At 40.0% G+C, this 72,089-nt stretch overlaps 4 protein-coding genes, 1 long non-coding RNA gene and 2 pseudogenes across 6 annotated transcripts; 5 read left to right on the top strand and 2 right to left on the bottom strand.

The window, feature by feature from the left end:
- Positions 1-437: 437 nt before the first annotated feature.
- LOC129628594 (olfactory receptor 5B2-like) lies at positions 438-1,379 on the top strand (annotated as a pseudogene).
- A 7,295-nt stretch (positions 1,380-8,674) lies between these two features.
- On the top strand, positions 8,675-9,622 carry LOC129628593 (olfactory receptor 5B2-like). Its single transcript, XM_055548045.1, has one exon. The coding sequence runs from the start codon at positions 8,678-8,680 to the stop codon at positions 9,620-9,622; it is 945 nt and encodes a 314-aa protein (XP_055404020.1). The 5' UTR covers positions 8,675-8,677.
- A 10,627-nt stretch (positions 9,623-20,249) lies between these two features.
- Positions 20,250-21,191, top strand: LOC129628592 (olfactory receptor 5B3-like). Its single transcript, XM_055548044.1, has one exon. It carries the CDS (start codon positions 20,250-20,252, stop codon positions 21,189-21,191), a length of 942 nt encoding a protein of 313 aa, XP_055404019.1.
- Positions 21,192-32,757: 11,566 nt separating this feature from the next.
- Positions 32,758-33,750, top strand: LOC129628591 (olfactory receptor 5B3-like). The gene has a single exon (XM_055548043.1). The coding sequence runs from the start codon at positions 32,761-32,763 to the stop codon at positions 33,703-33,705; it is 945 nt and encodes a 314-aa protein (XP_055404018.1). The 5' UTR covers positions 32,758-32,760; the 3' UTR covers positions 33,706-33,750.
- Positions 33,751-40,798: 7,048 nt separating this feature from the next.
- Positions 40,799-41,785, bottom strand: LOC129628590 (olfactory receptor 1S1-like). Its single transcript, XM_055548042.1, has one exon. The coding sequence runs from the start codon at positions 41,744-41,746 to the stop codon at positions 40,799-40,801; it is 948 nt and encodes a 315-aa protein (XP_055404017.1). The 5' UTR covers positions 41,747-41,785.
- Positions 41,786-41,943: 158 nt separating this feature from the next.
- On the top strand, positions 41,944-54,179 carry LOC129628589 (uncharacterized). 2 transcript variants are annotated; one of them, XR_008702830.1, is made up of 4 exons: positions 41,944-42,968; positions 47,305-47,367; positions 52,676-52,860; positions 53,354-54,179. It is a non-coding gene; the product is annotated as an uncharacterized LOC129628589 (long non-coding RNA). The 2 variants fall into 2 exon arrangements; XR_008702829.1 differs by having other exon boundaries at positions 41,948-42,968; positions 53,692-54,179.
- A 12,342-nt stretch (positions 54,180-66,521) lies between these two features.
- Positions 66,522-67,481, bottom strand: LOC129628588 (olfactory receptor 5B12-like; annotated as a pseudogene).
- Between the last annotated feature and the right edge of the window lie 4,608 nt (positions 67,482-72,089).

The raw sequence follows: 72,089 nt of genomic DNA, 5'->3' as shown, positions 1-72,089 counted from the left end.
TTCTTCAGCACTCAGCTTTCTTTATAATCCAACTCTCACATCCATACATGACTGCTGGAACCATAGCTTTGACTAGACAAACCTTTGTTGGCAAAGTAATGTCTCTACTTTTTAATATGCTGTCTATGTTGGTCATAACTTCTTCCAAAGAGCAAGTGTTTTTTTAATTTCATGGCCACAGCCACCATCTACAGTGACTTTGAAGCCCAAAAACGCAAAGTATGTAGCTGTAAGATAAATCAGTATGTAACTATAAGATATTTACTAGGTTTTTTGCTTCAAACCTATGCTCTAGATCAGAGAATTGTGAAGAATAATTTATTGCCATCATAAAGTGATAAAATAACAGGGTGTTTATATAATTCCAGTGCAAACTTTTTGCTATTTACCAGATGCTCTTTGCCTTCTCATTACTACAAAGAATTTAGAAAATTCCCATGAAGAATGGTACAGAGGTGATGATTTCACCTGGTGGATCTAACCAATGCTCCAGAACTTCAAATTTCTCTCTTTATTGTGTTCACCCTCATGTACCTCATCAGTGTTTTTGGAGACCTGGGGATGATCCCACTGATCCTGTTGGACTCCTGTCTCCACACCCCAATGTACTTTCTCATCATTAATCTGTCTTTGGTGGACTTTGGCTACTCCTCAGCTGTCACATTGAAAGCGATGGCTGGTTTCTTAGAGCAGACAAGGTCATCTCATACAATGCCTGTGCTACTCAGATATTCTTTTTTGCAGCCTTTGCCAGTGTGGAAAATTTCCTCTTAGCTGCAATGGCCTATGATCGCCACGTCGCAGTGTGTGAACCCCTACATTACACCATCACCATGAAGACAAGTGTGTGTGCCCATCTGGCCATAGGGTCCCACGTCTGTGGATTTGTGAATGCCTCCATCCATGTTGGGGGCACGTTCAGTCTTTCTCTGTGTAAGTCCAAGGTGGTCCATCACTTTTTCTGTGATATTCCAGCTGTCATGGCTCTCTCTTACTCTGATAAACATGTTAGAGAGGTGGTTCTCATTTTAATTTCAAGCTTTAATGTCTTTTTTGCTCTTCTGGTAATATTTATTTCCTACCTTCTCATATTTATCACTGTCTTGAAGATGCACTCGGCTAAGGGACACCAAAAAGCTTTGTCCACCTGCGCTAGTCACCTCTCGGCCATCAGCATCTTCTATGGGACAATCATCCTCATGTACTTACAACCCAGCTCCAATCACTCCATGGACACAGACAAAGTGGCCTCTGTGTTCTATGCTATGGTCATCCCCATGCTGAGCCCTATAGTCTACAGCCTGAGGAACAAAGAGGTGAAAAGCACATTCAAGAAGGTTTGGGGGAAGGCAAAATTCTCTCTAGGATTTGCATTTTAATGTATTATACAAAATAATGTAGTTTCATTTGTCTCAGGTCATTCTATTCTCTCTTTTTAGCCATACAATGCATTTAATATGTTGTTTAGGGATAATAAAATATGTCTGGAAATGTAATACTTGAAATAGTATAGCTCAGGGAAAGAATAAGATGTTTGGGTCTTGCTTCTCAAAAACCTTAGTCATGGATTTGATTTATTCACTTGTTACACAGGCTTTTTCTCTACCACATGTCAGTGCAAATGTACATGTAAATCAGTGAGACAAGCAAGGCTATGATGAGAAACACATGCATGTGCTCTATGTGGGCATGAGGCATGCGGTCATTTACACATGACAGTGGTGTAAATGTCAGTGATAAAGTGTTAGTAGTTTTTAATAAAATAAGTTAGGATAACTTTTGGGTATTAGAATGTAACTTTATGTTTAATTTATTTAGCTGAATATCTCTTCTAAGTATCTTAATTAGAGAAATATTTTGTAACTCTAAATGAAAGTATGTGCCTTATTGGCATACATTATTGCTGCTGCTGCTGCTAAGTCCCTTCAGTCATGTCTGACTCTGTGCGACCCCATAGACAGAGCCCACCAGGCTCCTCCGTCCCTGGGATTCTCCAGGCAAGAATACTGGAGTGGGTTGCCATTTCCTTCTCCAAGACATGCATGCATGCTAAGTTGCTTCAGTCGCGTCCAACTCTGTGTGACCCTATGGACAGCAGCCCACCAGGCTCCTCTGTCAACAGGATTCTCTAGGTAAGAATACTGGTGTGGGTTGCCATTTCCTTCTCCAACACATTATTGAAAGACACATAAATATCACATTTAAATGGAGCTATATTTCTGTCTTGACTGAGTCATTTTGAAGAACCAAAAACCAAACATTTGCTTTTATGAAAGGATGAAAACACTAGAAGAAAAATGGAGGAAAATAAAAGCATGTTCAGTTCTTCACAGATGACCACACATTTTCACAATGTTTTAAAATGCCCTGAGAGTTGTTGTTCAGTAGCAAAGACATGTCTGACTCTTTGTGATCCCATGGACTGTAGCATGCCAGGTAGCCTACTAGGCTCCTCTGCCCATGGGATTTCCCAGGCAAAAATACTGGAGTGGGTTGTCACTTCCTTGTCCAGGGGATCTTTACAACCCAGGGATCAAGCCTATGTCTCCTGCATTGGCAGGTGGGTTCTTTACCACTGAGCCACCAGCGAAGCTCAGTCAGTACGTTTTTCTGCCTACAAATGCTGTGAAATGGTTTATGTTCATACTTTGGCTGAATTAGGTCATCTCTTGTCACTCCCAATGTCTGCTTCCCCACTCCATTCATTCTGTGATCCTCTTGCTGTTTCCTGACAAGTCTACACATGCTTCCATTTCATTGCTTTTGTACCTGGGGTTCCTTCTGAATGGAATCTCCGCTTACTTCACTCAGGGTGTCTTTAAGTGTTATCTTAACATGGACAGCTTCCCTGATCATTGTTAAAAATAGTCACTCTCTCCTCCCCCACACACACATACTCCTCATCCTGTTGAAGGAGGAAACAGAGAACAGGCTGTATCTTGAAAGCAGGACTCCATCTTGGGTTGGACTGTGGACTTTGAGCTCTATGCCCAGTATCTATGGAAATGACATATCAACTGGAAAACCAGGCCCCCGAAGGAAGAGCCCCAGGGCTCGTACCTAGACTCTCCCTGGCCTAAAAGAATACCCTAATTATTTGTGTAACAGAATACAATCATACATTCTATTATGCATATTAGGAGTATGACCACAGGCCTATTGATAATTGTCCACTGTTGACTACCTAGGCTTAAGGCATATGAATCACGGGTTAACTTTGATTGTCAGGGAATTTGGGGAGGTGGGTTTGGGCACGTATAGGTAGGGTATATAAGGTTTTCACAAAAAGTGGTCGGGTCCTTGGCTAAGAGGAGACTGCCTTGGGCCCGCTGGTGTAATAAACTGCACTCCACTATCTGCATTGTCCTTCTGAGTGAGTTTGTTTCCGAGAACGCGTGGCTACAACAATGCCTTGTACAATGGCAAGTAAGCACCAAATGAATTCTATTTGGTAAATCATAAAAATACATTAATAAGATTATATAAAAGTTTACTCAGTTAATTTGGAAAATTACTTCATACATACTGATTATACTTCTAACTGAAATGCTTCATAATATTCATATAAAAATACCTGTCAGTAATAAACATAACATACATTCTATATCATTATGCATTTAATTTGATCCTCAGGGAAGTCGATTCTATACTAAAATTTCAAAGGGAACATGTACCAGTGGCTCCTTTTTCTGTCTCTATCTGATTGTAGACTTCACCATCTCAGCATTGGTAAGATCCTACTGGAACGTATGAAGACGATCATGCTGCTACGTGTAGGCAGTGAAGTATATCATAAGATTCACATCTGTTTTTATGATGATGTTTTGCTGTTGAAACTTAATTTTTTAATGTTAGAGCTAATTTTGAGTTATAGCCAGTTTTCAAAGATCATGTAGATGTTCCCATGTGAACCTGTATAGTCTGGGAACTGTGCAGCTGTGGTTATGTTAAGGGTTTAAGACTGAACAACTGTCCTGGATTATACATGTGGGCCCTAAAGGAAATCACCTGTATCCCTGTTAGAAGAAGTCAGAGAGAGATTGGCTCACAGAGAAGGGGAAGGCGGTGTAGCTATGGAGATGGAGATCGGAGTGGTGCAATTACCAGAAGTGGAACAAGCAATAATGGATCTGATCCTATAGCCTCCAAAGGGATCACCACTAATTTGGCACAGTGAAACTGACTTTGGATGCCCAGCTTTTGGAACTGTGAGAGAATAACTTTCTGTTCTTTTAAGCCGCCAAGTTTTTAAGTATTGATTCTGGTTTGGGGGAAGAGAAAAAACAAGAGCATTATGCCTAGAGCGTTCTATAGTGCCACGAAGTAAAGAAATGCTCAAAGAACAGAAGGCTCGTGCTATGTCAGGGAGACAAAGGATCTAACTGAAAAAGTTTCACATGGTGAAAACGGGAATAATTAAAGCAAAAAAATAACCTGGGATTGGATTACAACCCAAGGCGTAAATGTATGAGAACACACTAAAAAAATACATGACTAAGTAATAAATCAGGAAGAACAGACAAATTTCACTAACAGAACTCTTGTTAGAACATTGCCCCCTCTAGGAGGTGGAGCTTAGTTCCACAACACCTGCAGTTCAGTAAGCTCGACTTAGTGACTTATTTCAAAGAGTATAATATAGTCACAACCTGAAAGTAAAGAGCTATTTTATTTGGTGGGAATGTTTAGGACTCTGAGCCAGGGAGACAGCATCTCAGTAGCTCGGAGAAAACTGCTCCAAGGAGGCAGGAGAGGAAGTCAGGCTATATACAAGTTTGCAACAAAGGGAGCAGGCAGCCTGAACATCAAATATCAGGTATCAAGTTAAGGAATTTAGCATTCTGTGCACAGGAAGATGCAAGCCTCTGGGCTCCGTGAATTCTTTCCTTTCATATGCACCTCCGCTCTCCGGGGCCACTCCTGTTTCCTGGCTCCCCCTAACGGGTGGTGGATGTGCAGATGGCTGCTTCTTGCCTTCCCCAGGTCCTCAGCAATCACCCTGGCGGGTGGAGGCGTCTGGGGGATCCCAGCTTGGGGAGCCCTCATTCATATTTGGAGGCCAGAAATCGCTGATGGCTGTGACATTTCTTGCCTATTGATATGGCAGGAGATATTTTCATTTCACCATAAAAAGTGAAAAAGCTAACATTGCAACAGAAACCGCCACCATTCTACTACCTGTTTCTTTGTGTTTAGTTTTCTTAGATCCACACATAAGTGAGATCGGGCAGCCATGTTCTTTCTAGTTCTGACGTATTTCACTTAGTATAATGTCCTCCAGGTTTATTTATGCTGTTGCAAAAGGCAATATCTCCTTTTTTAAGGCTGGATATTACTCCATTGCATGTATATATGCCACAATTTCTTTTTATATATATATATTTTTTGCTTTATTTTTTATTTTTTAATTTTACAATATTGTATTGGTTTTGCCATATATCAACATGAATCCGCCACAGGTATACACGTGTTCCCCATCCTGAACCCTCCTCCCTCCTCCCTCCCCTTACCATCCCTCTGGGTCATCCCACAATTTCTTTATCCATGTATCCTTCAGAGACACTTAGATTGTTTCCTTAGCTTGGCTATTGTGAATAATGGTGTGAAATACACACATAGAAAACCAAGTAACTATGTGAAAAAATGTTTATGTTGATCACATTGACAGCAACAATCATTTCACTGTGTACCTGTCCATCGAAACATCATGTTGCTCTCAAATACATGCAACAGTTATTTTTTACATTTTAGTAAATAAGTAATACAGGATATGGAGAAAACTGGGTACGGGTTTATTAGTTTCATATGGCTTCTATTGCAGATTACATATTTTTATTGTCTATTTTCCTTATCACTACTCGAATCTGTACTATTTCCTGCTTTCTTTAAATTTTGATTTTAGTGAGCACTTCTTTTCCCTTCAGATCTTTACTCATTCCTGAAATAAACACTCACAGCTGTAAGGATCTCTATGAACACTGTTTTTGTTAACTATTCAATATTTGATATGTAGTGTTTTCATTTTTATTTGTCTTAATCTATTTTTTATTTCTCTTTATTTGTAATCCCTAAGCACTAGAACCAATGTAATGTCTCTGGCACTAGTGGTAAAGAACCCGACTGCCAACGCAAGAGTTGCAAGAATTTGACCCCGGGGTTGGAAACATCCCCTGGAATAGGAAATAGTAATCCACTCCAGTATTCTTGCCTGGAAAATTCCATGGACAGAGGAGCCTGGCAAGCTACAATCTGTAGGGTTGCAAAAAGTCAGACACGAGTGAAGCAACTTAGCATGCATGCATGCAACGAGGAGCTGATGAAAATGGAATACTATTCAAAAAATTCCACTGATAGTCAAGTTAACAGCATTGATGGATGTTAACTGCGTTATAGTAAGTGAAAGAAACAAGACTTAAAGACCAAATATGCTAGAATTCTAGTTAAGGATATTCTTGCAAAGGCAAAGTTTGTACACAAGGCATTTGTGAGGTTTCTAGGGGCCACAGGTAGGAGAAGGAGTGGATCAGAAAGAACCACAGGTTTTGTCTACATGATAGAACGGTTTTATATCTTGATTGCAGTAACACATAACCATATACATTAGGCCAAATTTTAAAAACTATATACAAAAACTGTAGATTTTAATATTTGTGAATTATGTATTTAGAAAAACTCAAGAGGAAAGAACAAGTAATACCAAAATATGCATGTACACTCATATGCAATAAGGTCCTCACAGGGTATTCAATTGCTTCTTCCCTGGGAAGGTGGGGTGAGGAGCTGTAGATGGTCCCATGGGGGCATCCCCGAGAGCTCCATGTCTCTATAATTCACTCCTGGTTCCCTTGCACCCGCCTTTGAAATACCAACACTCCACACGACATCGTTTTAGAGGGGCCTGACTGCATGCCAAGCTCCTTGGTCATCATATACTCACCCGCATGTTAATCATCGTCATTGCACACAGGTCTCCCTACTACCTGACGAATTGCTATGAGCCTACAACCATGGCCAAGAAAACCACCTCTATGTAAAAATTATGACAACCTTCTCTTATTTGCTATTTACAGCGACTAAATCTGTAAATTATGTAAGAGAAGTTATTTTATTATGTTTATCCTACAAATAAGGAGAGGCTAAGTGACTCCTTTCAAGGCACAATAAGAATTGATCATGGATTTGAAATTTGAACCCAGGCTCCTCCGTCTTTGTTAGTCTTTTTCCTCCATGTTTCTCTGCTTTAGAGAATTCGGAACCTTTTGACCACTACCCTCTTTCATTACTGATTAACTATTTTATGGCTGAAATTCTCACTTCACACTCACTATTCAAAATTGATTGTCTCTTCTTGTCAAGGATCAAGGTAAGCTATTGTATTCCATGTAAATCAACATGTGTGTGCTCAGTCTCTCAGTCATGTTTGACGCTTTGCAACGCCATGGACTATAACCTGCCAGGCTCCTTTGTCCAAGGAATTTTTCAAGCTAGAATACTGAAGTGGTTGCCATCTCCTTTTCCAAGGGATGTTCCTAACCCAGGGATTTTTACTAAAAAGTACAATCCATGTAAAAGCCTTGGGGAGACTATGCATATGATGAATTATTAGAGCACAGGAGAAGATGCTTTGATTATTTTTATAGTAGTAAGTAGAACCTGGAGTATAAATGTCAAAACTTTGGTTAGTAAGGGATTTGGAGATAATTATGAATCCTGCTGCTTCCTGAATAAGTGAAATTGAAAGTCAATCAGTTGTGTCCAACTCTTTGTGACCCTATGGACTATACATCCCATGGAATTCTCCAGGCCAGAATACTGGAGTGGGTAGCCTGTCCCTTCTCCAGGGGATTTTCCCAACCCAGGAATTAAACAGGGGTCTCCTGCATTGCAAGTGTATTCTTTACCAACTGAGCTACCACGGAAGCCCTGAATAAAGAGAAGTTAAAAAAATAAGATAAATGATACTTTGATTGTGTAGGTGTTAATTTCAGCTGGTCTCCCATTGGAGGTTTAAAACAAAAGCATCCCTAGCAAGATCAAACTTTACCCCATAACCTCATCCTTATTATTACAGGCACCTTTAAATATGCTGACAATGGAGTATATAAACGCACACATATTTTTATTATATTGAAACTGGATTTCAATCTTGAATCCTGAAATTTCTTCATACAATGAAATTGTAGAATATCACATAATCTCAAATCTCTAATTCTTACAATGGTAAAATAAACATAATAACACTACCTAGTGTACACACACATATATATATACACACACATACATATACACACACATTCACACACTTGTGTGCATGCTAAATTGCTTCAGTTATGTTCGACTCTTTGCAAGCCTACAGACTGTAGCCCGCCAGGCAAGAACACTGGAATGGGTTGCCATTTCCTACTCCAGGGGATCTTCCCGACCTAGGGATCAAAGCCACATCTCTTATGTGTCCTGCATGGGTAGGCGGGTTCTTTACCACTAGTGGCCACATGCACAAACTTAAATGTAAAGCTCTTAGCATTAAATCAAGATAATTTTGAAGTACAAATTATTAATGACATAATGCACAAGGTAATTAGGCACTCCCATTTCATTACAATTTATTATTTTGGGGGTCACTTTTCCCTTTATTTCTTGTTGCTCCAAGACATCTAATGGTTCCCAAATAGCACTAATGGAAAACAGCACGGAAGTGACTGGGTTCATCCTCCTTGGACTATCCAGTGCCCCCGAGCTGCGGAGCCTCCTCTGTATCATGCTCACTCTCATTTACCTCGTTACTCTGGTCGGAAACCTGGGAATGATCACACTGATTCTCCTGGACTCTCATCTGCACACTCCTATGTACTTTTTCCTCAGTAACCTGTCTCTGGTGGACTTTGGCTACTCCTCGGCTGTCACTCCAAAAGCTGTGGCTGGGTTACTTATAGGAGACAAGTTCATCTCCTACAGTGCATGTGCTGCTCAGATGTTCTTCTTCGTAGCCTTTGCTACTGTGGAAAATTACCTTTTGGCCTCAATGGCCTATGATCGCTATGCAGCCGTGTGCAGACCTCTGCATTATACCACAACTATGACGACAAGTGTTTGTGCACATCTTGCCATAGGCTCCTACATCTCTGGGTTTCTAAATGCCTGCTTCCATGTTGGAGACATATTCAGTCTTACTTTCTGTAAGTCCAACACGGTCCATCATTTCTTCTGTGATGTTCCAGCTGTCCTGGCTCTCTCTTGCTCTGAAAAACACATTAGTGAAGTGGTTCTTGTTTTTATGTCGAGCTTTAATGTCTCGTTTGCTCTTCTGGTTATACTGATTTCCTACCTGTTCATATTTGTAAACATCTTGAAGATGCACTCAGCTCAGGGTCACCAAAAGGCTTTGTCCACTTGCACTTCCCACTTCACTGCCGTCTCCATCTTCTATGGGACTGTTATCTTCATGTACTTACAGCCCAGCTCCAGGCACTCCATGGACACAGACAAAGTGGCATCTGTGTTTTATGCCATGGTCATCCCCATGCTGAACCCTGTGGTCTACAGCCTGAGGAACAAGGAGGTCAAGAGTGCATTCAAGAAGGTAGTTGAGAAGACAGATTTATCTATAGGGCTGGGACTTTAAACACTGTAGTATGCACAGTAACCTCACTTAACTCCTCTCAGACTTTCCCCATGTAACTTGTTGCTTTTCAAGTCTGGACGTGAAAAAATTTACATTTTTGAGGTGACATCTTTATCTTTAAAAATCTGTCATCCAGTTAAAAATAAAACATTTAAAAATCTAAAACCTGAATGAGAATGGCTAATGGGAAGCTTTAGAAATGTTAAGACCTACTTGTCAAAACTTACTGATGCTATTTGATTTATTCACTGTTTCACTTACATTTGGTTCACTACCTGTCAGTGCAAACATAAATGCTAAAACAGGAGTACAGTCAAGCCCGTAAACAAAGGTGCAGGCATGTGTCTCATGCAGGCACATACACGCTGGAAAGAGAGATTTGTCACAGGTAAATGAAATGTGGTTGGAATAAGAAGAACAAAATAATGCCATTTGCAGCAACACAGATGGACCTAGAGATTGTCATACTGAGTGAAGTAAGTCAGACAAAGAAAGACAGATATGTGATATCACTTGTATGTGGAATTGGAAAAAAAATGGTAAAATGGACTTATTTACAAAAAAGAAACAGGTTCTCAGACTTTAAAAGCAAACTCTTGGTTACTAGGAGGAAATGGGGAAGAAAGGGATAAATTGGTCAATTGGAACTGACATATACACACTACTATATGTAAAATAGATAGCTAATAAGAACTTACTGTATAGCACAAGGAACTCTACTTAATATTCTGTAATGACCTATATAGGAAAAGAATCTATAAAAAGTGGACATATGTATATGCATAACTGATTCACTTTTCTGTATAACAGAAACTAATAAAATATTGTAAATCAACCATACTCCAGTAAAACTTCTTTTAAATGAAAAAATGGACTGTGGCTAGTTTTTAATAAAAGTAGTTTTAGCAGATTTGACATTAAATATAAAATTATGTCTATTTGTAGTTATTTCTTTTGTTGAATAACTGTTCTGTGATTCTGAATAGGAGAAAAATCATTATTTTAAATGAAATTATGTACTCTTTTGGCACATTTTATTAAACGATATATAAATATCTTGAATTAATATTTCTTCTTGACTGAATCACAACACATTCACACTACAATTTTCAATAAGATAAAATAATCAACCCAAATCCATAGCTCACCCTAATGGTATTCTACATGCTAATGGTTTGGACAAATGTATAATGAACTGAATGCATCATTATAATACCATGAAGAGTATTTTCATTTTCCTAAAACTCCTCTTTTTAAATTTTTATTTTTATTTTATATTGGAATGTGAAGCTCGTGATAAAGAATCTGCCTGCCAATGCAGGAGGTTCAGGAGACATGGGATCGATCCAAGGAAGATCCCCTGGAGGAGGAAATGACAACCTATTCCAATATTCTTGCCTGGAAAATTCCATGGACAGAGAAGCCTGGCGGGCTACAGTCCATGGATGTCCAAAGAGTTGAATACAACTGAATGACTAAACACACACAAAGTTGATTTACAATATTGTGTTAGTTTTGGTGTACAGAAAAGCAATTCAGTGTATACACATTCTTTTTCAGGTTGTTTTCCTATATAATTTATTACAGAATATTGAGTAGAATTGCAGGGCTACACAGTAGGTCCTTGTTGATTATCTGCTTCGCATATATTAGTGCATTCATACTAAGTTGCTTCAGTCGTGTCTGACTCTCTGCGACCCCGTGGACTGTAACCCTCCAGGTTCCCCTGTCCACGTGATTCCCCAGGCGAGAACACTGGAGCGGTTGCCATGCCCTCCAGGGGACCTTCCCCACCCAGGGATGGAACCTGCATCTCCTACGTCTCCTGCACTGGCGGGCAGGTCCCTTACTTCTAGCACCGCCTGGGAAGCCCCATGCATAGTATTGTGTGGCTGTTAATCCCAAGCTCCTAATTTGTTACACCACTTCACCTTTACATTCTGATAACCGTGAGTTTGTTTTCAAAGTTTGTGAGCCTGTTTTGTAAATAAGTTCATTGGTATCATCATTTCTTAAGATTCCACATGTGAGTGGAATAAGATTCCACATATATCTTTCTCTGTTTGATTTACTTCACTTAGTACGACAATCTCTAGGTCCAGCCATGTTGCTGCAGATGACATTATTTCATTCTTTAATGACTGAGAAATATTCCTCTGTATATACCTACCACGTCTTCTTTATCCATTCATCTGTCAATGGACATTTAGGTTGTCGCCGTGTCCTGGCTGCTGTAAATACTATCGCGGTGAACACTGGAGTGCATGTATCTTTTTGAACTACTGTTTTCTCTGAAATGTGCCCAGGAGTGGGATTGCTGGATCATGTGCTGGTTCTACGTTTAGCTTTCTGAGGAACCTCCATACTGCTCTCTGTGGCGTACGAATTTACATTCCCATTGACAGTGTGGGAGGATCCCCTTTTCTCCACATCCTCTCCAGATTTTTTGAAGATGGTCATTCTGACCATTATGAGAATCTAAAACACAAACAGCACAAAATGAAAACAAACTCATAGAGAAATAACTGACGGCTGCCCGTGGGGTGGGAGTAAGGCTGCAAAAGAGGTGAAGGGAATGAGAGGCACAAACTTCCAGTGATAAAACACAGGAGCCATGAGAACATGATATACAGCAGAGTGAATATGGTAAATGATATTATAATACCTTGGAAAAATGACATAAGGCATAAATTTAAATTTAAAAACAAATACCAAATGATGGTAAAAATGTAAAATAATTTTAATGCATTGCTGGTAAGAAATTGAAATAGTAGAACACTTCAGAAAATATCTTGGCAACGTTTCATTTAAATAAACACATAGTCACCCTATGATCAAGCAACCCATCTCCTAGATATTTATCCAAATGATGTGAATGCTTGTGTTCAAATATCTTAGGCAAATGTTTATATCAGTTTTATTTGTAATCACCAGACCCTTGAACCAACACAAATGTTCCTCAGCTACGAAGTAGGATGAACAACCTGTAATGTCCATTGTGCAGAATATGATTCTGCAATAAAGATTCCGTTATGACCACGTAATAACAAGAGTGACTCTCAAATGCTAAGTGAAAGATTCCCAACTCAGAGTACGTATTCCAGGATTGCAGTGAAGGACATCGTTGCAAAGGCAAAATTCTCTGATCATCAGGGGCAGTGGATAGGAAAATGTGTTTATCCAAAGAAGTTTATAGGAATTTATTCAGGTGATAGTGGTTCTTTGACAGTAAATTTGACAAAATTCTTAGAACTGTACACTAAAATTTTGGATATTATTGTATGTAAATTATATGTTCATAATAAATTGACCAAAATAACAAGAAAAAAAGAAGTAGTAAAAAAACATGTGTGTACAAAGGAAATAATCAGCATGGTCCCCACAGACAGTTTAATCGTGCCTTTCCTGGGAAAGCAGGATGAGAAACTGTAGATGTGCCCACAAGGGAAATTCCTGGAGAGCTCTGCCTCTCTATAACACCCTCCACGTCCCCCAGCATCAGCCTTTGAAATCCCAGGATCAATGTGACCTCATTTTAGAGGGACGGCTCTGCATGCTGAACCCATACAGCCATCATTTATTCATCTGACTATTCATACTCGTCAGTACACAGAAGCTTTACCCCAGAATTTTATATGTACCTGTACCCATAGTCAGGGAAACACCCCAAAGATAAAAATGAAATTGACTGGCTCTTAAAGGATAATCTCTTTGGAATTTTTTATTTACAGAAACAATTCTGTGAATTATATGACAGAGGTAATCTTACGAAGTTTATTGTTCAAAGGAGGAGGAGATAAGGAGACAGAAAGAATACACAGGAAGTTCAGGAATTAAACCATGTTAATATTCTTTCTTCCATTTTCCTGCCTTAGAGACTTTGGAATCATAAGACCATTATTGGAAGCACAGCTCCTCTGACAGTATTTCTGCGTCATTCTACAGCTGATATCAAGGTGAGACTGGGATGCAAACGGCAAACTTCCATCAGTAGAGTTTACTGATACCCAGGAAACCCCATCCTGCTTTCCTAAAGACATGAACAGAAAAAAAACCTAGATAGATTCTCTGATTGATTGAATGGTAATTTCATCTTGTTCATCAAATATTGGCTGCTCAATAGAGGTAAGAAACAAATCAATACTAACAAACAAAAAAAGCAGAGGTAAAAAAATCCGCATGTTACTGAGTCCAGGCTTGCTTGGCTTGCTGCAAGAAAAGTCAATGAATCTGAGATGAGGTGTTGGGACTAGGAAGGGACTTTATTTGGAAGCTGGCTGGTGGAGAAGACCGCAAGCTAGTGTCTCAAAATAATCATCTTGTCGGGGGCTTGGTGGCCAGGTTCTTTTATGGATCAGAGATCTGGGGGGCAAAGGGGAGGTGAGGAAACAAAGTAAAAAGACCATTTAATTCCTGCAAATATCTCCTAGACTGGCAAGCCTCAGGTAGGGGGACGTGTTCACTTCACTTCCTTAAGTCATTTCACCGCTGGTGTGAATTGGAATGTCTCCTGTCGTATCGGCTAACAAGGATGCCACATCTATCTGTGATTCTGGCCTCCCAAAGTGAATTTTGGGGCCAAGACAGTTAGCAGCGTGTGAGGGGCACTGTCACTCCACCTTGGGACACAAAGGCCTCAAGAGTGTGGCATCCTTCACAGGCGGCCAGGATCAGGTTTTCTCTCTCAGGCAGCCACTGTGCATGTCTATAATAACAAAAGCAGCAAAATAAGGGTTAAAGTCACAGAAGCAGATCCAGTGTAAAATCAAAATTAACCTTTCCTGGTTACACTTAAACTGTAACAGTACCTGGGCTTCCCTGGTGGCTTACTGTAAACAGGCTCCCTGCCAAATGAACTCTTCAGTACCATTTTTCTAGATTCCTTATATATGTGTTAGAATGCGTTATTTATCTTTCTCTTTCTGACTCACTTCACTCTATATAATAGGTCCTAGGCTCATCCACCTCATTAGAGCTGACTCAGATGTGTTCCTTTTATGGCTGAGTAATATTCCATTGTGTATATATCCACAACTTCTTTATCCATTCATCTGTCAATGAGCATCTAGGTTGCTTTCATGCTCTAGCTATTGTAAATAGTGCTGCAATGAACAGTGGGAGAAATGGGAGAAGGAGACATAGAGAATAGATGTATGGACGTGGGGAGAGGCAAGAGAGGGTGAGATGCATGGAAAGAGTAACATGGAAACTTACATTACCATATGTAAAATAGATAGCCAACGGGAATTTGCTGTATGGCTCAGGAAACTCTAACAGGAGCTCTGTATCAACCTAAAGGGTGGGATGGGGAGGGAGATGGGAGGGAGCTTCAAAAGGGAGGGTATACATGTATACCTATGCCTGATTCATGTTGAGGTTTGACAGAAAACAACAAAATTTTGTAAAGCAATTATCCTTCAATAAAAAATAATTTTAATTTTTTAAAAAAGAAGCTACCTGCCAATGCAGGAGATGTGGGTTCAATCTCTGGGTCAGGAAGATCCCTGGAGAAGGAAATGGCAGCCCACTTCAGTGTTCTTGCCTGAGAAATCTCATGGACAGAGGAGCCTGGAGGGCATAAAGACTTGAACACATCTTACTGACTAAACAACAATCAGATCAGATCAGTTGCTCAGTCGTGTCTGACTCTTTGCGAGCCTATGAATCACAGCACGCCAGGCCTCCCTGTCCATCACCAATTCCCGGAGTTCACTGAGACAATAGCAACATGAAAGTGTCTAATAGGAATTAACAAAATCCAAACTGCATTTTGACCTTTTCTTCATAATTTCATGCTTATTATTACTAGAATGTGTACACATGTTAGCAGTGAATGGCTAAAAGCATAGACTTTTGATTTGACCAAAAGTGGATTTAACTCTTGAATCTTGACTCTCATATTAGCTGCGCAATTTTAGAGCAACACATAACTTCTTAAGTCTTTAATTTCCTAATGGTAAAGTAGAAATCATAATGCTACTTACCTTATACACACACACACACACACACACATACATAACCAGACACACAGACACACACACCACTCGTTTATCTTTAAAGAACTGGTTGGTAACAGAACATACTATATGCTAAAAGTGGTCACGTGTGTTTGGGCCAGTAAACATAATATCTTCAAGGTACAGGCTTGTAAAATGAAGTTGCAAAAGTTTTAGGAGGAAAATGTTCAATTCAGTTCAGTTGTTCAGTCCTGTCCGACTCTTTACAACCCCATGGAGTGCAGCACGCCACATGTCCTTGTCCATCACAAACTCCCGGAGCTCATGTCCATTGAGTCGGTGATGCCATCCAACCATCTCATCCTTTGTTGTCCTCTTCTCCTCCCACCTTCAATCTTGCCCAGCATCAGGGTCTTTTCCAATGAATCAGTTCTTTGCATCAGGTGGCCAAAGTATTGGAGTTTCAGCTTCAACATCAGTCCTTCCAATGAATATTCAGGATTGATCTCCTTTAGGATGAACTGGTTGGATCTCCTTGCTGTCCAAGGGACTCTCAAGAGTCTTCTCAAACACCACAGTTCAAAAGCATCCATTCTTAGGCACTCAGCTTTCTTTATAGTGCAACTCTCACATCCAACTCTCACATGACTACTGGAAAAACCATAGCTTTGACTAGACAGACCTTGTTGGCAAAGTAATGTGTCTGCTTTTTAATATGCTATCTAGGTTGGTCATAGCTTTACTTCCAAGGAGCAAATGTCTTTTAATTTCATGGCTGCAGTCACCTTCTACAGTGATTTTGGAGCCCCCAAAAATAAAGTCACTCACTGTTTCCATTGTTTCCCCATCTATTTGCCATGAAGTGATGGGACCAGATGCCACAATCTTAGTTTTCTGAATGCTGAGCTTTAAGCCAACTTTTTCACTCTCCTCTTTTACTTTCATCAAGAGGCTCTTTAGTTCTTCTTCACTTTCTGCCGTAAGGGTGGTGTCATCTGAATACCTGAGGCTATTGATATTTCTCCTAGCAATCTTGATTCCAGCTTGTGCTTCATCCAGCCCAGCGTTTCTCATGATGTACTCTGCATATAAGTTAAATAAGCAGGGTGACAATATACAGCCTGACATACTCCTTTCCTGATTTGAAACCAGTCTGTTGTTCCATGTCCAGTTCTAACTGTTGCTTCTTGACCTGAATACAGATTTCTCAGGAGTTAGGTAAGGTGGTCTGGTATTCCCATCTCTTTCAGAATTTTCCACAGTTTGTGGTGATGCACACAGTCAAAGGCTTTGGCATAGTCAATAAAGCAGAAGTAGATGTTTTTCTGGAACTCTCTTGCTTTTTTGATGATCCAGTGAATGTTGGCAATTTGATCTGTGGTTCCTCTGCCTTTTCTAAATTCAGCTTGAACATCTGGAAATTCACGGTTCATGTACTGTTGAAACCTGGTTTGGAGAATTTTGAGCAGTACTTTACTAGCATGTGAGATGAGTGCAATTGTGTGGTAGTTTGAGCATTCTTTGGCATTGCCTTTCTTTGGGGTTGAAATGAAAACTGACCTTTTCCAGTCCTGTGGCCACTGCTGAGTTTTCAAGATTTGCTGGTACATTGAGTGCAGCACTTTCACAGCATCATCTTGTAGGATTTGAAGTGGCTCGACTGGAATTCCATTATCTCCACTTGCTTTGTTCATAGTGGTGCTTCCTAAGGCCCACTTGACTTCACATTCTGGGATGTCTGGCTTTAGGTGAGTGATCACACCATTGTGGTTATCTGGGTCATGAAGATCTTTTTTGAATAGTTCTTCTGTATATTCTTGTATATTCTCTATAATACTCTTTTGTATTATCTTCTGCTTCTGTTAGGTCCATACCATTTCTGTCCTTTATTGAGCCCATCTTTGCATGAAATGTTCCCTTGGTATCTCTGATTTTCTTGAAGAGATCTCTAGTCTTTCCCATTCTATTGTATTTCTTTGCACTGATCGCTGAGGAAGGCTTTCTTATCTCTCCTTGCTATTCTTTGGAACTCTGCATTCAAATGGGTATATCTTTCCTTTTCTTTTTTGCCTTTTGCTTCTCTTGTTTTCTCAGCTATTTGTAAGGCCTCCTCAGACAGCCATTTTGCTCTTTTGCATTTCTTTTCCATGGGGATGGTCTTGATCCCTGTCTCCTGTACAATGTCATGAACGTCTGTCCATAGTTCTTCAGGCACTCTATCCGATCTAATCCCTTGAGTCTATTTGTCACTTCCACGTATAATCATAAGGGATTTGATTTAGGTCATACCTTTGTTAGTAGTTAGCATAAGATAGATGTCCTTTCAAAGGCTTCCAATTCGAAGTAAAGTATTTAAAATACTGTTCCTACACCAGAAGAGATTCTAATGAAATATTTTACAACATGGTGCTTACCACCAAAATAGGGGAAGAACCGATTCTGACTCCCTGATGAAACTGTTTCTTTGACTTGTTTTTGTTGTTTTGTTACTATAATCACACATCAAGGCCTGCCTCAGAGAACCCTGCCCCTCTGCCAGAGTCAAACTGAAGTGCCTTTGTTGAGAACCCTGTCCACCTGTGGGTGGCAAGAAGGAAGAAATTAACACATCCCCTGCCCGAGGCTTGCCATTCTAGGAGGTATTTACAAGATTAATGGCCTAGATTAACGGCCTTCTTAGTTTGCTTCCTCATCTCTCCGCCATCTCTGATTTATGAAAGAACTTGGCATCCAAGCCCCAGTAAGATGATTATTTTGAGACATTTGTTTGCTGTCTTCTCAGTCAGCTGGCTTTCCGAATAAAGTCATATTCCTTGCCTCAACACCTCCTCTCTCAGATTCATCCCCCTGTCGTCTGCTGAGCAGAGTGAGCTTGGAGTCAGTAACAGCAGCTCCAGAGAAAGAAGACAGCCCACAAACAAGGGGCTTTCCATGCTACATCCCTGTGGTTCTGCTTTGAGACAACAGTAATAAAAGAAAGAATGAGGTTTTAAAAAGGGACTGTTTCAAATAAGGTATGTATTTCGAGGAAGAAATTAAGCAAAAGAATGGGTCACATGTGATTACTGAAACAGTCAATCATATAGGCATAGCAAGGATAGCAGAGAAACACTGGTGAAAACAGAACAATCTCAGCAGCCCTTGTGTGTGAAAACAGGCAAACTGAGGGGGAAGGCTGTAAGGCTAGAACTTGTGCATTCCTGAAGCCCTCCAGGTCACCACCCAATTTTCGCAAACCAACATATCGATAAGCATCCCATCCTCGTAACAGTATAATAACTATTACTCTGAGACTGTGCTAACCATCCAGAATTTTATTTTTTAAATGTAGTACTTTATTTAATTTTCACAACAATACTATAAAGTAGGGTCATAATGGTCCTAACTTTGCAAATGGAAATACGAGCTTCAGGTGAGTTAGGTTAGAGTTACTCCCAGGTAGTAAAAGGCAGGGTAACATCAACCTCGTCTCCGACCCTCAGCTCTACGCATAATGCTCTGTCTTCCCCTCAGAGCTGCGTGCTGGCTGTACAGCCCCACCTCTCCAGTCATCTCATCACACGCACTGTGCACGTACTTCTCAGTTACTTCTCTGAAACATCAAACACTGAGTTCAGACCGATGAAGGCAATGAGTAACCAGGAACGGAGTTAAACTCAGTTTGATTTAAACACAATAAAGACCATTATTTCAGGAGCCACTCCGTGTGGGTTCAGAGATTGCCTTGGGTCGAAAGCATGCCTTGTTAATTAACACTCATTTAAAAATAGACAAGATTACTCAACCTCTTATGCATTATAAATTAAATGAAGGCAATATCATATCAAGATATGATGTTCTTGAAAGGATATAATTAATATATATTTAGAGTCAGACACAACTTGGTGACTGCATGACCACAACAAAAAAGGTGTCTACAGAAGTTCCTGACAGAGGAACAACGTGCAAGGGTAGGCTTTTACTAGGCTTGGGAAAGAGTGAGTTGGCAGGTGTATTTATTCTGGACTAGTTATTGATCAAGTTAGTTTTCTTTTTTAAAGTTTTTATTTGATATTTATACTTTTGGCTGTGCTGGGTCTTCATTGCTGCAGGGGCTTTCTTTGGTTGTGGAGAGCAGGGGTTACCCTCTAGCTGGGGCCCACGAGCTTCTTGATGTGATGGCTTCTCTTGTTGTGAGCCCAGGCCACAGGGTGCACAGGCTCAGAGCTGCAGCACATGGACCCAGTAGTTTGGCTCCTGGGCCGCAGAGCATAGGCTGAGTAGTTGTGGTGCATGGGCTTAGCTGCCCGCAGCATGTGGGATCCGCCTGCATCAGGAATAGAACCCATGTCTCCTGTGTTGGCAGGTGGACTCTTTACCACGAAGCCACCGGGAAAGCCCCTAGCAAGTTAATTTTCTGTATCTCAGCTTACAAACTCATACACTTTAAAAACTGAGGAGATTATCTGTGAAGACCCGTCAGATTCAACAGCATGTAAATCTCTATGGAATGAACGGACTAAGTCTTGTTGACAAGTGCATCTTTATCTGGAGTATTTTGAAATACAAGCTATCACTGTAATAAAGTAATACTGTAATGAAATATTGCATGTACACTTTTCAACTGAAGTTTCTTTGTCTGTCACTACTTCCATTTTCTCATAGCCACAGAGCGCTTTGCAGTCCTCTTCATGATGAAGAACACGACAGGAGTGACACAGTTTCTTCTCCTGGGACTAACCAGTGACCCAGAGCTACAAGTTCCACTCTTTATAACATTCACCCTCATCTACCTCACCACTCTGATTGGGAACTTGGGCATCGTCATGTTGATTCTATTGGACTCTCATCTCCACACGCCCATGTACTTTTTCCTCAGTAACCTGTCTCTGGTGGACATTTGTTACTCTTCAGCTGTCACTCCCACAGTCCTGGCTGGATTCATTCCAGGAGACAAGGTCATCTCCTATGATGCGTGTGCTGCTCAGATATTCTTTTTTGCAGCCTTTGCCACTGCAGAAAGTTACCTTTTGGCCTCAATGGCCTATGATCGCTATGCAGCCGTGTGCAAACCCCTACATTACACCACCACCATGACAAGAAGTGTGTGTGCTGTTCTGGCTACAGGATCCTATGTCTGTGGTTTTCTGAATGCCTCCATCCACACTGGAGACACCTTCAGTCTGTCTTTCTATACGTTCAATGTGGTCCATCACTTTTTCTGTGATGTTCCAGCTGTCATGGTTCTCTCTTGTTCTGATAGACATGTTAGTGAACTGGTTCTAGTTTATGTAGTAAGCTTCAATGTCTTTTTTGCTCTCCTGGTTATCTTGATATCCTATATATTCATATTTATCACCATCCTAAAGATGCCCTCATCTGCAGGGCACCAGAAGGCTTTGTCCACCTGTGCCTCCCACTTCACTGCCGTATCCATCTACTATGGAACAATTATCTTCATGTACTCACAGCCCAGCTCCAGTCACTCCATGGACACGGACAAAATGGCCTCTGTGTTCTATGCTATGATCATTCCATTGCTGAACCCTGTGGTCTACAGCCTGAGAAACAGGGAGGTCAAGAGTGCATTTATAAAGCTTGTTGTAGAGGCAAAATTGTCCCTAGGATTATGATTTCAACAATGTAAAGTGATATCCTGACCAATAAAAGGTCTCTTGTCCTGAAAAAAAAAAAGAAACACTATGTCCAGAAATATAATACCTAAATAAGAATGGCTAAGATGTCTTGTTGCTGACTAATTTAAAACCTTATTAGGGACATTGGTTTATTCATTTATCCTGCATGCTTTTTTAACTAAAATATTTAATTCATGTATTAGAATATACATACATGTATAATAGATTTCTATTTCTTTGGTTAAATGCTAAACTCTTAACAGCATTTAATTTAAATGTTAAATTTGAAAATAAAATGTTGTACTATTAAATACAAGTATACCATTTGGGGGAGCACATATTATCAAGAGATAAATAAAGCATCTTAAATACATTAATATTTCCATCTTGACTGAGTCATTTGATAGAACCAACATGCTCATTTTTACAATTTTCAAAGGATAATGTAGCCAGAGTGTAAGAAAAATGGAGAAAATGAAAAGTATTTAAAACCCGAGATTTCTTTTTGAAATATTTATTTACTTATTTGGCTTAGTTGTGGGTCTTAGTTGCAGTGCTCTGGATCTTTGGTTGTGGTGCATGGGATCGGTAGTTGTGGCATGTGGGTTTAGTTGTCCTGTGGCATTTGGGATTTAGTTCCCTGACCATGGATTGAACCCACATCCCCTGCATTGTAAGGCAGATTCTTAACCACTGGACCACCAGAGAAGTCCCTTAAACATAAGATTTTGATACTGAATATGCTTCTTATATTAGAGTTTCCATTCTAGATCCTCTTTCTGCAGAGGTGGGAAGTATACACGCACATGGTTTGTATGTATTCATCAGTTCACTTCAGTCGCTCAGTTGTGTCTGATGCCTTGCAACCCCATGGACTGTATCATGTCACACTTCTCTGCTCATCGCCAACTCCTGGGGCTTGCTCAAACTCATGTCTATTGAGTTGGTGATGCCACCCAACCATCTCATCCTCTGACATCCCCTTCTCCTCCTGCCTTCAATCTTTCCCAGCATCAGGGTCTTTTTCAATGAGTCATTTCTTTGCATCAGGAGGCCAAAGTACGTACTCATACTTACACTTATTTCTCTACCTATCCATCATACCCATATCAATTAAATATGAGTGCTTACTGATATCTCTGACTCTAATCTATTTTATCCCCTTTCTTATCTGTAACTTCCATCTCTGACAGTGAGAAATTTGACTCCCAACAATTTCCATTCATTAATTTACTCGTGTGACTCCAGTTTAAAAGAAACGCAGTTCAAAAATTGCTGATCTATACTCTCCTGAGGAACAACTTGAGTAATTAGAGAACAGTATTTTATAGATCTTTTTTTCATTTTTTCCCTTGCAACTCCCTATGAGCACACTGTTTTCCAACGTTAGCTTATTTTTTCCCTTCTCTTCAATGACGCTAAGTCACTTGTAGTACAATTAATTTTTTTTAACAATCTGTGTTCACTCCTGTGATTCTCCTGTGCTCCTGGCCAATGCTTTTAAATTTGTATAGATTAAATTTCACTCTATGCTAAGCATAGTTCTATGGGTTTTAACGAACCCATAGAATGAGTCCATTGTTCCATGTCCGGTTCTAACTGTTGCATCCTGACCTTCATACAGATTTTCCAGGAGGCAGGTCAGGTGGTCTGGTATTCCCATCTCTTTAAGAATTTTCCAGTTTGTTGTGATCCACACAGTCAAAAACTTTGGCATAGTCAATAAAGCAGAAGTAGATGTCTTTCTGGAACTCTCTCGCTTTTTTGATCATCCAGCAGATTTTGGCAATTTGATCTCTGATTCCTCTGCCTTTTCAAAATCCAGTTTGGACATCTGGAAGTTCACAGTTCACATACTATTAATGCCTGGCTTGGAGAATTTTGAGCATTACTTTGCTAGCATATGAGATGAGTGCAATTGTGCCATAGTTTGAGCATTCTTTGGCATTGCCTTTTTTTGGAATTGGAGTGAAAACTGACCTTTTTCAGTCCTGTGGCCACTGTTGAGTTTTCCAAATTTGCTCGCATATTGAGTGCAGCACTTTCACAGCATTATCTTTTTAGAATTTGAAATAGTTCCTGAAATGCAAAAGTAGGAAGTCAAGAAATACCTGGAGTAACAGGCAAATTTGGCCTTGGAATATAGATTGAAGCATGGCAAAGGTTAACAGAGTTTTGCGAAGAAAACGTACTGGTCATACCACACAACCTCTTCCAACAACACAAGAGAAGACTCTACACATGGACATCAACAGATGGTCAATACCAAAATCAGATTGATTATATTCTGTGCAGCCAAAGATGGAGAAGCTCTATACATATACATTTTTACTATAAAGTGAATAACTGTTCTAAATTTTGACATATGTGCAGAGATAGCTGGAGGAGAATGAAAGGCAAAGGAAGGGAACTCATGATGACAATTTTTCTTGTTATCTGTTATTGTATTAGAAGGTTTCTATGTAAGCTTAAATTTAATATTTATAGCTTTGGGAAAAAAGTATACTGGATATTATATAGATAGGACTTTTAACAGGAATGAAACTAGGATTCAAGGACTGGCAAATAATATTCCCAAAACCAACTCTATCTGAGTTGGTAATTGGTCACACTTATCTGTACAATCCAGGAAAATTACTAAAGTCCATGCAGTACCCTTGGGTAAATAGTCTCTGGGTATCTTCTCCTATATGATTATACTACACTTATAATCGGACAAATTGTTCCTTCTAATTCTTCTAAGTTTCCATATTTTCTCACTTTATCTCTCGTTTGTCTCTCTCCTTCTCTCTCTCATTCCCTCATTCAGTCTTTAAATGAGTTTTTGATTGTGACTTATGCTTTGTTAGTACTATAATATTATCAAATTTTATATTTATAGCATTTTTATTACTTTATACTTTTATCAATACAATACATTGCTGGGGTCCAGCCCCGGTGGATCCAGGGAATTCGAAGCGGGGACGGCGTCGGCGAGGATCAGGAAACAACTGCTTAATTAAACATTAATTAAGGATATAAAGACTAATAGAATAAGGATAGCTCAGTGAGGAAATTTAGTGGAGAAAAGAGGCTGAATAATTCAGCCAGAAGGTGAGAGAAAGAACCACATGGGGAGACCAAGTTTTGGTGAACAAGGCCCGCACTGTATTTTCCAAAGTAGTTTATACCTTAAGTTATGCATAGAGAATAATGTGGGAAGGGGTAGAGTCATGCAGTAAGCCAGGCTTTCTTCCTGAAAACATCATATGCAAAAGTTTAGGTGATTTGCATCATCTTCTGGCCTGGAGGCCTGTTAACATTTTAAAACCCTTTCTTCAGAAAACTTATTTTTCTCTAAAGGTGATTAGTCAGGCGCCACCCTTCAAAACCATTAGATAAAGTTGCATTCCTATAGGGCAAAGGTGTGGTAGGCTATAACAAGAAAAAGAATTAACTCAAGGGTCCAAGGTTACAAACATTAAAGCTACTACTTACACCAATTATATTAATCAATACACTGCCAGGGACACAGCAGGTAAGGGATATGGAGACTTAGCAGCAAACATCGGCCCAACAAGTGAAAAACCCTTCACCAATACAGTTTCTAATCAATCTTTTAACTGCTCAAAGGGATCTGTATTCAGACAGTTTAGAACATCTCCTGCCTCTCACAGTTGGGAGGCTCTGAGCAATCACATGTGGCCGGAAAAACCTATTCAGGCAGGCTAGAGGATTTCCAAAGGAGTTTGTAGGTTGAAACACTGTCACACCCAGGAATTATTAACTGGAGCTGTAAGCTAACACTTTTTTCAGAGAGAGGTAGTGGAGGGCAGCCCCCTGTAAAGTCAGAGGTGTAGGTGAAAGCACAAAGCAGAAAGTAGGCAGACTCTGGTTTTGGGGGTAGATGCTCGAGAATTTCCAGGGGGACTCCTGAGGCTCGATCCCACCTTTGCGTATGCCGAGCCTCCTTCCTCATGACCTTTGCTACCGGCGGAGCTCCTCACGCTGGCTCCCGGCAATCCATTGTCTGCTATGTTAGTTCTAAGAGCATTAATAGTACTAATAATAACAGCAGTACTATGAGGAATAGTAGATTTCTATACTACTATGGCTTAATTTACTCCACTCATCTAATTTAAGTGGGGAAAATGTTATTATTCTGATTGTTTGAATGAGAAAAGTGACTCTCAGAAAAGTTATTTAATTTGAACTGCATATTTAAAAGGACAATTAAGATTGTAAATTTTAGACAATTTAGACAATTCTGCATGTATTCTAACATCATTTGAGAGCTGGAAATAAATGAAAGAAAAATAAGTGGTTATAATTTAGCAACACACAATATGAAAAGGAAACCAAGAAATCTTCAAAATAAAATACACATTAATAAAATATGCAGAGATTAAAGAAATACTTTTTTTTTTTCCCCCCCTGTGTTATTATTTTTTTTTAAATTTTATTTTATTTTTAAACTTTACATAACTGTATTAGATTTGCCAAATATCAAAATGAATCCACCACAAGTATACATGTGTTCCCCATCCTGAACCCTCCTCCCTCCTCCCTCTCCATTCCATCCCTCTGGGTCCTCCCAGTGCACCAGCCCCAAGCATCCAGTATCGTGCATCGAACCTGGACTGGCAACTCATTTCATACATGATATTTTACATGTTTCAATGCCATTCTCCCAAATCTTCCCACCCTCTCCCTCTCCCACAGAGTCCATAAGACTGTTCTATACATCAGTGTCTCTTTTGCTGTCTCGTACACAGGGTTATTGTTACCATCTTTCTAAATACTTTTAAAAAAATGGATCAAAGAATAAATCTCAAGAGAAATTTTAAGATATTTTGGGCTAAATGAAACTGATAACACAACTTATCAGAATTCGTGGGATACAGAAGTAGTATTTAGAAGGAAATTTACAGCATTGAGTGTATATACTGGGAAATAAAATAAAGATTTAAAATGCATAATCTAAGCTTCCACCTTAGGAAACAAGAAAAGAAGAACAAATTAAATCCAAAGTAATCAGACAAAAATAAATAATAAGAATTAGAGAGGAAATCTGGTGGCTCAGATGGTAAAGAATCTGCTTGCAATGCAGGAGACCCAGCTTCAATCCCTGGGTCAGGAAGATCCCCTGGAGAAAGAAGTGGCAACACACTCCAGTATTCTTGCCTGGAGAATCCCATGGGCAGAGGATCCTGGTGTGCTACAGTCTGTGGGGCCACGAAGAGTCAGACATGACCGAGTGACTAACACTTTCAGAGCAGAAATCAATGAAAGTGAAAACAGGAAGTCAATAAGAGAAAATCAAGAGAAGAGAAGTCAATAAGAGAAACTAAAACCTATTTCTTAGAAAAGATTGATAAAATCAATAAGCATCAAACCAGACTTACTAAAACACAAAGAAAGAGGACACAAATTATTCACATCAGAAAAGAAAGCTGGGATATCACTTCAGATTCCATGGGCATTAGACTGATAATAAAAGAATAGTAGGAAGAGCTCTGTGCATACAGATTTAGTTACCTAGATGGAAATGATTAATTCCTTGAAAGCCACAGTTTGCCAAAACCACACAAGTAGACACAGACAATCTCAATAGGCCTATATATATTAAAGAAGTTGAACTAGCAATTAACAATTTTTCAGAACATAAATTTTCAGTCCAGTTTATTGAATTCTACCAAACATTTAGAAAAAATTATACCAATCCTTTGCAATCTTTTTCAGAGGGTAGAAGCAGAGGGAATGTTTCTTAACTCATTCTATGAATCCAACAATAACCTAATAACAAAACCAAACAAAGGTATTACAACCAAAAAAGACCAATATCTTTCACAAACATAGATGTAAAAATCCTCAAAAGCTATTAACAGATCAAAGTCAATGGGTAAAAAGAGTTATACATCATAGCCACCTGGGATTTATCATAGGCATGCAAGATTGTCTATCATTTGAAAATCAATTAATGTAATCCATCAAATAAAGAAGCTTAAAGTGCATTATCATATCAATAGATAAAAAGCTTTTGACAAAATCCAATATCCACTCATGATGAAAAAGTCTCAGTAAATAAGAACAGAATACTTTGGCCACCTGATAGAAAGAGTCAGTCAACTCATTGGAGAAGCCCCTGATGCTGGGAAAGATTAAAAGCAGGAGGAGAAGGGGGCAACAGAGAATGAAATGGTTGGATGGCATCATCGACTTAATAGACTTGAGTTTGAGCAAACTCCAGGAGATAGTGAAGAACAGGGAGGCCTGGTGTACTGCAGTCCACGCACATAAAGTCGGACATGACACAGCAACTTAACAACAACAAAATAAAAAAGTTTAGCCAACTCAACTTGATAAAGACTACCTACAAAATGTCTGTAGCTAACATTGTACCTAATGGTTAAGAAAATAGATTTCTCACTAAGATCAGGAATGTCATTTTATATCATTTCTTTTAGCACTGTACTGGAAGTCCTAGCTAATGTAATATGGTAAGAAAGTGATATAAAAGGGAGAGAGACTGGGAAGGAAGAAATAGAAACTGCCTTTGTTCACAGATAATGTGATCATTTATGTAGAAAATCAGAAAGAATAGACAAAAAGCTCTCGGGACTAATAAATGATTAGCAAGGCTATAAGATGCAAGGTTGAGATGCAAAATGTTACCACTTTTCTATGTACTGGCAATGAGCAAGTGGAATTTTAAATTTAAAATGCAAGATTTTTTATATTAGCACCCCAAAAATGAAATACAATCATCCTTACATATCAACAGGGGATTGGTTCAAAGGATCCCTCAGATACCAAAATATACAGAGACTCAAGTCCCTTATGTAAAACAGTGTAGCATTTGCATGTATACATTCTTTCATTTACTTTAAATCATATTTAGATTATTTAAAATACCTAATACAATGCAAATGCAATGTAAATAGTTGCTGTCATCTGACAAATTCATTTAGCTTTTTGGAAACTTTTAGGATTTCCTTTGAAATATTTTCAATCCAGTACACTGGTCTGTACAGCGACAGTGAGTGCCAAGAGGAGTACCATCAGAGAACCTCCAGGAGGGTGATTTGGAGGAGAAAAGAAATCCATCTGACTACAGATCTAACTTTCCGATTGACTTATCAGAATTAAGGCACAATATATTCTCTCTCTGACACACATCCTATTTGTCTGCCCTTGGTAAACTTGGGAAAACACAGATAATATTTATCAACTTCTTAACATTTCTAGTAGCCTAACATTTAGTTGTAGCACATAAAAGAATGGAAAGGACACAAACATAATAAAAATGTGACAGATAAGAAACAAATTAATTTTTAGAAATATATTTCAAGTATCAAAAATCAAACTAAATGTAATTTTTGTACTCTTGATCTTAATTTTTTAAGTGGGAGAAGAAAAGATACCAAGATTGCAAATACATGCATGTGCTATTCAATGTATCAAATTATGTCCCTGCACAGTTTACTTGTTTCTTCTTTATATCAAGTGGGGTGAGGAGAAGGGATTGCACACAGCTGGGCCCTCACAGGTGCCCTATTCTCCTGAGAGACACATGCCTGTACAGTTTTCTTCTTTTTCTCATTCATTAGTCTCTGAAATCCCATCTCGACTCCACTTGACATTGTCTTAAAAGGACCAGACTGTAGGCAGATCCCATTCTGTCACCACTTATTGAGATGAGCGTTTCTAATTTTAGTATATACCAGCTTCTTCCCAAACTGAATATTTGCAGTGAGTCTGAAACCACAGGCAAGGAAAACACTGTAAGATAAAAGTTAAATTTATTCATGTTGAAAAAGTTAAACCCTTCTTAAGATATTTTATAAAATTTACTTTCATCTGTTACAGGAAAAAAAAGTTCCAAAGTGGGTAGGGGAGAGAATTTTATTATCTCTATATCACAAATAAAATTAAGATCCACAGACGGTAAATACTTTTCTGAGTACCCAGAAAAATCTGCAGTAGATGTAATACTTAAATCCAGGCTTCTAGCTCAGGGATAATGATCTTTTCTTCATCTCTTCAGCTTCAAGGAACTTGGAATTTTTTGACCATTACATAAAAAAGACTTTCTCCTGTATTATTTATACATTCTTCTAAGGCTGAATTTCTGATTTCAGATCCACACTTCACTACTGTCTTTTCCTTCTTTTCAACAGCAAGGTAAGAATCTATATTCAATATATGCTTCTAATGAAAAATACAACTGATGCAGAAGCAGTGAAAAACCACATGTTTTGAGTCTTTGACCTCGTATCTGGTTGTTTGAGCACCTTTTCTGAAGCACTGGTAAAAGTGTAGAATTCAAATGCATAGCATTTTAACCAGCAGAGAATAAATTAATATTTATTAAATTCCATGCTGCTTTCCTTGTGCTGTGCTGGGCTTAGTCACTCAGTTGTATCCGACTCTTTGCGACCCCATGGATTGTAGCCCACCAGGTACCTCTGTACATGGGGATGCTCCAGGCAAGAATACCAGCAGAGGTTGCCATGCCCTCCTCCAGGCTGCTTTCCTTAAGTGGAAAGACCTACGATGGGCTTCCTCAGTGGCTCTGCCATAAAGAAGCCTCCTGCTATACAGGAGACTCAGGAGATGTGGTTTCCACCCCTGACTGGGGAAGATGCCCTGGAGAAGGTCATGGCAACCCACTCCAGTGTACTTGCCTGGAAAATCCCATGGACAGAGGAGCCTGACGGGCTACAGTCCATAGGCTCTCAAAGAGTCAGACACGACTGAAGCTACTGAGCAAGCACTCATGCAAAGACCTACAGTAGATGATCGGCTGACTGAGTGGGTTGCAAATTCTTTTTGTTTATCACATGTTAACTTGTCACTGAAGGGACAGATAGCCAAACAGGGTGCGATGGCACTTCTTTAAAAACCAGAAAGTTTTTGGTATGTCATGAAACTACCGAGATCCTTACTGCATTTTCACTATAATTTCCCCACAATCTCATCCTTTCACTACTTGCTTATGTAGAAAAAAATCTGTCAATGCAGTGATTAAGTGTACAGGCATTGGGATCAGTTAGACTTGAGTTTGTATCTTGGATAGCTCATACTATTTGTAAAATTTCAAGAAGTCACATTTTAACTGCAAATTAGATTGTGTGTGTGTGAGTGTGTGTGTGTGTGCGTGTAGTCTGTATCTTTCTGCTAATGTCTATTTATCTATCATCTATTATCAGTGGCATCTGTTATCCATATATCTATCTCTCCATCTATGAGACAACCTACAAGTAAGTAGTAAATTTAAGCTGTTCACTAACTTCAGGAGACCTGTTCGTCGCGGTTTATATGTGTGTGTAGATATGGAGATCTACATCTATATCTATACATCTTATCTTACTGTGTGGGCGAGGTTTTGACAAACACAAATAATTTAAGGGGCAGACATGTAAAGTAATGTTTTTCAGGGCTGAAAGGAAAATGGTAGAGAATGATGGTTACCAAGAATGTGTTCCTTTCTCCAATCTCCTTTTAGAATACAAAGATTTATGCTTGCTCACAAATAGATATGCAGGTTAGTATCATCCTCCAAACTATGACTTTTCAACCCTCCACACCTCAGTACCTATTTTCCAGCTAACTGTTGTTAGGAATGACAGCAAGATTGAGTCTAAGATAGGAGGGCACTTTCAACACAAGCTAAACTGTGGATCTCAAGAAAGACATTAACAAAAAGAGGATCTGAAGATGCCTGAGTTCTCACCCAAAATGATTGACCCAGCCAAGAGGACAGACTGAGAAATACAGGGTGAAGCAAAGTATCTGAGTGGACAGTATGTAGGAAAAGGCATATTAAAGATTAAGGTTGCTGCTGCTGCTGCTGCTAAGTCACTTCAGTCGTGTCTAACTCTGTGTGACCCCATAGACGGCAGCCCACCAGGCTCCCCCGTCCCTGGGATTCTCCAGGCAAGAACACTGGAGTGGGTTGCCATTTCCTTCTCCAATGCATGAAAATGAAAAGTGAAAGTGAAGTCGCTCAGTCGTGTCCGACTCTTAGCGACCCCATGGACTGCAGCCTACCAGGCTCCTCCATCCATGGGATTTTCCAGGCAAGAGTACTGGAGTGGGGTGCCATTGCCTTCTCCGAGATGAAGGTTATCGGAGTTCAAAGCCCACCCATCTGCATCTGTCACCTGAATTTCCTAAACCAACATAGAGACCCACTGATCTATGCTAATCCATAATATTATAGCTAGCACTCATCAGAATTGTGTTTCAGACCCACATGGTGCTGTTTTCATGCATCAGTTCTTTTCACTTTTACAATAATCCTTTAAGGTAGGTCTCAACACCACCTTCATTTTCTGACAGATAAAATGAGATGCAGGGATAAGTTAGGACCAGTGTCTCCTAGGCAGTAAATGGTAGGTCTGCTCTGTCTAACACATGTTTTCTCAGAGTAAAGCTTCCCTGCTCAATGCTGTATCTTCTCTTCAGACCTGGCTTTGTTTGTTGCAGATACCTCTAATGCTGCATTTAGCCCACATCTAAATGGGCTTATCTACTGTGCATTTATTTGTGTGTAAATCAACCATACGACTCTATGCATTAAATTCAGGACAATAAAGATAACTAAATGTAAACTGAATGAAGGGAAAATCAATTCAAAATTTTTTTAAGGTTTTTAAAATAACATTTATTTCTTAAAAGTTGACATGTGCATAATAAGAAACCAAAAAGCACAAGAAGCAAAAAATGAAGTCATTCATAATCACAAGCAGTTTACCATGACGTGTTCTTCTAGGTCTCATTTGTGTATCTTCACAACTAAGCATCCATTTTTATGTAATTAAGACCATACAGTTATGTATCATGCTGTTTCACACATCATGAATATTTACCATTTCAAAGTCTCAAAGCTATGAGTATTTTGATAACCAAGAATACACTACACCAACTCAATCTGGAAGGAAAAAAATGTAATCTTGCCTTTCTTGGCAACAAAAATTTCAAAGACAAAAATGGCAATTCAAAAATTTTAATGGCATTTAGGTTGAGAACCACTCAGGGTCTAAAGCTTGGCTTCATTCATTAATAGCATAATATCTGCATAACCTTGAGTAAATTATTCCGTCTCTTTGTTGTCAACTTGCCACATGCAGCAATGAGAAAAATAAATAATCAATCATAGAACTGAGAAGAGAATTAAATGAATATGCACACATAAAGCATCAAATAAGTGAGCACTAGAGAAGTGTAAACTATTCGAAGCCTCAAAATGACTGACTTAGGAGATGGATTCACTGTCGGCATATGAACTTAGAAAGCTTTAGTTCTAGCTGTAACCCAGTTTACTCACATACAAAAACAAGAACTTGAGAAGGTGATCCACAAAGACCCTTCCTCTTCAAAGGTCTGCTACTGTATACATAAGATATCACTACACTGCGCTGTCATGCCCATGTTACAAAAATGGTAAATACTGATGAAAAACTGATTGTTCTAATAAAATAATACTGTGCATTTCAGCTTCCATGCAACTGCTTTTTGTTCATCCATGTGTCCCATTATTTCTCTTTGCCACAGAGCATCTTGTGACTCTCAAATCACATTCATGGAAAATAATACAGAGAGAGCTGATTTCATCCTGCTCGGACTCACAGATGACCCACAGCTGCAGGTCCCTCTCTTCATAACCTTCACCTTCGTTTACCTCCTCTCTCTGATTGGGAACCTGGGGATGACCACGTTGATCCTGCTCGACTCTCGTCTCCACATCCCTATGTACTTTTTCCTCAGTAACCTGTCTCTGGTGGACTTTTGTTACTCCTCTACCATCACCCCAAAGGTGATGGCTGGGCTCCTTATAGGAGACAAGACCATGTCCTACCATGCATGTGCTGCTCAGATGTTCTTTTTTGTAGCCTTTGCCACTGTGGAAAATTACCTGTTGGCCTCAATGGCTTATGACCGCTACACAGCAGTGTGCAAACCCCTACATTATACCACCACCATGACCACAAGTGTGTGTGCACATCTGGCCATAGGCTCTTATATCTTTGGTATTCTGACTGCTGCTATCGATGTTGGGGACACATTCTATCTCTCTTTTTGTACGTCCAATGTCATCCATCACTTTTTCTGTGATATTCCAGCAGTCATGTCCCTGACTTGTTCAGATAAAGACATTAATGAGCTGATTCTTTTTCTTATTTCAAGCTTTAATATCTTTTTTGCACTTCTTGTTATTCTGATTTCCTACTTGCTCATATTTATCACCATTTTGAAGTTGCAGTCAGGTGAAGGATACCAGAAGGCTTTATCCACCTGTGCTTCCCACCTTGTTGCAGTCTCCATATTTTACGGGACCGTAATCTTCATGTACTTACAGCCCAGCTCCAGCCACTCCATGGACACAGACAAAATTGCATCTGTGTTCTACACAATACTCATCCCCATGCTGAACCCTGTAGTCTACAGCCTAAGGAACAGAGAAGTCAAGAATGCATTCAAGAAGGTTATTGAGAAGGCAAAGTGTTGTCTAGGTTTAACCTTTTAATGATGTGAAATACACAGAAGTTATTTCATCTCTCTTAGACTTACTCTATGTCATAACTCAATGTTCACAGCCATGTAGGGACTTGAACATAAAATTTTGTCAAATTTTGTTTATTTCTTTAGTTTTGGAACAGGTCCAAGCATTCAAAATGCAGAAATATGATAATCATTTTGAATAAAATATTTTAATGAAGTAAATGTGGTTTTTGACACATTTTAATAAAATTAAATAATAACATCATCTTAGAAGTTCAAGTTTGAGTTGTTACTGAGGGTTTCGGTAAGAGAAAGCATGTTCACATGACAATTTCCAAAAGATAAATAGTCACATTAGACTAAAAGTGGAAAGAATATTAAGACTTTTTTTACATTAATTTTAAGACTACCATCTCTCTACATTATGTTAAAAATAGTGCAGTAATATTATTAAGGCTATTTTCTTTCATCTTTTCTTTTTTGCAGAAATGCTTTGAAGTGGCCGATTTCACCATAATACCTAAGTTGAGCTATTCCCTTGTCTTATCACTCTCCTACCAACTCACCCCCTTTACTCACACTGATTTCTTGCTTTCCTGGACAGTGCCATGCATGCCCCTGCCTCAGAAGCTTTGTATTTGCCCTTTTCTCTGCCTGGAATACTTCTCAAGTCATTTCAGATTGCTTGTTAGATGTTATCTGTTTAGGGAAGTCATATAGGCCTTCCCTGGACTACTTTATAAAATAGTCGCTTCGCTCCCTTTAGGGCTTCTTCCTCAGCCTGCTTCGTTCTTCACATTTGCCACCAACACTCATTCTTTCATTTGTTCACCTGTTCATCTATATCCCTCAACTTGAACGGAAGCTCCCTGTGAGCTCTAGCTTAATCTAGTAATGTAACTGGAAATAAAACTTTGAATCTTAAATTAAAAGTCATTTTGTTTAGCATTAACAACTCATTAAATTTCAAGTTGTGTTGGTGGAAGTAAGCCATAAAAACTCTATAAACTTCAAGAGAGAGAAGGCACCCTAACAACCACTTGATAATGACTTCAAATTTTGTAATAAATTGGCATTGCCTGTCACAACAAATATTTGACACATGAAGCAAAAATATCTGGAAAACCAAACATCTATCTACAGATACAACTACTGTCTTGATCCAAAGAAATTTTCCAAAGTTTATTATTTATGTTGTCATCGTTTTTCTTATTGTGTCTGTGGATTTTTTTTAAATTTTATTTTTTAACTTCACAATATTGTATTGGTTTTGCCATGTGTCTGTGGATTTTGAATAATAAGAATAATATTAATGATGAGGATTAGGTAGATACACAGACAGATAGATAGATAGATTTAGATAGATAGCATATTTGTTAGACAGTTTTTGCCTTCCAGGAATTGTGACATTTGCTATTTCTTGTTGTTGCTGTTTAGTCACTAAGTCACATCTGACTTTTTGCACCCCATGGACTGTATAGCCCACCAGGTTCCTCTGTCTATGGGATTTTCCAGGCAAGAATACTAGAGTGGGTTGCCACTTCCTTCTCCAAGGGATCCTCCTGACCCAGGGATTGAACCCACATCTCCTGCACTGACAGGCAGATTCTTTACCACTGAGCCACCACGGAAGCCCATGCTTGATATTTGCTATAGGACTTATCTAATTTAATAGTCTCCAGAACTCTGTGAGGCATGTTCTATTATTATCCCTGTTTAAAGGTAGACGAGGTACCTGGGACTTAAAGTTGAGTGATTGTCCCAAGGTTGGCAAGGACATGCTAGAGTGGGGCTCCATGCCTGAGCTCTTCATTGTCATAAACACAATCCCTTGCTATGATCTCCTACCTATCCTATATAATCACTCAATCTGACATTTACTGCTATTCCATTTTTCTTTTTCCTTTTATGTAGTAAAGAAAAGATAAAAGTTCAATCTGTAGAGATAGGAAGCAGTCAACACCATGTATTTTGCAGCCCTGATGTGCTAGAACTTTGTGATGTGTGCAGCACATACAACTCACATACTCGCAGCTGTATGTGAGAAAATGAAGCTCCTACATTAAATGGATAGTATCTTTTGAACTCTAGAAACTTTCATTTTGAGGACATAAAAATTTTAGAAAAGTGTTGCTTGGATGTGTCTAAGAAAAAATGTTGAGAAAATCGCACTGGTGGCCACGAGATTGGGATTCATAAATCAGCCTTTGTTTTCTTTTTCTTGCCTTATTGCACTGGCTTGAACCATCAATACCAGGTTTATTTGTTTTTTATTCCAAATTTTCCCACCTGATGTGAAGAATTGACTCCTTGGAAAAGACCCTGATGCTGGGAAAGAATGAAAGAAGGAAGAGAAGGGGATGACAGAGGATGAGATGATTGGATGGCATCACAGACTCGATGGACATGAGTTTGAGCAAGCTCCAGGAGTTGGTGATGGACAGGGAAGCCTCACATGCTGCAGTCCATGGGGGTCACAGAGTCATAAATGACTCAGTGACTGAACTGAACTTAATCCAAGTTTGCTACCATGAGTTCTCCTTGGGTACTTCTTTCTGAGGCTCTGGGATATTATTTTGTCTTACATGTCTTAGTTAATATTTTTATTTATTTACTTAATTTTTATAGTTTTATCAAGATGTAACTGACACATGACAAAAATTTAAAGTGTACAAAATGATTTGATATATGTGTATATAGTGAAATGATTGCTACAATTACTTAACATCCATCACCTGACATAGTTACAAAATTTTTTCTTGTGATGAGAACGTGTAAGATGTAGTCTATTAGCAACTTTCAAATATACAGAACAGTATCGCTAACTGTAGTCACCATGTTGTACATCCCAGGACTTATTTGTCTTACAACTGGAAGCCTGTGCCTTTTGACCACCCCCACCCCAGTTCCCCCACCCTTCATCCTCACCTCCAGTGCCCCCACCCTCTATCCCTTGCCTCTGGAAGCCACAAATATCTATTTCCGTGAGTTTGAGTTTTTTAGATTCTACTTATAAGTGAGATCAGATAATATTTGTCTTTCTCTGGCTGACTTATTCACTTCCAATAAAGTGTCGAAGAGAAGTGATGAGAATGAAAATGCCTTTCCTGTTCTTGACCTTAGGGAAATCTTCAGTCTCTCGGCTTTCATTATGCACAGATGACTTTTTACCAGGTTAAGGGAGTTCCTTCTGATTCTTAGTTCGTTAATAGTTGTCGTTTTTTTTCCCCCTAAAATCAGGGATGAATACTAGGTTTTGTCCAAAATCAATTTCTGCATTCACTAGAATGATCAAACAGTTTAATTTTTTGCTTATTAATGTGATAAATTAAACGGATTGCTTTTGAAATGTAAATAGTGTTAATTTTCTCTGAGAGAAACCATACTTGATTGCAGTGTACTAATACTTTTATTGTCAAAGAAAGCAGAGGATGTTCCTGAGTATTCTTGGCTGGTTAAAAATGGTCCCCAAGGGTATTGCCTAAAGTCATAGGCCAGTTTTAAATGGGATTTGTCGTTCTGAGTCATCTAAATTCCTCTGTTAAAAAGAGACTACAGAAAGAGACATAAGCTGTGGAAGGAAGACAGAGGCAAATAAGACATCTGAGATGTTTCCATCTTCTGAGGAATATGTTCTGAAGGAGGCATTCCCAATCTGAATTCAACCCTGAGGATGTAGATCTGGTGGGGAGATGGCTAAGGATGAGAGCAGCATGGACTGAAGAGGGCAGATGAGGACGTGTGGTTTCAGGAGTGATGGTGGCCCCTATGGTATTTGAAACAGTTGATCCCCCCTTTCTTTGGAAGAGTTCTCACTTCCTTCCTCCATCTTCCGGACTCTGTTCTGTCTCCTGCCTCCTGGGCTGCTGTCCTCAGCCTCCTTTGCTGGCTCCTTATTTCTGAATATCAGAGGCATCCAGGACTTAGTCATAGGCCCTACTCTCCCTCTGAGGCCACTCCTTGGGTAATTTCATCCCATCTCATGGCTTTAAGTGTTTGAGGTATTTGAATAAAATTCAGACTCTTTGTCATGACCTCCAAAATTCAACCAGGTTGGGCACCAACTGCCTCCAGGACTATACTTACCTCCCCTTCCCCCTAGTCCAACGCACTTACAATCCCTTCAACATATCAGACATGTTCTCATATCAGGATCTTTATTTATTTATTAAAGGATCTGCTCTTCCCTTTTCTTGGAATGTGTTTTTCCAGATCTTGTCATGGCCACTCCCTAATTTTATTCAATTCTCAGCTCAAATACCTGAAGCAAGCCTTCCTCAACCCCTGAACTTCCTTACTTAAAATAGCTGTTTCAACCTGTGACAGTCTATCGCCTGACCTTCCTTTTCCTATCACAGGCCTTCCTGTCCCCGCATATGAAAGCCAGCACTGTAAGTCCATCATCTATCTCACGCACAATGAAGCAACAGCTAGGAAGCAACGGTGCTGCCATTTTTCCTTTTGACTCACTATGTACTCAAAAAACATTTGTTTGGTGAAGAAATAACAAATATTTCCTGACACTTTATGCATTAAGTTTTACAAATCATTTCTACTCGATGTATCGATTTTTTTTCCCCAGATATTTCTCTTGCAACTGTGTTACTTACACTTAGATGGCAGGGTTTTCTATTAATTTATTCAGAAAGACTAAATTTGCTTTTCTCAGGGATAGTGAACACAAAAGAACAAGAATGTTATAAAATTTGGTTGTCTGTCTCTTGCACAAAATATTTATGCTTTCTAAATCTAATGAGATGAATTATTGATTAAATGCCATCTTTGCTTCTCAAGTCTTAAAAATCCTTAATTTTTTTTCCAGTTTCTCTCTTTAGTTTGTGAGTGCATTAAAGGCATAGACTGTGAATTATTCATTCTTTTAGTCCCAGGGCCAGACTTAGAGCCTGGTGAATAGAAGGTTTATAATAGATGTTCCCTGAAAATGACAGAGGAATGACACAGGGAAATATAAGAATTTAAGTACAGAGTTATGTCTTTCTTCTGTAAAAATTGTCAAGGTTTTCATAAAAGTTTGTGATTCCTTATCTTCTTAATTAGTTGTCTTTTGTGTCCCAAATGATCTTAATTTAATTTCTCAAGAAACTCCCAACCTGCACTTAAATCTATTTCTAACCAGCCAACTTCCCCATTACTCACTGCAGATGGAGTGATATCTTAGAATGAATACACCTTCTGTAGGATCTATAAGAAAGAAGTAATAGAGGTCCAGGACAGGTCCACAGGGATGAGGCACAATTCAAACCAAATGAGCAAGATCTGACCATCATGGTTCTTATTCCATCACATATGGGCTCAATGGAATCACAATAAAGAGAGAAACTTATATCTCTGCCTAACTGATGTTTATGCAACCTAGAAGGTTCTGGCATGATGGTTTAGTAGGCAAGACAGCCTTTATTCCTTAAAATTAAATTTAAAAAGTGCTTTATTTCTTCCTAGAGTGATAGTCACTGTAAAATGTTAAAATGATATTATTAATATCATAGTATTAATAGATATAGTATTAATCACTTTACCCCATGAAACAAAACCACCATTTTGGTTACATGCTGCTGTATAACAAACCCCAAATGTAAGGGCCTTAAAATACTAGTAGTCATTTGATTGTTGTGTCTCAGAGTCCTAGGAATTGACTGCAGACAACCAGGGCAATTTTCACTTAGAGCTGTGAAACATGACAACATTTTTGCCATCAGTGTTGAAGCTAGGATATCAGCTGGAGTCTCACTCCCTCACGGGGTGGGTGCCTGGCAGGGAGACTCAGAGGCTTGTTGGCTGGAACATCCGGGGTACCTTGTGCGTCTCTCTCTGACTCTCTGTGGTCTCTCCAGCAGGGCGACCTCAGAGTAGAGGGACTTCTTCCATGCTGATTCAGGCCCCAGAGTGCATTCTTGAGACAGTGCTACAGGAAAGTGTACAAGGTGTTCTAAGAGCCTCAGGGATCACACAACACCACTCTGGGATCCTCTGTTGGTCAAAGCCACCCCCACAGTCCTCCAGGTTCAGGGGAGGGGCCTCAGACTCCACCTCTTGATGAGGAAGTGGCAAGTCCTTCAAGAGCATGTGGGACGGAAATGTTGTTGCGTCCGTTCTTGGAAAACATAACCTGCCATGGCCACTGTTAATATTTTGCTGACTCTCCTCCCAAGCATCTCCTTCTGCATATTCTGTTTTACATAAGTGGATTTTAATGATGCAGACCATTATAAAACCTTATTTGCTCTTATTAGATCACTTGTTACATTGCAACTCCAGTACTCTTGCCTGGAAAATCCCATGGATGGAGGAGCCTGGTGGGCTGCAGTCCATGGGGTCACTAAGAGTCGGACACAACTGAGTGACTTCACTTTCACTTTCACTTTTCACTTTCATGCATTGGAGAAGGAAATGGCAACCCACTCCAGTGTTCTTGCCTGGAGAATCCCAGGGATGGGGGAGCCTGGTGGGCTTCTGTCTATGGGGTCACACAGAGTCGGACACGACTGAAGCGACTTAGCAGCAGCAGCAGTTACATTGCAGGTTAGTAATATGTCTTGTCACACAGTGAGTTAGCAGCAGACTTGGGCCAGATCTGAAGCCTCTTGAGGAAAAATCTAGCTCTCATGCTGATCCACGTGGAATAAAGAAAGCAGAGGTCAAGTGACAGTTCCTGTTGGAGCTATGGGATAAGGTGGATATTGAGGTACTCGAGGAAGGATGTTAAGAGGATGTTTGGTAACCTATAGAAAAGCAGGTGGATTTTACACTTGCTTTTTAGTAATGTAGTTTGAAGGAATTGGTAACAACTGTCCTCAAAGATGCACTAGCTGAACTATAGGTACTACATGCATGTCTTACTGTCTAAGTTATGAACAATTTTCACAGAATTCTCTAGTTGCATAGGTTATAATCAGTATGTATGTTACTGTTGTGAGTCACCATGGTAATAAGGCACTCTGTTTCCAAGACCAGTGCTGTGTGGAAAAGCTCCAGCCCCGCAGTGACTGGAATAGGAAGCAGATTTCTGAAACTCCATCAAAAGTTAAACCATCACATCTATGCCATGAACTCTGAGCAGAATCCTCCATTTTGCAATGGGGACAAAGGAATTCAGATGCTCAGGGCATCACAGGGAGAGCCCTTTTCCCATGAAGGAGTCTCCTCAGGGCCCCTTTCATGTCCTTGTTCCTCAGGCTGTAGATGAAGGGGTTCATCATGGGGATCACCACGGTGAACAGCACTGCCCCAATCTTGTCTCTGTTGTCAGGGTCAGAGGATGAAGGGAAGAAGTAGACCCCTGCAATGGTCCCATAGAAGAGGAACACAACTGTCAGGTGAGAGCCACAGGTGGAGAAGGCTTTCCACCGCCCCTCTGTGGGTGAGAGTCTCAGGACAGCCCTGATGATGCAGACGTAGGAGATGAGGGTGAGGGCGAAGGGCAGGGTGATGACCGACGAGCCCACGACAAAGAGCACGAGCTCATTGGCCGTCGTGTCTGAGCAGGACAGCCTGAGCAGCGGGGCCAAGTCACAGAAGAAGTGCGGGAGGGCATTGCCATCACAGAAGACCAGTCGAAGGAGCAGAAGGGTATGTGTCAGGGCGACAGCATTACTGAGGACCCAGGGGATGGCGGTCAGCCAAAGGCAGAGCCTGGGTCCCATGATGGCCGTGTAGTTCAGAGGGCGGCAGATAGCCACAAAGCGGTCACAGGCCATGACCCCCAAGAGGAAGTTGTCAATGACAACAAAGACAATAGAAAAATACATCTGTGTGACGCAGCTCTCATAGGAGATGGATGGACTTTTGGTCTGAATATTCATCAGCATTTTGGGGACTGAGGTGGAAATGGAGGAAATATCAGCAAAGGCTAGGTTGGCGAGGAAGAGGTACATGGGGGTGTGAAGGTAAGAGTCCAAGCCGATGGCCAGAATGATGAGCCCGTTCCCCACCACAGTGGCCAGGTACATAGCCAGGAAAAGCGCAAAGAGGAGCTCCTGCTGCTCAGGTTGGGTGGAGAGTCCCAGGAGGAGGAATTCAGAGACACTCGTTTGGTTTCCTTGATGCATATTTCTGCTGATCTGGAGAAAGGAACACAAAGTCTTCACCCCCACATGAAAACCCAATGTAATACTATTCAACTGGGGTCATGGCAGAGAGGTGGGCACTCCCTCCAGGCTGAAGGGGAATGAAGGGTGGAAAAAGGTTACTTAATAAGGGAACTATTTCAGCTGTGCAGAGACTCAGGAAATGCCTTAGAAAGAAAAGACAGGGACATGATAGATACTTCTCGATGAATATGTTTTAAGCTCTAACATGGTTCTGAATGTGATTTTTACAGTTGGCTCCAAATTAGTGATAAGCCCTGAACTGAGGACAATATATGAGGTATGTTCCATTCTCTAAAGATGTGAGATAGTTCTGGAGGAATTACTTAAAAATTAACTAACCGGTCCCAAGACCTTCCCCACCATTCACTTGCATCCTTTTGAAGAGTCATTAAAGTGAAGAGTTTGGGGAGTAGCCAACTGAGTGTTAGGTGTGCTCATGAGAATACACTATATGTGGGTTCTCCTTCCCACTCAAATTCAAGGGACAATCCCAAAAGAACTGTTCTCGGAGAAGGTGTACAAGAAAGGGAGACCAGACAATTACTTCATTTATGGTTAGATGTTAGGTGAATGGAGAAAGTTTACGGGACACGTAAGAGCCTAAAGTCTTCTGTTTTCCTCTCTGTCGGAAGATGGGAGGCACAGTGCATCAGCTCACTACTGAAATGGCAGGACCATCCTGCATCCTCACACGGGACACAGCGCGAGTTGCCCACAGGCCAAGTGGTGGCTGCAGGAGCTCATTGAGCTCAAGCTTCCTTGTTGGGACTCCAACCAGGAAGAAGCCTTTTGGGGAAGAGGAAGTTATAGAATAAGGGATCAGGGAGGGGCTGTCTTAGGAAACGGGCAGTCATAGAGAGATCAGGGAGAAAGCTCATCGCCTTTGTCAAGGAAATGCTTCATGGAGCAGTGCCTGAAAGGCCTCTGAAGAATCCCAAGTGTTCTCACGATGGAGCAGGCCTGCCACCAGCAACTCACCGCCCCCTAGTATTCCATGGCAGCAGACAGAAGATGTCCCTTTCCACTGCCAGCCTTCTCCTTGCGGCTCCCTGCGACACACCCCCACACTGCAGAGCAGACTCAGCTCAAAAGGGAGGACACAGACTGTGAAGGATGCGAAACTGAAGTTTCTAATTGGGCCGGGCTTTTGGCCACCTGGAGGTGAGCCTTTAGTTCCAAGGTAAAACTTATTTTTAAATAGTAAAAATGATCAGAAAATGATGAGAACCTCCCAAGGTGTTACCCGGGGCAGGGGTATTGGACTCAGTATGGTTTTCCTCGTGACTATTGGGAAGAACACTGGCTTGAGAGCCAAGAGGTTTGGGTCTCATCCTCTGCTCTCATAGTATTGTCTCCCTCTCATTTTTTCTCTCTCTTCTATTATCTCCAAAATCTTCATCCCTCAAAGATTAGAGAGAGAGCCAAGTCTCCATGTAGGTTTTCTTTCCATGAAGGAGTCAGAAGAAAATCAATTCTCAATCCCAGGATTCTGGAAAACTGAAGGCAGTGAAGACTGGAGTAGGAGGTCTGGGGTCTCTTTGCCCCCATGAAGAGTGGCTTACAGACTTAGAGAGAGACAGAGAGAGAAGCTTAGAGTGGAGGTGCCAAGGCAAAAATAAAGAGAGACAAAGAAACAAGCAGGCCAGACACAGACCAGACATCTAACCTCAGGGCCAGACACGGAGCAGCCTTAGAGGGTCCTATGAGGGTTAAGCCCTGGACTGGTTTGGGATCGACTAGCATGAGCAAGTGTGTATTTTGAGTGACAATCTCACCTTCCTGCCCTCCCTGTCCTGCCACCAGAAGTCCTGCAAAACTCGCCCGAGTCCCTGGGGCCCCTGCCTAACTAGCTGAGAGCCGCGGTGCTACAGTCTAAACGGGCTCACCTCTGAAAGACGCTAGGACCTCAGGAAGTCACTGGACTGTAGACCCCGCAGCATAGCTTGTTGATGACAAGGCTGCAGGGGGAGACAGAGAGCAGGTCCCGTGTACTTCCCAGAAGCAGGCTCTTTCCCCAAGCACAGAACTGATAAAGACACGGGCCGGACTCACAAGGGACAGTCAATTCCTCCTAGGCCCTGGGGACGGTGTCCCTGAAGGCTTTCCTCAGGACAGATGGTTGTTTTCACACCCCAGGCTCAGTGAGGTATACAGGGAATAGATGGGCTGCTCGGCTTTTTTGTTTGTTTGCCTTCAGATGCCTCTTCCCACCTGTGATTCCAGGTTTGTAACTTAGTCGCTTATTACCTTTGGTAGCAAGTGAATTGTTTGCTGCATGTCTTATGTTCCTAGTGAGGTAGATGGTAAGAATTTTGAGAGTTCCTTCTCTGCTTTCTCACTAGTGCCAAGTAGAGAGAAAACAGTAAACACCTCAAAAGCCAACTGTAATTCCTGCACTAGGGATTATGACTCCAAAGAGACGCCATCTCTCGTGGAAGGGGGTAGGTTACAGTCTCCTTCCCACTTGAATGAATGTCGGTGTTGGAAGGGAATCTAGGGACCCAGTGATTTGGCCCTTGGGGCTCGTAGTTGCAAACTAAAGAAATAAACTCTGGGGTTTTAATGTTGAATGGAAACGTATTGCAATGATATTCAGTTGTTCACAGATACACTGGGAAGGCTGGAAATATAGACCCTGAAATAGACAGGAAAAAGAAGGCTGCGTATACAGTGAACGTGAAAGTTGCTCAGTTGTGTCTGACTCTTTGCGACCCCATGGACTGTAGCCCACCAGGCTTCTCCATCCATGGAATTCTCCAGACAAGAATACTGGAGTAGGGAACTACCATTCCCTTCTCCAGGGCAACTTCCTGACCCAGGGATTGAACCTGGATCTCCTGCATTGCAGGCAGATTCTTTACTGTCTGAGCCACGAGGGAAGCTCATATAGCCAGAAAGACAACCAAAATTAGTAGACTGCTACTTCTAATCACTGCACGTGCTTCATAATCTAGTCAGTTACTTCTCACCCAAACCAAGAACAGTCATCTCCTCCTCAACAGGAATCAGTGTAACCTATGGACTAACGGTATAGATATTTGTGACTAATATTTAAAATTACTGAGTAATGGAGAAAAAAAAGGCAAATTATTCTATCTGTCTGGTCATGACTAGGAAAAAAAATGTGTGTGAAGCCAGAATCCTTATTTCTATAACTTGACCATGAGACATATTTTTGAGTTCCTTCTCCTACTACTGCTATGGTCTGAATATTTGTGTCCCCTTAAAATTAATATGCTGAAACATGACCCCAGCTTATGGCATTAGGAGGTATAGTCTTTGAAGTTGATTAGGTCATGGGGACAGAGCCCTCAGGAATGGGATTAGCATCCTTATAAATGAGGTCTGAAAAAGCTCCCTTGACCCTTTCACTTTGTGATGATATAATCAAAAAATGGCAGTCCATAAACCAGGAGGCAGACTCTCACCAGACACTGAATTGCTAGAGTCTTGGTCTTGGACTTCTAGCCTCCAGGACTGTAAGCAATAAATTTCTGTTGTTGATAAGCCACCCGATTTATGGTATTTTGTTACAGCAGCCCAAAGGGACTATGATGACTACTATCTCATCACAGGTCTTCTCATTTCTAGAGCCTGAAGGAAGAATTTAAGTCTTGATATTTTATGGGGCAGATGAAATCCCAGGGGTTTAAGGAGGAGGACAGTAAAGGATGCAGAGGCTAGGCTAGATGCAACACAGTGCAATGAAAGACACTGTTGTGAGGGTGATTGTTCACCAGAAGCGTGGTCTTCTTAGATATATTCAATCAACATACTCCTTGGAAGGAGAAATCCTAGCTGGGATCAGTCCAGGGAGAGAGGAAATGGATACTTATGTGCCCTGTTCCTTTTCGTCTCTTGCTTCCCATCAGCCAACGTCCATCCCATGGGGGCCTGACAATCTCGAACTTGCAAGTTGCATCACCTGTCCCCTTGGTGGCCACACAGGAAGTCAGGAATCAAATTCCATGAGAAAACTATTGGAGTCCAGAAGCTGAGGGAAGCCCTGCATGAGCATATAGGCTTAATGTGGGTGTCAGCCAGTGAGAGAGCTTGGAAAAAGATGGCAGAGTTCCACAGGGGAGCTATGCCTAGAAAGACAAAGGCAATATAAGGCTTGTGTCCAACACCATCCAACTCTTGTGCTACTCATATCTATTCACATCCTCTCATTATCTCTGGCTCTCTGGTATAATTTTTGCCAAACAATGAACATACTCTGAGAAGGGAAGCTCAAGCCCATTTAGTCTAGAGCAAGGCTTCTCGTTCTTTTACCCATTGTTGCCCAGGCACGTCCTTAAGGAGCCTTTATAGATCCTTTAGCCTCACTTCCCGAAATCTCCCATGAAATCAAACACGATGACATAAGATTTTGTCAGACAGGGTTGAGGTTTGGAAAGGCACAAACAATTAAAATGTCTGATGTTTTCACCCCCGAAGGACTTTTACCCTCTTGAGGGTGAATATCATCCTTGTTGAGACCCTCCCAGGGCGGTGGCAAGTCTTGATCTCCTGCAAAATTAAGTCAAAAATGTCATCAGAAAATAGTGCCGTCCTCCTGTCTGCAGCTGGCACTCCCTCCCTCCACCAATGGCCTCCCCCCCGCCACCATCACTCAGTAGATGCCCTCGCTCAGGGCTCATCCTGTGGCGGGTCTAGATGGTTTCCTGGGGAACCCAGAACTTTCCCCAAGCTCCGCCACAGTATGAGCCATGAGTGAGGGAATTCACCAAAACAAAGCCTTTGTTCACACATACAAAAATTTAGCCAATCTTTAGGCCAGCTTTCTTTATTATCACCAAGCATCAGAAACAGCACAAAGGTCCTCACAAGAGGAAGGGAACAACAAGCACAGCAACAACGAGAAAACCACTGCATAAAATGTATGTTACGGAATGCTACTCTGCAATTTAAATATTCTACTATGGATATCAAGTAACAATATAGGGGGACCTCAAACTGAATTATTCTAAGTGGAAGACATCACAAAGACTGCATATTCCATGATTCTAGTTAAGGACACATTTGCAAAGGCAAAATTATATGCAAACATGATGGGCTATGAGGGGCAATGGGTTGGCGACTGGGTTAACTGCAAAGAGACTCAGGGAAATGCACAGTGGGTGGCTGTGGTAATGCTACCTGACTCTGCGTTTGGTCAGATTCTTACAGGAAAAAGTACGCATCTTACTGTTTGAAAATTATGTGCCAATCAAAAATGAAAATAATGTAAAATAACCAAAAAAAAATGTACACACTCAAAATATCCAATGTGGTCCCCACAGATAGTCTAATTACTTCTTCCTAGAAAAGTAGGAAGAAATACTGTAGATGTTCTCATGGAGACAGCCCTTGAGAGCATCATGTCTCTGTAAGTCACTCCTGGTTCCCATGCATTAGCTTCTGAAATCCAACATGACTCTTGATGACCTCCCTTTAGAGGAACCAGACTGTGGTCCTAGGCTCTGTGATCACCCTGTATTCATCTAAATGTTAATAGTTGTTTGTACCCCCAGGTCCTGTTCTGGCTGTTAGGATTTCCTATGACTCTGCAGCCATAGCCGAGGAAATACTCCAAGGTAAAAATGACATTGAGTAAATATAATAAGCTTTACTTATATTTTGTATAATTTAATTATATTAAAAATATAAACCCTCCTCTCAAGTTATTTTATAGACATTTCTTTATTTGCTATTTATAAACACAATTCTGTGGATTTGGGGGGGAAAGTAATTCTATTACATTTATTTTACAAATGAAGAGGTAAATGATTTCTCCAAGAGCACATAAAGAATGCATGGAGAATTCTGAACTTGAACCCATATTAACACAGTTTCCACTATTATTCCCTGACTTAGAGACCTTGAAATCTTTGAACAGCACTTGAGAGAGCTTCTCTAACAGTATTTATGCATTATTCCATGGCTGAATTATTTATTCCAAACAACTCTCAGGATTGGCTGCTGCTTGTTTTTAAGCAGCCAAATAAGCTTCTATACTCAATTGCTATTGTTTAGTAACTAAGTTGCATCCAATTCTTTGCAACCTCACAGACTGTAGCCCACCAGGCTCCTCTGTCCATGGGATTTTCCAGGCAAGAATACTGGAGTGGGCTGCCATTCCCTTCTCCAGGGGACCTTCCTGACCCAGGGATTGAACTCATATCTCCTACACTGTCAGGCAGATTCTTTACTGCATTACACACTTTCAGGGAAAACCGTAATTCATGCAAAAGTAGTGTGGCAGCTACACCCAGTGATTTACTAAGCACAGATATGTTAACAGATATTTCAAAAAAATTTTTAAACATGGAGGAGTTTTCTTTTAAGAAGCTGCATATTAAATATCGGTAGGAAGTTAGGTGATACTTAGAAACATTATCATGATGTTGCTCTAAAAACATTATTGAAAAAGATAGTCTAGGTGATGCTCTGATTAGGTACTAATTTTATCTTGTTCACTATATGTGAGCCTCTTATTAGAGGCAAAAAAAAAAAAAGGAGAGTTATATGACCCTTCTTTAAGTTACAACAGAGACCAAAGCAAGTTAGTAAGATCCAAATTTCGTTTTAATATTTTCCCAGAATTTTATTTTTAATATTTCTAGCATAGCTATCTATGTTGGCAGTGATATGGATAAAAATATAGACTTTTGATTAGGTTTTAAATGGGTTTAAATCTTGAATCATCCTAATATCAGCTGTGTACTTGTAGAGCACCACATTCCTTCAGAAATCCTCAATTCTCCAACAGTAAAATAAGAAAAAGAATGCTACCTACCTTGCACACAAACACACTTTTATGTATTACGCTCTTAGCATTTGTTTCAGAACATAGTATATAATAACATGCTGTGTACGTTAAGTTTGGCAAGCATAAAGCCTTCACGGGCTAGGCTTGTAAAGTGCAGTTGCTTTAGGTGGAAACTGATAGAGAATAGGAGACAGCATCGCATGGCTGTCTGTCCAGAGGGTTCTGATTCAAATAAAAGGAATTAAAATATTGTTCCTTCTGGCTTACTTCACTCTGTATAATAGGCTCCAGTTTCATCCACCTCATTAGAACTGATTCAAATGTATTCTTTTTAATGGCTGAGTAATACTCCATTGTGTATATGTACCGCAGCTTGCTTATCCATTCATCTGCTGATGGACATCTAGGTTGCTTCCATGTCCTGGCTATTATAAACAGTGCTGCGATGAACATTGGGGTACACGTGTCTCTTTCCCTTCTGGTTTCCTCAGTGTGTATGCCCAGCAGCGGGATTGCTGGATCATAAGGCAGTTCTATTTCCAGTTTTTTAAGGAATCTCCACACTGTTCTCCATAGTGGCTGTACTAGTTTGCATTCCCACCAACAGTGTAAGAGGGTTCCCTTTTCTCCACACCCTCTCCAGCATTTATTACTTGGAGAATGGCATTGAAACATGTAAAATATCATGTATGAAACGAGTTGCCAGTCCAGGTTCGATGCACGATACTGGATGCTTGGGGCTGGTGCACTGGGATGACCCAGAGGGATGGAATGGGGAGGGAGGAGGGAGGAGGGTTCAGGATGGGGAGCACATGTATACCTGTGGCAGATTCATTTTGATATTTGGCAAAACTAATACAATTATGTAAAGTCTAAAAATAAAATAAAATTGAAGAACAAAAAAAAAAATATATTGTTCCTACCAAGAACAGGTTCACATAAAATATTTAACAACTTGGGGTTTGCCACTAAAACAGACCTGCAGGGTAAAGGCAAGCCACAAATAATTATTCACCTTCCATCTGTGGTGCAAATATGGGATTATCGTACTGAAAAAAGAATGAGTTTAAGGAAAGGAGCAGAGAACGCAATGGCAACCCCCTCCAGTACTCTTGCCTGGAAAATCCCATGGACGGAGGAGCCTGGTGGGCTGCAGTCCATAAGGTCACTAAGAGTCAGACACGACTGAGCGACTTCACTTTCCTGCATTGGAGGAGGAAGTGGCACCCCACTCCAGTGTTCTTGCCTGGAGAATCCCAGGGACGGGGGAGCCTGGTGGGCTGCCGTCTCTGGGGTTGCAGAGTCGGACACGACTGAAGCGACTTAGCAGCAGCAGCAGCAGCAAAAGGAGACTCTTTAAACACAAGTTAAAATATGTATTTCAATAAATTTTTTTTTTTAAGAAAACTAGCCACATGAAAGTACCAAACCAAGCAATTGTATGAGAGGAGCAGGAACAGAGTGAAACTTACAGTGACTTTATGGTGAGACAAAAGGCAAATTGAAGAAGAAGTTTCAAGATTTCACAGCTCACACATAAAGCACCACATATTGCACCCACCTTGCCAAATCATTGCAGAAACCATCATTCTCTCCTAACAATGTTATAGCTGACACTAAGCAGGCCATGATAACAGGCTTACTCATTGGTTTTTAATGCAATATCTCATTTAATTATTCGATAACATCTTGAGTTAGATCTCATTAATATTTTTACTTTGTAAATGGAAAACTTTAGGTTCAGGGGACTTATGTTAGGATTCATGATTTCTGACAGCAAACAGTAGGGCTGATCTGCACCTCATCCCAGAGTCCAAGCTCTGTATGTGATGTTATGCTTTCCCTACAGAATCACTAGTTGTATAAGTCCCTACTGCTCGGGTTATCCCACCACATACACTATGTATATAAGTCTCAGTAACTACACTGGGGAACTCCAAACACAGGATTTGAACCAATGGAACGAATGAGCAATTTTAAACTAAGTTAAATTTAATTTGATTTAAATTCAATTTAATTACAGTTAAATTTACTTATTTACAGTTAATACTTTGGCCACCTGATGTGAAGAGCTGACTCATTGGAAAGGACCCTGACACTGGGAAAGATTGAAGGCAGGAGGAGAAGGGGACGACAGAGGATGAGATGGTTGGATGGCATCTCCAACTTAATGGACATGAGTTTGAGTGAACTCAGAAAGATGATGAAGGGCAGGGAAACCGGGTGAGCTGTAGTCCATAGGGTTGCAAAGAGTCAGACACGACTGAACAAAAACTTGATTTAAATTCAATTAAGACCATTTTGCTTAGGAATCACTCTATTTGGACCAGAAACTTGGCTTGCCATCAATACTTATATAAATATGAATCGAATCAGTCAGTCCTAAAGGAAATCAACCCCGAATATTCATTGGAAGGACTGATGCTTAAGTTGAAGCTCCAATACTTTGACTACCTGGTGTGAAGATTTGACTAACTGGAAAAGACTTTAATTCTGGGAAAGATTGAAGGCAAAAGGAAAAGGGGGTGGGAAAGGATGAGAATGTTAGATAATATCACAGATTAAATGGGCATGAATCTGAACAAATTCTGGGAGATAGTGAAGGACAGGGGAGCCTGGCATGCTGCAGTCCATGGGGTCACAAGGAGTTGGACACAACTTAGCAAAATTGAACAACAGTGACAACAACAAAATATGAATAAATTACTCACCATCTTGTTCCTCACTATTTAAATGAAAATAAAAACTAACCAACCTCTAGAAATTGCTGAAATGAGTCATGAATGGATATATATGCAAAGTGTCTAGAGCGATTATGGCAGTTGAGTAATGTAATAGTGTAAGCTTTTACTAGGATAGAAAAAACTGAATTAGCAGAGACAGAGTATCCCAGATATGTCATCTTGGACAAGTCATTAAATTTTCCAAATCTCAGTTTGCAAATATACAAAATTTTTAAACTAGAGAGATAGGGTCTCTGTTGGTTTGGGAAAGTTTACAATTTAATAGTTTTTAAATCTAGATAATTAATGTATTAAATTTTGTAGTTCGATATCAACAATCTTGAAATATGTATTCAGTTCAGTTCAGTCACTCAGTCATGTCCAACTCTTTGCAACCCCATGAATTGCAGGACACCAGGCCTCCCTGTCCATCACTAACTCCCAGAGTTCACCCAAACTCATGTCCATCGAGTTGATAATGCCATCCAGCCATCTCATCCTCTGTCGTCCCCTTCTGCTCCTTCCCCCTAATCCCTCCTAGCATCAGAGTCTTTTCCAATGAGTCAACTCTTCACATGAGGTGGCCAAAGTATTGGAGTTTCAGCTTCAGCATCAGTCCTTCCAAAGAACACCCAGGACTGGTCTCCTTTAGGATGGACTAGTTGGATCTCCTTGCAGTCCAAGAGACTCACAAGAGTCTTCACCAGCACCACAGTTCAAAAGCATCAATTCTTCAGTGCTCAGCTTTCTTCACAGTCCAACTCTCACATCCATACATGACCACAGGAAAAACCATAGCCTTGACTAGACAGACCTTTGTTGGCAAAGTAATATCTCTGATTTTCAATATGCTATCTAGGTTGGTCATAACTTTTCTTCCAAGGAGTAAGCGTCTTTTAATTTCATGGCTGCAATCACCATCTGCAGTGATTTTGGAGCCCCCCAAAATAAAGTCTGACACTATTTCCACTGTTTCCCCATCTATTTGCCATGAGGTGATGGGACCAGATGCCATGATCTTCATTTTCTGAATGTTGAGCTTTAACCCAACTTTTTCACTCTCCTCTTTCACTTTCATCAAGAGGCTTTTTAGTTCCTCTTCACTTTCTGCCATAAGAGTGGTGTCATCTGCATGAAACATGTATTAGCTATAATGAAATAAGCATGTGGTATATATGACAGAGGATGAGATGGCTGGATGGCATCATTGACTCAATGGACATGAGTTTGAGTAAACTCCGGGAGTTGGTGATGGACAGGGAGGCCTGGCGTGCTGCAGTCCATGGGGTTGCAAAGAGTCGGACATGACTGAGCGACTGACTGAACTGAGCTGAACTGATATAAACATTTCAGTTTCACTGCAATTTTTATTTCACTTAACACTCTTGTCCTTACTTTCACTTGCTACAGGACATCTCACAATTCCCAAAGAACATCAATGGACAACAGGATGGAAGTGACCCAATGTGTCCTCATGTCCAGCTCTGCAACCCCAGGGACTGTCACCCGCCAGGCTCCTCTGTCCATGGGAGTCTCCAGGCAAGAATACTGGAGTGGGTCGCCATTCCCTTCTCCAGAGGATCTTTCCAGTCCAGGTTTTGTTTTGTTTTGTTTTGTTTTTCCAGTCCAGGTTTTGAACCCAGGTCTCCTGCATTGCAGGCAGATTCTTTACTGTCTGAGCCATCAAGGAAGCCCTCTTTGCAGTTTACAAGGTCATCTCCTATAATGCTTGTGCTGCTCAGATGTTCTTTTTTGCAGCCTTTGCCACTCTGGTGAATTACTTTTTGACATCAGTAGCCTGTGTTCACTATGCAGCAGTGTGTAAGCCCCTAAATTATACCACCACCATGACACCACGTGTGTGTGCACATCTGATCATAGGCTATGTTTGTGGCTTCCTGAAAGCCTCCATCCATATTGGAAATACATTCTGTCTCTCTATCTGTAGACCCAATGTGGTCCATCACTTTTTCTGTGCTATTCCAGCCATCATGGCTCTGTCTTGTTCTGACAGGCATGTAAGGGAGAGGGTTCCTGTTTACGTAGCCAGCTTCAACATCTTTTTTGTTCTATTGGTTATCTTCACAGCCTACATATTCATATTTATCACCGTCCTAAAGATGCACTCCTCTGCAAGGTACCAGAAGGCTTTATCCACCTGTGTCTCCCACCTCACTGAAGTCTCCGTCTTTTATGGGACACTCATTTTCATGTACTTAGAGCCCAGCTCCAGACATCTGATGGACACTGACAAATGGCATCTGTGTTCTACAGTAGGGTCATCCCCAAGATCAATTCTGTGGTCTCTAGCCTGAGGAACAAGGAAGTCAAGAGTGCCTTCAAGAAGGTTCTTTAGTAGGCAAAACTGTAGGTTTGTGATTTTTGATGTCATAGGATTCATGTCAACCTTGTTTTATTTTTCTCAGGTCTTCTCCATGTACGCAATCACATTTAAAGGCCACACTGAATTAAATTCCTGAAGGGATATCCTTCTCAAGGAAAATTTATGTCCAGAATAATAAAACCTGAATGCAAATGGCTAAGATGAAGCACATCATATCTGTGTCCCACTTGTCAAAAGCTTTGTCAAGGAGATTTTTGACTAAATAACTTATTCTATATGCATGTCCTCTACCACACGCCACTCTAAAGATACGTGTGGAACAGAGGCACAGGTAAGCCTGTGAACAGAGGTCCATGTATGTGCCTCACATGGATGCATGTATATGGGATTGTGAAATTTGCCATATATGATGGAATGTGTCTGGTTTCTTTATCTAAATAATTCAAGTAATTAATTGGAGTATTAAAACATCAATTTGTTTAATGCTACTTATTTTTTTGTTGAATTTCATAAGTGTTATAGCACTTATAAATGTTATGTGTCCTAAAATTGAAAATAAAATGATAAACTTTAAATAAAAGTATTTGCTTTTTCACCAGCACATTTTATGTGTAGATTCATAAGTATAGCACATTAACTTAATTTTTATGAGTTGACTGAGTCATTTTATACAATCAACATGTTCACATTAAATTTCCCAAAAGAGCCAGAGTCCAATAAGAATGGAGAAAAAAAATTAAAACATTTTTAATTAGAAAATCACTGCATATAGGTTATAATTGACTGAAATTATTCTGAATGTTCATATAAATATAAACATGACATATCTGTCAGCATGTTTCTCATCTTGGAACCATTTCTAATTATTATTTTAAATGGTTCTTTAATTTAAGAACTATTTTAGATTACATAAAATTATCAAAAATAGAACCAAATGCTTCTATGTAATACTGTGGAAGGCTGAAAATAGCCTGCCTAAAGATCCAAGGCTTAATTACTGGAATCTGTGAATACTAATTTATATGGCAAGAAAAATGACTATGTAGAATGACTATTAAGAATTTTAATTTGAGAGGTTATCCTGAATTATCTCTTTGTATCCTAAACCCTAAGGAAATCCCATGTATTATTATAGGAAGGAGTTAGAGAGGATAGGATTCTGGGAAAATGCAGGAAGAGAATGCAGAAAGACCGGGAATATGGGTGCTTATCTAAACAACAACTGCACAGGCAGAATCTGTCTAATGTAAAAATTTGGGAACTCTGGACTCTGAAGACTTGCAACCTTCAGAGGAAGATTTCGATGATAAATTTTGCTTGATTTCAGCTTTTAGAGACCCATTCCCCACCCCTCGTGGTGTTACAGAGAGCTGTGTTTGTGTTCCTAGAGCAGCTTTCAGCAGCCAGAGTGGCAAAAAGGACTCTCATCTTCCCAATATTGGGAACTTGTGCCCTGCTTTCTGATCGTTGCTTCTAATCACAAAGTTGCAGAGATAGGCAGCCATTTTTGCTGCAATAGAGATCTCCTCAAGAAAATTAGAGATACCAAGGGAACATTTCATGCAAAGATGGCACTATAAAGGACAGAAATAGTATGGCTCTAACAGAAGCAAAAGAGATTAAAAGGTGGCAAGAATACACGGAACTGAAATGAAATGAAAGTCCCTCAGTCATGTCCAACTCCTTGTGACTCCATGACTATACAGTCCATGGAACTCTCCAGGCCAGAATACTGGAGTGAGTAGCTGTTCCCTTCCCCAGGGGATCTTCCCAACCTACGGATAGAACCCATGTCTCCCTCATTGCAGGCAGATTCTTTACTGTCTGAACCACAAGGGAAATCCAAGAATACTAGAGTGGGTAGCCTATCCCTTCTCCAGCAGCTCTTCCTGACCTAGGAATTGAACCAGGGACTCCTGCATTGCAGGTGGATTCTTTGTCAGTTGAGCTACCAGTGAAGCCCAGAATACACAGAACTAAACAGAAAAGATTTCAATGACCCAGATAACCATGATGGTGTGATCAGTAACCTAGAGCCAGACATCTGCAAGTGCAAAGCCAAGTGTGCCTTAGGAAGCATCACTATGAACAAGGCCAGTGGAGGTGATGGAATTCCAGCTGAGCTATTAAAAATCCTAAAAGATGATGCTGTGAAAGTGCTGCACTCAGTATGCCAGCAAATCTGGAAAACTTAGCAGTGGCCACAGAACTGGAAAGGGTCAGTTTTCATTCCAGTCCCAAAGAAAGGCAATGCGAAAGAATGTTCAAACTACCACACAATTGCACTCATTTCACACACTAGCAAAGCAATTCTCAAAATTGTCCAAGCTAGGCTTCAACAGTACATGATCTGATAACTCCCAGATGCTCAAGATGGATTTAGAAAAAGCAGACAAACCAGAGATCAAATTGCCAACATCCATTGGATCACAGAAAAAGCAAGAGGATTCCAGAAAAACATCTATTTATTCTTCATTGACTATGCTAAAGCTTTTGACTCTGTGAATCCTAACAAACTAATGAAAACTTTTCAAGAGATGGGAATTCCAGACCACCATACCAGCCTTCTGAGAAATCTATATACAGGTCAAGAAGCAAAAATTAGAACAATGGACTGGTTCCAAATTGGGAAAGGAGTACGTCAAGGCTGTATATTTTTACCATGCTTATTTAACTTATGTGCAGAGTACATCATGGGAAATGCTTGGCTGAATTAAGCACAAGCTGGAATAAAGATCGCCGGGAGAAATATTAGTAACCTCACATACGCAGATAACACCACCTTTATGGCAGAAAGAGAAGAGGAACTAACGAGCCCCTTGATGAAGTTAAAACAGAAGAGTGAAAAAGTTGGCTTAAAACTCAACATTCAAATAACTAAGATCATGGCATGCGGTTCCATCACTTCAAGGCAAACAGGTGGGGAAACAATGGAAACAATGACAGACTTTATTTTCTTGGGATCCAAAATCACTGCGGATGGTGACTGCAGCCATGAAATAAAAAAAAATGCTTGCTCCTTGGAAGAAAAGTTATGACCAACCTAGAAATTATATTAAAAAGTGGAGACTTCACTTTGCTAACACAGATCTATCTAGTCAAATCTATGGCTTTTTCAGTAGTCATGTATGGATGTGAGAATTGAACCATAAAGAAGGCTGAGCACTGAAGAATTGATGCTTTTGAACTGTGGTGTTGGATAAGACTCTTGAGAGTCCCTTGGACTGCAAGGAGATCAAACCAGTCAATCTTAATGGAAATCAACCCTGAATATTCATTGGAAGAACTGATGTTGAAGCTGAAACTCCAATACTTGGGCCACCTGATGCAAAGAACTGACTCATTGGAAAAGACGCCAATGGGGAAAGATTGAAGGTAGGAGGAGAGGGAAGGCAGAGGATGAGATGGTAGAATGACATCACTGACTGGATGGACATGAGTTTGAGTAAACTCCAGGAGATGGTAAAGGACAGAGAAGACTGGCATGCTGCAGTCCATGGGGTTGCAAAGAGTCAGACACGACTGAGTGACAACCCCCTTCAGCTTAAGTGATTTCCAGGGAATTTAAAAAAGATGTGTGTGTGTGTGTTTGTCACTCAGTCATGTTCGACTCTATGTGACCCCATGGACTATAGCCCACCAGGATCCTCTGTTCATGGGATTCTCCAGGAAAGAATACTGGAGTGGGTTGCCATTCTCTTCTCTTGGGGATCTTCCCACTCCAGGGATTGAACTTGGGTACCCTGCATTGCAGGTGGTCTCTTTACCATCTGAGCCACCAAGGAGCTGCATTTAAAAATACAGTGCTCTTTTCATTTGCTCACATTATTTTTCTCTTTTTCCCCTCTTTGCGAGCCCTAAATTAAAATCTAAGACATTCAAAAATTACTACATATATGGAGACATTGGAAAGTGACCACAATTACCCAGGAAAAGTTCAGAAAAGATCTGAGAAGACCTTAAGTTTACATTCTAGGCTGATTGTTGGCATCCTACAACAATAAAAAAGCAAAAACAAGAAACAAATGCAATAACAGAAAGCATCAAACCCTAGGGAAAGAAGAGAATCTTATGTCCAGAATTGTAGATTAAATTGCTTAGTTTTAAACAGTAACAACAACAAATCACTTGGCAAACAAACAAACAAGAAAGTCTGTCCGATTCAAAGGGAAAAAAAATAAACAGAAACTGTCTCTGAAAAAGACCTGATTTTAGACTACTAAACAAAAGCATTAAAACAGTTGTCTTTAAAGTACTCAAAGAACTGAAGGAAGATGTGCAAAAAGTCAAGAAAACAACATGTGAACAAAATGGAAATCTCAATAAAGAGATAGAAAACCTAACAGTAGAAGCTATCCCTGAGGAAAACCAGATGTTACTCTAACAAGAAAAAATTTAAATTAGATAACACAAATCTGGTCAAAGAACTAAAGGATACCAAGTCTGAAAATTCAAAGGAAAATGTGAGAACAATGTCTCACCAAACAGAGAACATCAATATAAATATACAAATTATTTCAAAAACCAAATAGAAATTTTAAGTTGAAAATAAATGAAATATAAAATTTACCAAAGTTGATTAGTAACAAATTTAAGCTGAAAGAATAAAAAATTAAAGAGTTTTAAGATAGCCAGTCTGAGGAACAAAAATTCAAAAGTAATGAAAATTAAACAGTCTCCGAGACAAACAGGATGCTATCAAGAGTACCAATATATGTATAATGGGGGATCTTAAAAGAAGAGAGAAACTACAAACAGGATATTTGAAGAAGTGATGCCCAAAATGTTCCCAAGTCTGAGGAAAGAATGAAATATAAATAGATTCAGATATTTTAGCAAAGTGAGACTTAAAATATTACTGACAAAATTATTAACATATTTATAACATTACATATAATTTGTTGTTGCTTTAAGAATCCACCTACAATGCAGGCGACCCCGGCTCATTTTCTGGGTCGGGAAGAGCCCCTAGAGAAGGGATAGGCTACCCACTGCAGTATTCTTGGGCTTCCCTGGTGGCTCAGTTGATAAAAAAATCCACCTGCAATGTGGGAGACCTGGGTTTGATCCCTGGGTTGGGAAGATTCCCTGGAGGAGGGTATGGCAATGCATTCCAGTGTTCTTGCCTGGAGAATCCCCATGGACAGAGGAACCTGGCAGGCTGCAGTCCAGGGGGTTGCAAAGAGTTGGACACGACTGAGCGACTACGCATAGCACATGACATTGTAATTCTTGGTGCTTAAAAGCTTTAAATCAAACATTATATATTTAAGTCCATTAAAGTATGCCTTTAACTCTCCCTATCATATTAATCATTCTTTTTTTTTCTTCTTACAAGATTACATTGCTTTACACGGGCATTTATTTTCCTAACTAAATTTCCATCTTAATAAATCATCTAAAAGGAATATATTTTACATGATAATTTTAATTGAGGAAACATGTAAAGCATGGAAAGAAATGTAGTTTTAGGCCTGCCCACCCAACACTGTGGGAGCAGGCACACACAGTCTGGCTGTACTGCAGCAGCCAGGCCTTGGCTGATAGGGAGCCCTGCAGTGACATGGACTAGGCTTTTGTTTATTTCTTAGGTTTTATTTGTTTATTTCTTAGGTTTTATTTCTATAAAAAATAAAACTGCTCTAAGAGGAACAAGATGGCGGAGGAGTAGGTGGATGTGGAATACATCTCTCTTCACAGATACATCAGGAATACACCTTCAGACACAGAAGTGCATGCAGAACGCCAGCTGAGAGAAGACAGGAGTCGCTGACCAGCAGAAAAGAATATATAGACCCACACAAAACTCAAGATCAAGCCCTGAGCCTTTGGAGTAGGAGCACTGACTCCAAGACCCTAGACTACCAGAGAACTAACCCTAGGGTGTATCAAATAGTGAGAACTCATACAAAAGAAACCACTGGAATACAAGACCCAACATCACCCAACCACCAATAACAGCCTGCAAAGGACACTTCATCTAAACAACAAACAAAACAAAAATACAAACCCAATCATCAGCAGACAGGATTACTACCTCACTGAGCCTTGCTCATCAGAGGAAAAACAAACAAATAAACAAACAAAGTGAAAGTGAAGTCACTCAGTCATGTCCGACTCTTTGCGACCACGTGGACTCAGCCTATAAGAAGCTTACACAAACCACTGGACCAACTTTAGAGGGCAGAAACCAAAAGGAAGACAGAATTCAGCCTTGAAGCATGGGAAAAGGAGACCTCAAATACAATAAGTTAAAAAAAAAATAAGAAAAGGCAGAGAAATGCTACACAAATGAAGGAACAAACTACAAACATAGAAGTCCAAATAAATGAAGAGGAAATAGGCAAACGGCCTGAAAAAGAATTCAGAATAATGATAGTAAAGATGATCAAAAACCTTGAAAGCAAAATGGAGAAAATGCAACAATCAATTAACAAAGACCTAGAAGAATTAAAGAATAAACATTCAGAGACAAACAACAAAATTACTGAAATTAAAAAGTCCTCTAAAAGGAATCAACAGCAGAATATCTGAAGCAGAGTGAATCAGTGAGCGGGAAGATAAAATGGTGGAAATAACTTCTGAAGAGCAGAATAAAGTAAAAAGAATGAAAAGAACTGAGGATGGTCTCAGAGACATCTGGGACAATATAAAACACACCAACATTCGAATTATAGGGGTCCCAGAAGTAGAAGAGAAAAAGAAAGGATATGAGAAAATTTTGAAGAGATTATAGTTGAAAATTTCCCCAACATGGAAAAGGAAATAGTCAATCAAGTCCAAGAGGCACAAAGAGTCCCATGCAGGATAAATCCAAGGAGAAACACACCGAGACACGTACATAATCAAACTAACAAAGACTAAACACAAAGAAAGAATATTAAAAGCAGCAAGGGAGAAGCAACAAGTAACATACAAGGGAAGCCCCATATGCTTAACAGCTGATCTTTCAGCAGAAGCTCTGCAGGCCAGAAGGGAATGGCAGGATATATTTAAAGTACTGAAAAGGAAAAATTTACAACCAAGATTACTGTACCTGGCAAGGATCTCATTCAAAATTGATGGAGAAATAAAAAGGTTTTCAGACAAGCAAAAGTTAAGAGAATTCAGTACCACCAAACCAGCTTCACAACAAATGTTAAAAGGACCTATATAGTTAATAAATACAAGAGAATAAAAAAGATCTACAAAATTAACCCCAAACAATTAATAAAACTGCAATAAGAACATATATATCAATAATTACTTTAAATGTAAATGGATTAAATGCCCCAACTAAAAGGCACAGACTGGTTGATGGATACAAAAGCAAGACCCATATATATGCTGTCTACAAGAAACCCACTTCAGACCTCAAGATACATATAGACTGAAAGTGAGAGGATGGAAAAATATACTGCATGCAAATGGGAAGCAAAAGAAAACTGGAGTAGCAATCCTCATATCAGACAAAATAGACCTTAAAATAAAGACTACTAGAGATAAGGAAGGACATTGCATAATGATCAAGGGATCAATCCAAGAGGAAGACATAACAATTGTAAATATCTATGCACCCAACATAGGAATACTTCAGTACATAAGACAAACACTAACAGACATAAAAGGAGAGATTAACAGTAGCACAATAATAGTAGGAGACTTTAACACCCACTCACACCATGGACACATCATCAAAACAGAAAATTAATAAGGAAACCCAAGTCTTAAATAATACATTAGATGAGATGGATCTCATTGATATCTTCAGGACATTCCACCCAAATGCAGAAGAATATACCTTCTTCTCAAGTGCACATAGAACATTCTCCAGGATAGACCACATCTTGAGTCGCAAATCAAGCCTCAGTAAATTTAAGAAAATTGAAATCATATCAAGCATATTCTCCAACCACAATGCTATGAGACTAGATATCAATTACAAGGAAAAAACTGTAAGAAACACAAACACATGTAGATTAAGCAACACACTTCTAAATAACCAACAGGTTACTGAAGAAATCAAAAGGGAAATCAAAAAATGTCTAGAAACAAATGACAATGAAAACATGACAACTCAAAATTTATGGGATGCAGCAAAAGCAGTCCTAAGAGGGAAGTCTATAGCAATACAATCCGACTTCAAGAAACAAGAAAAACATTGAATAGACAGCCTAATATTACACCTAAAACAACTGGAAAAAGAAGAACAAAAAAACCCCAAAATTAATATAAGGAAAGAAACCATAAAGATCAGAGCAGAACTAAGTGGAAAAGAAATGAAAGAAATAATAGTAAAGATTAATAAAACTAAAAGCCGGTTCTTTGAGAAGGTAAACAAAATTGACAAACCTTTAGCTAAACTCATCAAGAGAAAAAGACAGAAGAATCAAATCAACAAAATTAGAAATGAAAAAGGAGTGGTTACAACAGACAATGCAGAAATACAAAGGATTATGTGAGACTATTATGAACAACTCTATGGCAATAAAATGGATAACCTGGAAGAAATGGACAGATTTTTAGAAAAGTTAAATCTTCCAAGACTGAACCAGGAAGAAATAGAAATTATGAACAACGCAATTACAAGCACTGAAATTGAAGCTGTGATCAAAAATCTCCCCAAAAAACAAAAGCCCAGAACCAGATGGCTTCACAGGAGAATTCTATCAAACATTTATAGAAGAGCTACTGCCTATCCTTCTAAAACTCTTTCAAAAAATTGCAGAGGAAGGAACACTTCCGAACGCATTCTACGAGGCCACCCTGATACCAAAACCAGACAAAGACAACACTAAAAAAGAAAACTACAGGCCAAATTCACTGATGAACATAGATGCAAAAATCCTCAATAAAATTTTAGCAAACAGAATTCAGCAACACATCAAAAAGCTCATACACCATGATCAAGTTGGGTTTATTCCAGGAATACAAGGATTCTTCAATATACAGAAATCAATCAATGTGATACACCATATCAACAAATTGAAAGACAAAAACCATGTGATCATCTCAATAGATGCAGAAAAAGCCTTTGACAAAATTCAGCACCCATTTATGACTAAAACTTTTCCAAAAATGGGCATAGAAGGAACCTACCTCAACATAGTAAATGCCATATATGATAAGCCTACAGCAAACATTATTCTTAATGGTGAAAAACTGAAAGCATTCCCCCTAAGATCAAGAACAAGATAAGAGCGTCCACTTTCACCACTATTATTCAACATAGTTCTGGAAGTTCTAGCTACAGCTATCAGAGAAGAAAAATAAAGGAATCCAGATTGGAAAAGAAGAAGTAAAGCTCTCACTGTTTGCAGATGTACATAGAAAGCCCTAAAGATAGTATCAGAAAACTACTAGAGCTAATCAGTGAATTTAGCAAACTTGCAGGATACAGAATCAATGCACAGAAATCACTTGCATTTCTATATACTAACAAGGAAAAATCTGAAAGAGAAATTAAGGAATCAATCCCATTCACCATTACAACAAAAATATCTTGGAATACACTCACCTAAGGAGACAAAAGAACTGTACACAGAAAATTATAAGACACTGATGAAAGAAATCAAAGATGACATAAACAGATGGAGAGATATTCCATGTTCCTGGATAAGAAGAATCAATATTGTGAAAATGACTATACTACCAAATGCAACCTACAGATTGCAATGTGATCCCTATCAAATTACCAATGGCATTTTTCACAGATCTAGAACAAAAAAATTCACAATTTATATGGAAACATAAAAGACACCAAATAGCCAAAGCAGTCTTGAGAAAGAAGAATGGAACTGAAGGAATCAACCTTCCTGACTTCAGATTATACTACAAAGCTACAGTCATCAAGACCACATGGTACTGGCACAAAAACAGAAATATAAACCAAGAGAACAAGATAGAAAGTCCAGAAATAAGCCCATGCACCTACAGGTACCTTATTTTTCACAAAGGAGGCAGGAATATACAATGGAGCAAAGACAGCCTCTTCAATAAATGGTTCTGGGAAAACTGGACAGCTACATGTAAAAGAATGAAATTAGAACACTTCCTAACAACATACACAAAGATAAACTCAAAATGGATTAAAGATTTAAGTGAAAGACCAGAAACTATAAAATCCTTAGATGAAGCCATAAGCAGAACTCTCAATGACATAAATCAAAGCAAGATCCTCTATGACCCACCTCTTAGAGTAATGGAAATAAAAACAAAGGTAAACAAGTGGGAAGTGATTAAATTTAAAAACTTTTGCATAGCAAAGGAAACTGCAAACAAGGTGAAAAGACAATCCTCAGAATGGGAGAAAATGACACTGAATGAAACAACTAACAAAGGATTAATTTCCAAAATATACAAGCAGCTTATATAACTCAATACCAGAAAAACAAACAACCCAATCAAAAAGTGGGAAAAAGACCTAAACAGACATTTCTCCAAAGAAGACATACAGATGGCTAACAAACACTTGAAAAAAATGCTCAACATCACTCATTATTAGAGAAATGCAAATCAAAACCACAGTGAGATATCACCTCACATCAGTCAGAATGGCCATCATCAAAAAGTCTACAAACAATAAATGCTGGAGAAAGTGTGGAGAAAAGGGAACACTCTTGCACTGTTAGTGGGAATGTAAACTGATACCACCGTTATGGAAGATGATATGGAGATTCCTTTAAAAACTAAGAATAACACCACCATATGACCCAGCAATCCTACTCCTAGGCATATATCCTGAGGAAACCAGGGTTGAAAAAGACACATGTATTCCATTGTTCATTGCAGCACTATTAACAATAGCTAGAATATGGAAGCAACCTAGACGTCCATCGACACATGAATTGATAAAGATGTTGTGGTACATATACAAAATGGAATATTACTCAGCCATAAAAAGGAACACATGTGAGTCAGTTCTGATGAAGTGGATGAACCTAGAACCTATTATACAGAGTGAATTGAGTCAGAAAGAGAAAGGTAAACATCACATTACAATGCACATATATGGAATCTAGGAAAATGGTTCTGAGGAATTTATTTACAGGGCAGCAATGGAGAAACAGACATAGAGAATAGACTTACGGACATGGGGAGAGGGGAGGAGAGAGTGAGATGTATGGAAAGAGCAACATGGAAACTTACATTACCATATGTAAAATAGATAGCCAATGGGAATTTGCTGTATGGCTCAGGAAACTCACAGGGGGGTTCTGTATTAACCTAGAGGGGTGAGATGGGGAGGGAGATGGGAGGGAGGTACAAAAGGGAGGGGATATATGTGTACCTATGGCTGATTCATGTTGAGTTTGACAGAAAACAACAAAATTCTGTAAAGCAATTATCCTTCAATAAAAATATAAATTAAAAAGAAAAGAAATTTTATTAAAAACAAGAACAAACAAAAAGGCAATAAGAAAGCAATACTCAGATCTTTGGAACTATTTTCATAAAGGTTAATTTTTTTTAATATAAAACCACAATAAGGTACCATTTCACGCCAGTCAGAATGGCTGCTATCCAAAAGTCTATAAGCAATAAATGCTGGAGAGGGTGTGGAGAAAAGGGGACCCTCTTACACTGTTGGTGGGAATGCAAACCAGTACAGCCACTATGGAGAACAGTGTGGAGATGCCTTAAAAAATTGGAAATAGAACTGCCATAAGACCCAGCAATCCCATTTCTGGGCTTTCACACTGAGGAAACCAGAATTAAAGAGACACGTGTACCCCAATGTTCATCGCCGCTCTGTTTACAATAGCCAGGACATGGAAGCAACCTAGATGTCCATCGGCAGATGAATGGATAAGAACGCTTTGGTACATATACACAATCGAGTATTACTCAGCCATTAAAAAGAATACATTTGAATCAGTTCTAATGAGGTGGATGAAACTGGAGCCTATTATACAGAGTGAAGTAAGCCAGAAAGAAAAACACCAATACAGTGTACTAACGCATATATATGGAATTTAGAAAGATGGTAATGATAACCCCGTATGAGAGACAGCAAAAGAGACACAGATGTACAGAACAGTCTTTTGGACTCTGTGGGAGAGGGCGAGGGTGGGATGATTTGGGAGAATGACATTGAAATATGTGTATTATCCTATGTGAAATGTCACCAGTCTAGGTTCGATGCATGATACTGGATGTTCGGGGCTGGTGCACTGGGATGACCCAGAGGGATGGTATAGGGAGGGAGGTGGGAGGGGGTTTCAGGATGGGGAACACATGTACACCTGTGGTGGATTCATGTCAATGTATGGCAAAACCAATACAATATTGTAAAGTAAAAAAAAAAAAAAGAAAGAAAGAAAAAATAAATAAATAAAATAGAATTTAGAAAAAAAAAAACAACAACAAATATAAAACCTGCTGCATTTTCATATGTGAAAGGACAAGGTGAAATATAATTTTAAAAAACTAAATAGATAATATTTGTATACATTATATATACTAACATAGTCTATTTCCATAAGTCAAAATATTTATATTAACACTATATTCTCGGACACCAAAATATAGTTGTACATACTATAATGGTAGATCTACCTCATGTCTGTGTTAAGTTTTTCCATCTGTAGTTGTTTGGGTTTCATGAGTTTCTCGTGAGTGACATGCATATGTGCATATGCTAACATAGGCATGTAAATGTACATGTTCTTATGAGAGTGTGGGTGAACATGCTTATTAAGATGAATTTTTGTAACATGAACTCTATGTTCATGAGTGATTTTTCTTAACCTATTACTCCTAGGTCTGATTTTTTTTTTTTTAAGATTTTGGGTTTGTAGACTTAATCAACAGTTGGAGAAACTACTATAAGAAATTAGAAAATTGGAAATAAAGTTAAATATTTTTCTCAGATGAATCCAAAGTGGATGGACAGTGCCTTACTGTAAATTGAAGGTTTTTAAAGTATGAATCCTAGAGAAGACTTTGCCTTCCCCACCGCCGTGTAAGGGCACTCTTGACCTCCTTGTTCCTCAGGCTGTAGACCAGTGGATTCAGCATGGGGATGACCATGGCGTAGAACACGGACGCCGTTCTGTCTGCGCTCGTGGAGTGGCTGGAGCTGGGCTGTAAGTACATGAAGATGACGGTCCCGTAGAAGATGGAGACAGCAGTGAGGTGGGAGCACAGGTGGAGAAGGCCTTCTGGCGTCCTTCGGAAGAGCGCATCCTCAGAATGGTGATAAATATAAACAGGTAGGAGATGACGATGACGAGGACAGAAAAAAGAGCATTGAAACCCACCGCAAAGAAAATAACCATCTCACTGAGGTCGTTGTCTGAGCATGAGAGAGCCAGCAGAGGAGGAGCGTCACAAAAGAAGTGATTGACCGCGCTGGACCTACAGAAGGAGAGCCTGAAACGTCCCCAGTGTGGACGGCGGCGCTCAGGAAGCACAGAAGCAGCAGCCTACGAGCAGACGTGCGCACGCTCTGGTCGTCATGGCCGTGGTGTAGTGCAGGGGGTCGCACAGGCGGCATAGCGGTCATAAGCCATTGCGGCCAAGAGGAAGCTTTCTGCGGTGATAAAGGCTGCGAAGAAGAAGAACTGGGTGGCACAAGCCTCGTAGGAAATGGTTTTGTCTCCTGTGAGGAATCCAGCCATCGCTTTGGGAGTGACAGCTGAGGAGTAACCCAAGTCCACCAGCGCGAGTTGGCTGAGAAAGACGTACATGGGCGTGTGGAGACGAGAGTCCAGCAGGATCAGCTCGGTCATGCCCAGGTGCCCAACCAGGGTGAGGAGGGAGATGAGAGAGAAAGTGATGAAGAGCAGGATCTGCACTTCCGGGTCATCGGATAACCCCACGGGGAGGAACTCAGTCACCTCTGTAGTGTTTTCCATGGAGATCAACTGGGAATTCTGAGGCTGCTCTGTAGCAATGGGAAAATAGAATGAAAATAATAAATGAAAGGAAGGCTCCATTGAAATCAATTATCATGATCACTCTGTGCTTTATTTCAGCATTAAAATAACTTGTTCCCAGGAGTTTTTAGATTTAAAGCCTGACCACAACAGCTAAATTAAAAGTTATTTAAAGGTCATAGAGTATCCCGGTTAAAAGGATTTGGAGGTAATGCATCCCAACCTCCTAACTTCATTTGTCACTCAGTTGTGTCCAACTCTTTGTGACCCCATGAACATTAGGCCACCAGGCTCCTCTGTCCACGGGATTCTCCAGGCAAGAATACTGGAGTGGGTTGCCATTTCCTTCTCCATCTTAACTTTACATTAGACTGAATTAAGGTAAAGACAAGAAAAGAAAGAATTTATGCTATTTCATCAGATTGGTTGCTAACTAGAACAGCTCTGGCTCCCAATTCAAAGTTTCCAAAACAAAAACAAAAATTATTCTTTAAACTAAACTAAACTTAGTAAAATAAATATGAAATTGGATTAATTTTACTTCAGCTTACTTTTTTTTGGCTTTCCATTGTGTCAAGAACAGTGTTGTATATAGCCTAAAATGTTCTCACTATACTGTACAATAAATAGGGTATATAATTTACCCCATAGTAGAAAACAGTAGAAATTCATGCCCAGGGAATAAAGACATCTATAAAATAACAGTTTTTAACTTTTACTAAATTCATGCAGCTTTTAAATTCTGCATTCAAATGTTCCTGATCTGGATTCATGTTATAGCCATATTAAAAGATGCAACTTCCAGCATCACCATGTACAGAACTGATGAACTTCTTTTCTGGTGGCATGCCACATCACTTGGCTGTCAATTATCCCATCAATTTTTCCCAGCAGCCAACTAGGTTGGTAACGCAAACTCAAACTATGTCAGTTGCTAGATATTATAATTCAAACAGCGGGTTTCATCTATCTGTATTGGAGAGGTGGATGACCTAAGATATGACTTGCCAATAAGGGTGAAATCAAAGGACTGATAACATCATTCATGTCATTTGTTTTCCCTGCAAATTCCTTCTACTATATGATTTTAAATATGGTGGCCTGGGATAGACTCATTCACAAAAATGAGAGTTTTTAGCAAATGCCTGAACAGAGTAGGGGAGCAGGCCTTGAGTATACGTGGGGGAAGAGCACAGCCCAGGCAATGAAAATGAAAATGTTAGTCACTCAGTTCTGTCCCTCTCTTTGCAACCCCAAAGACTGCAGTCTGTCAGGCTCCTCTGTCCATGGAATTCTACAGGCAAGAGTCCTAGAGTAGGGACGTTCTCCAAGGGATCTTCCCAATCCAGGAATCAAACCTGGGTCTCCTGCATTGCAGGCAGATTCTTTACCCGCTGAGCCACAAAGGAAGCCCATAACCCAGGCAGAGGAAACAGCAAATACATGGCACTGGGATTTAAACATGACAAGATTGTTCCAGGAACAGCAAGAAAACCAATAAGGCTGCAGTTGGAAGATGAGAGAAGTACAGCAGTGTAAAGCAAAAAAGACTTCACACACTACTTTAAGTTATTAAACTTTTATTCTGAAAGAGATTGGAAAGCATCATAGGATTTGAACCCAAAGTGACCTAATCTGAATTCTTTGAACAGAATCACTCTGGTAGGTCTGTAGGTACTTGTATTTAGCAAGATAAAGATGAAAGTTGCAAAAGAAATTATAGGTTATTATATTATTCCAGGTAAGAGAAGATGATTGTTTAGACCAAGGTCGTAGTGAGAGAGATAATAAAAAGTTGTTCAATTTTGGATATATTTCAAAAATAGAGCTGACTGGATTTACTGATACATTGCATATTGATGGTAGAGAGAGGGGTCAATACTGACTCCTGTTTCTGAATAGTGATACAAAGAATGGTGGGAAAGGAGCAGATACTTGGGACAAAGAGAAAAAGAAATCATCATTAAGTTTGAGATTCCTTTTGGCCATCCAAGTAAAAGTATTGCATCAACAGCTCTGATACAGAAGTCTGGAGCTCAGAAGAGATGGCCAGATACCTCAGTTTAGTTCAGTTCAGTCACTCCGTTGTGTCCAAGTCTTTGTGACCCCATGGTCTGCAGCACGCCAGGCTTCCCTGTCCACCACCAACTCCCAGAGTTTGCTCAAGCTCATGTCCATTGAGTCGGTGATGCCATCCAACCATTTCATCCTCTGTCATCGCCTTCTCCTCCTAGAGAGAGAAAGTCTCAAATTAGATTAATTTTAACTTTCTTAGGCTTCCCTGGAGAAGGCAATGGCAACCCACTCCAGTACTCTTGCCTGGAAAATCCCATGGATGGAGGAGCCTGGTAGGCTGCAGTCCATGGGGTCGCAAAGAGTCGGACACGACTGAGTGACTTCACTTTCACTTTTCACTTTCATGCATTGGAGAAGGAAATGGCAACCCACTGCAGTGTTCTTGACTGGAGAATCCCAGGGACGGCGGAGCCTGGTGGGCTGCCATCTATGGGGTCGCACAGACTCAGACACAGCTGAAGCAACTTAGCAGCAGCAGGCTTCCCTAGTGGTTCAGTTGGTAAAGAATCCACCTGCAATACAGGAGATCTCCTGCAATGCCAAAGACTTGGGTTTGAATCCTGGGTTAGGAAAATCCCCTGGAGAAGAAAATGGCAACCCAACTCCTGTATTCTTGCCTGGAAAATCCCTTGGACAGAGGAACCTGGTGGGCTACAAACCACTGTGTCACAAGAGTCGGACACAACTTAGCAGCTAAACCACCACCATGAACTCTCTTGGAAATTTCTGATGGCTCAGCATACATATGTAATATTAAATCCAACACATTAAAACACCAAAGGTGCTTCCCTGGTGAGTCAGTGGTAAAAAAAAAAAAAAAAAAACTGCCTGTCAGTGCAGGAGACATGAGTTTAATCCCTTACCCAGAAAGAGCCCACATGTTGCTGAGCAGCTAAGCCCATGTACCGCAACTGCTGAGCCTGTGCTCTAGAACCTGGGAGCCACGATACGGAGCCCGCATGACACAGTACTGGAGCCAGAGCCCCTAGAGCACACGCTCTGCAGCACGAGACGCCAGCTCAGTGAGAAGCCCTTGAACTGCGGCTGGAGTAGCCCCTGCTCACCACAGCTGGACAAAGCCCGCACAGCGACGAAGACCCAGCACAGCCAAGGGTAAACAAATAAATAAAAGTTCTTATAAGTAGCAAAGAAAGCGTTTAGACAGACCAATACTAGATTGCTCATAAGGTCTAAAAAATAAAGAGATTTAGTAGCAAAGGGAATATGGGAGAGGAGGTTACTGCCTCCTGAGATAGCTGACCTGTCCCAGGACATAGAGAGATTTTTGGTTACACAAGGGAGGTAGAGAACTTTTGAGGGAAAAGTTAAGCATGTATTGGGTTATCCTGGTAGTTGACTGTAAATTCCAGAGTGGAATGATATCAGAAGTTGAGCAGGAGTGGAGCTGGGATCAGTAAAGGAGAGATACAGAGATGTGTGGGCATGATTTCGTAGGAGTTGAGGGCTGATATGACAACCCTGAGCTTCGTGCTGAGTGACAGCAATGAATGTAACAGTAAGGTGAGTCCTCTGGTCTCAGGGTAAAAATAGGGGTTGGAAGGTAATTAAACAGGCGAGGGTCATGACCGAAGCATGAAGATTTCTGGGCAAAGGTCACTCCTGAGGTTAGTGGTATGAGAGTCATTTATACAGAGCAGGGTGACTAGGATATCCTGTTGATTCCTTAAATACTGCTCACTTGAGTAATAGTGTAGATACAAATTTCTCAAATCCTGGAAACAAAATTTGTTCTAGGAATCAATATAAAACTCCCCACCCACTTTCTCCTCCACATGAGAAGTCTTAGGTTTTAGTACAACATGCTCCTGGAGGAAAAATAAAGATAAAGCTTGTTAGTCAAGATAACTACTATGATCACGTTCCCTAAAAGGGAAAATTGAGATTGGAATAGTTTAAATAACTTGTTCAAAGTCAAGCAAGCTTATACTTAGCCAAGCAGAGACTCAAGGTCTTCCTGTGCTTTACTCAGTGTCCCATGATAAATATACTTTGTAAATATATAGATATAAATATATAAAACATACAACATAAATATATAGAAGTTCTAATAGGACCTCTATAGTGTTTAGGCAAAAAACTTTCAATTGTATAAAACAGATAAAAGAAATATTCAGAGAACTTAAGCCCCAGCTCTGAATAAATCAAGGGATAAATGGCTTCCTTAATACATTTTCTTGACTATGTCTATTTATGCAAATTTATGCACTTTCATCCAGTTGATTTGTAGGCTTACCTGACTGCCTGAACAATGCAACATGCAAATCCAGTACCTTCATACGTGAGTTGACCTCAAATCAGAAACTCAGCTAATGAAAGCAAGTAAACATTCTGTTGTGATGCTTTTCTTTAGTGTTTGACCAAAAGGTTTAAAGTTCCCTAGCTGCAGAAAGAAACTGGAGGGAAAAAAAGTGGTTTTAGCCTTGGAAGCAGTGAACAAGAGTTCTACTCCTGGGTCTGGTCCTCACTCTTCCTAAATAAGTCACTTAACCTCTTTGAGCTCCAGTATCTTTATCTATAAAGTAGA

Source organism: Bubalus kerabau, chromosome 15 (assembly GCF_029407905.1).
Source record: "Bubalus kerabau isolate K-KA32 ecotype Philippines breed swamp buffalo chromosome 15, PCC_UOA_SB_1v2, whole genome shotgun sequence".
In the NCBI taxonomy this organism is placed as follows: Eukaryota; Metazoa; Chordata; class Mammalia; order Artiodactyla; family Bovidae; genus Bubalus; species Bubalus kerabau.
Note: the sequence above shows the minus strand (reverse complement) of the source record. Positions and strands in the feature narration are given on the sequence as shown.

Bases quoted from the DNA above. Each gene is read 5' to 3' on its own strand.
- LOC129628593 (XM_055548045.1), top strand. From the start codon at position 8,678: ATGGAAAACAGCACGGAAGTGACTGGGTTCATCCTCCTTGGACTATCC.
- LOC129628592 (XM_055548044.1), top strand. From the start codon at position 20,250: ATGATGAAGAACACGACAGGAGTGACACAGTTTCTTCTCCTGGGACTA.
- LOC129628591 (XM_055548043.1), top strand. From the start codon at position 32,761: ATGGAAAATAATACAGAGAGAGCTGATTTCATCCTGCTCGGACTCACA.
- LOC129628590 (XM_055548042.1), bottom strand. From the start codon at position 41,746: ATGCATCAAGGAAACCAAACGAGTGTCTCTGAATTCCTCCTCCTGGGA.